Below are 72,089 nucleotides of genomic sequence, written 5' to 3'. Positions count from 1 at the left end.
AGTAGATGAACAAGGTAGATCCCTTATCCAGAGAATGACTTTGAGAAAGCCTGGGGGAGGTACACCAATGAAATTAATCCTTAACATTGAGCATCCAAGCCCAACGGATGCAGACCAGTATGTGATGGGAATGTATTGGAAAAAGGGTTCCTACCGTAAATTAGGGCATTTCTTCCTAAAAGATATGTGCAACTCTTCCGAGTGGCAAGGGGCCACCCATATGGTCCCTAACCCATTAAAACCTCATATCCAGACCTTTCAAGACATGATGGCCATTGCTAACCCCACCTTTGAAGATACCATGGCCGCTGAAACAGGTTTTAATGATGTAAATTTATGGTTAGAATGGATGAAATATAATGCTAATAAGCATAATAAGACTGCATGCTATGTGTGTGGTGGTGCCCGGCCTCACCTGGGTACTGTACCTCTAATCCTGCCGGTAGATATAGAGGAATGTGTTTTAAGCCTTTTTGCCTATCACTATGATTTTAACAGGTCCATATGTAGTGCATGGACAAAGGAGTATCCTCTCCTAACCAAGGATGTCAAACCCCCAGACGGTATTACCGTGTATAAAGGTAATTACACTTGTTATGCTAATTATGATGGAATTGGTAGATTCTTGGGTAACTTCTCTAAGGGGTATTGTGCTACCTACAGGAGTGTCTCTATGGACTTGTTGCAGTTTCACACCAGGTCATTAGGGGATATCTACTGGTTGTGTGGGGATTTACAGCTGAGATCCAGAATGGACAAGGAGTGGTGGGGGGAGTGTACTTTGGCTAAAGCTATTATGCCTATACATATCATCTCTGACACACACCTCGTCACCCATGAGTCCAGGCACACTAAGGTTAAGCGTGACGCCCCAGTGAAAGGAAGTTTTGATCCTCATGTTTATATTGATGCTATTGGGGTGCCTAGGGGGGTGCCCAATGAATTTAAAGCAAGAGATGAAGTTGCTGCAGGATTTGAATCACTTTTTGCCATAGTTACCACAAACAAGAATTTAAATTGGATCAATTACATTTATTATAATCAACAGCGTTTTGTTAATTATACCAGAGACGCCCTCCAGGGGTTGGCCGAACAGTTGCAGGCCACATCCCAAATGGCTTTCCAGAATAGAATGGCCCTAGATATGATCTTAGCCGAAAAAGGAGGGGTTTGTAAAATTTTACCTGACACCTTGACCTGTTGTACCTACATCCCAGAAAACACAGGCCCTAATGGTAAAGTTACATTAGCCATAGAAAAATTAAATGACCTGTCTATAGAGTTAAAAAGGAATTCTGGGATACAAGATCCCTGGGAAAGATGGTTTGGTTGGATGACAGGATGGCAAAAGGCTTTAATGCATATTGGTATGGCTATACTAATTTTTCTTTTTATCTTTGCTCTTCTCTTTTGTTGTATCCTCCCATGTCTGAGAAAATCCCTCCTGAAGACTGTTGACCAAGCGGCACCCACTTTCACCCATCTCGAAGTTGATGACCAAGAGCTCCAAGACATCAACTCACCCTGTCTGCCGCTGCAAACAATCCCTTTTGTTGATAAAGTGCAGGAATTCTAGGAAGGGACTAACTTAGGGACAGCATCTGTCAGTGAATGGTAAAGGCCCCGTGTTGGAGAAGTGGTGGGTTAGCTGCCATGGGATACCCATGGGTGTGAAGTGTTCGAGAGCCATACTGACGGATGAGTTAGCCTATCAGGGTCAGAACTAGGGACAGCCTTGCACTTTGCATTAACACCTAGCTAGCGGCCACGGGGTTTCTGTGCCTTTGGGTTAACACGTCTTCCTGGTACTAACTTAATAAAGTTTTATCTCTTAGAATCTAACATTTCATAGGGGGGACTGATGTGGGATTATTTAAAAAACCTTATTGCACTTGTATTCAATTATTGCACTAACTCCATTTTAACTTTATACTGTGACAATCCTCCATTTTGTCCTCCTAAACCTGACTTCTTCAATCCTCCATTTTGTCCTCATAACCTAACTTGTTCATTTTAAAACTACCTTACATGACAGAATTTCCCAGCACATCTAATACAATAGAACAAAGACTGTATTTTCTATAAAGACATGATTAACACAGGAATTGCTGACTTTTCCTTAGATTTGCAACATAGTATAGTTTGAAGGCCATGAGAACACAGTAGTAATGAAATGTTCTATTCATAAGAGACCTTGCACCTGGCCACGAGGCCTGAGATCACCGACCGTGTAAAATGACGCTCAAGACCCCTTGTCCCCCACCCGTGTCCAGAACAATCCCACCTCTTGGTGGGTGGACACGGGACTAACCACTTAGTTGTGTGAACCAATTAATAATATTGATAGGAGGACACTAATCCCGACACTTAACAATTAATCCAATTAATGATGTTTATTTGCTGATATTCTAATAATCAATGATGACGTAAAATGTCTCTTAAAAGGACCTGCGCGTCCGCTTTTTAATCACTTGCCAATAAATTTTCTCGAAGTTATTTTAACCTGAACCTTGTGTGTCAGACTTAATTACTTCAGCGTATATACGCAATTTATTTTATTAATTTGGACAGGAACAGATAGACATTTAAACATTTTGGTTTACTGCTAAAAAGTACCATAACACTACTAAGCTCTTGTAAGAGCTTGTTCCTGCCTTGCTCTCTGGAGGGGTCTGTGGTGATTATGGTGTCTGCTGGAGTGCTTGGAGTCCTCAGGAAGCGCTAGGAGCATCCTTCAATGGAGGTACCCAGTCGGGGTGCCGTCGATCCGTTACAATGATATATTGGCCTGGTATTAGGCATGTGCATGGGAAAATGTTTCGGTTCGGTTCGACATTCCGAAATTCGGGACTTAGGAACTTCGCCACTTCGCCACTTCGGAATTTCGGGAACTTCGACACTTCGGAACTTCTCTTGCAGCCACTTGTTAGATAACTCCCTAATTCCCACGGTATTAGGGAGTTATCTACCAAAAGGCTGAAAGACCTTAATTGGTCTTTCAGCCAAATGTACTAATACTAAGTAAATATTACTTAGTATTAGTAAATTATGCCGCTACTCGCTATACCGCGAGTAGGGGCATGTCTAGTAAACAGTGAGCAGCCATAGGCTGCTCACTGTTTAAAAAAAAAAGGTACCCCCTACCGAGCCCCCACCCCTGAGCGGCGGCTGGGGGCCCTAAATTAGAATAAGAGGGGGGACGACCTATTGCCCCCACCCCTGAGCGGTGGGTGGGGGCCCTAAATTAGAATGGGGGGGACCTAATGTCCTCCCCTCTGGTCCCACCCCTGAGCGGTGGGGGCCCTAAATACTAATTAGCGGGGGACCTAATTTCCTCCCCCTGGCCCCCACCCCTGAGTGGTGGGTGGGGCCCCTAAATACTAATTAGGGGGAGGGACCTAATGTCCTCTGTAGCGGAATGCAGTAAGCCTGTCCTGTAACATGCCTGTGTGACTGTATTCGGTATATTTTGCCTGTGTTAATTTTCCTATTTCGTATGTTTTCTGTGTGAATTATATGCTATTCGGTAGTTTCCATCCGTACCATATACATATGGAAACTACCGAACGGAGGGACCACCCCAGAGAGAAGTGTGTTAGCAATTAAGGTTCACATATTTCCTAAACCGCAAGTTAATAAGCTCGTTAGGACTGTATCTGGGTGGCCGCCATTCGGCATGCGTACACGTGGCGGCGGCCATCTTACGCATGAAAATCTCAGCGGTGTTTGGTCGTCGAGTGTCTGGAACTCAAATCGGACACTCAAACAACCGAACACCGCTGAGACCTCCAGAGCTCCGTAACTACCGAACGGAGAGTCCTAACGAATCCCCATTCGGTAGAAACAAAGTACCGAATGAGGGAACCAATATCTAGGCGGATGGAAGTATGGATGACAATTGTAACAGTATGTTTTAACTGCCGAACGGAGACCGACCGCAGGGCCCAATCTTATGGAACCCTTTTCGGATACCAACTCGTGTGCGGTCGGTCAAACTTTACTTCCACGTAACTACCGAACCACTGGTCCGATCTGGGTGAATTTTGGATATTATAGTCACCCAGATCAGGGCTACCTAGCGGTACCCTAATATTAATGTTATGTGATGGTTTAGGGGTAGATCCAGGTTTGGGGTAAAGTACTGTGCCAGTTAAGGGGATTATGAGTCACTCTGAGGGGAGGAGATGTGTGGGAGGTAACAAGCCCTGTATTGGTTACTGTCCTAATTACTGTGAATCCCTCCCTTGCATGGGAGCAGGCTTTATAAGAAACCTTGGAATAAACGATTGTCAGTTCTACTCCTGAAACTGTGTGTCGTCCAGTTATTGGGAGTGTCGTGGGGATATTGCTGTACCTTTTTACCTGCTGGAAACTCTGCTGTGGATTTACTAATGACTTGTTCCTGAGCCTCCCTAGGATCTTAAATGGAGAATAGCTGCGAGAAATCAGCTCTCCGCTACATCCTCACCCCTGAGCGGTGGGTGGGGGCCCTAAATACTAATGGGGGGGGACCTAATGTAACCTAGTGTAACATTCTTCTTCTTCCACTGGGTAAGTATATTAGTACTTAGGCAATACTGTGCTTCGGCAACTTCAGCACTTCGGAAATTCGGTAATTTTCGGAACTTCGGGACCTCAGTAATTCAGCCCTTCGGCTATTCGGACATTCGGAAGTACCCGAATGTTCGAATTGCCTGAAACAAATTACACATGTCTACCTGATATTCATGCTGTTTTTTTTCTTCTTCTACAATTATCTTTTGTTTTGCTTTAAAAATATTTTGCCGCTTTCTACAACATAACCCCCATATTCACCTTTCAGTATAGTATTTCATAGCCATACTAAGAGTTTGTGTGCATTAATGAGAGAGACTGTGACATTGTGTCTATTAGTGAGTCAGTGTGTATTAGTGAGAGAGACTGTAAGTGACATTGTGTGTCTCACTGAGGGTGTGTGTATTAGTGAGAGAGACTGTAAGTGACATTGTGTGTGTCTCACTGAGAGAGACTGTAAGTGACGTGTGTGTGTCTCACTGAGGGTGTGAGTATTAGTGAGAGAGACTGTGAGTGACATTGTGTGTCTCATTGAGGGTGTGTGCATGGGCGTCCGCGGGGGGGACAAGAGGGGGCACTTGCCCTTGCCCCCCTCCCCCTGGATTTTTCAGCTTGTGCTGCTCTTTTTGGTTTCAGTGTGAGAATACACTGCAATACCGGCACCGGCCAGTCGCTGGCGCTGTGAATGAAGAAAGGCAGGAAGCTACAGCTTATCCCTTCCTCACTCTCATGACTGAAACCGCAGGGGAGCAGCACAGAAGAGGCAGCCTACAGATCAGGTAAGTGAGGGATATGGGGGGGACAGCATAAAGGACGGTAAAGTAGAAGGAGCGGAAATGAGCAGAAAGGTTTGCAAGGGGCAGGAGGGTAAAGTAGAAGGAGCAGAAATGAGCAGAAAGGTTCTGCAAGGGGCAGGAGGGGTCAGCAAGGAATAGTAACAGTATGCACCAAGAAGCAGGAATGGGTAGGAAAGGTTTGCAAAGAGAATGATGGTAAAGTAGAAGGACCAGAAATTAGCAGGAGGGGTCAGCAAGGAGTAGTAAGGGGCAGGGACGGTCTTCAAGGAGCAGGAGGGGTCAGCAAGGAGTAGGAAGAGGCAGCAAGAAGCAGGAAGGGTCTACAAGGAGCAGGATCGAGCAGCAAGGAGAAAGAAGGGGGAGGAGGGGTCAGCAAGGAGCAGGAAGGGTCAGCAAGAAGCAGGAGGGGTCAGCAAGGAGTAGGAAGGGGCAGCAGGAAGGGGTAGGGACGGTCTGCAAGGAGCAGGAGGGGTCACCAAGGAGCAAGAGGGGTCAGCAAGGAGTAGGAAGAGCCAGCAAGGAGCAGGAAGGGTCTGCAAGAAGCAGGAAGGGGCAGCAAGGAGCACAACGGTAAAGGAGCAGAAAGAAGCAGCAAGGAGCAAGGGGGGTCAGCAAGGAGTAAGAAGGGGCAATAAGAATCAGAAGGAACATAAAGGGGCTGCAAGAAGCTGGAAGGGGCAGAAAGAAGCAGGAATGGTCTGCAATGAGCAGGAAGGGACAGAAGGAGCACAACGGTAAAGGAGGAGCAAGAGGGGTCAGCAAGGATTAAGAAGGGGCAGAAAGAATCAGAAGGAACATAAGGGGTCAGCAAGGGTCTGCAAGGAGAAGGGTCTGCAAGAAGCAGAAAGGGATCAGAAAGAGAAAGGAGCAGAAGGGCGCTAAATAAGCAGAAAGTAGCAGAAAGGTTAAGGAGCCTCAGAAGAAACAGAAGACTGTGTCAAATGAAGGAGAAGAAAATGAGATTGAAGGACTTCATTCTGGACACCACATCATAAGGCGTTGGTACCTGGGCCTGGCAGGGAAACTTTGGACCTTCTCATCTCCCCAGGTAAAAACAAATATTGTTCATGTGTTCACTTTTATTTACTGAGTGTCAGGAAACTCAGGATGGCGCTAGGTAGGGGTGCCGCTGATTGGCTAGAGGGTCAGCTGGCACTCTACGCCAATCAGTAGCTCCCCATTTATAAAAACATAAAACATTTTTATGAATTGGGAACTAACGGTTGGCTTAGAGCGTCAGCTGACCACTCTAGCCAATCACCCATGCCTGACGTCAATCTGCACTTTCTGACACTCCGTTTAAGAAGCCAAATACCACTGAGCGACCTGGAGATCTGGAGCTGGAGGAAGCCTTTGGGGGTATACCATTTGAGAGCGGTTTCACCCCTTAAGGACAGATGACATGTGTGACATGTCATGATTCCCTTTTATTCCAGAAGTTTAGTCCTTAAGGGGTTAAAGGAAAGAGAGCGCCCAGGTTGTTATGGTGTTATGGTGACCAGAATGTTCCTTTAATTTGATTAAAGGAACACTATAGTGTCAGGAATACAAACATATTCCTTACACCATAGTTGTGAAAATGCTATTCACCCTGGATTTATGTGAAAATGACCTTGCTCCTTCCCTTTCATGACACTGTCAAAAAGGGGCCAAGCATGGATGTCATTACAATTATGCCCCCCCCCCCCCCCTCCCGGAAAAATGGGTGTGAGTGTGAGTGTGTGTCTCACTGAGGGTGTGAGTATTAGTGAGAGAGACTGTAAGTGACATTGTGTGTGTCTCACTGAGGTTTGAGTATTAGTGAGAGAGACTGTAAGTGATATTGTGTGTGTCTCACTGAGGGTGTGAGTATTAGTGAGAGATACTGTAAGTGACATTGTGTGTGTCTCACTGAGAAAGACTGTAAGAGACATTGTGTGTGCCTCACTTAGGGTGTGAGTATTAGTGAGAGAGACTGTAAGTGACATTGTGTGTGTCTCACTGAGAGAGACTGTAAGTGATATTGTGTGTGTCTCACTGAGGGTGTGAGTATTAGTGAGAGATACTGTAAGTGACATTGTGTGTGTCTCACTGAGGGTGTGAGTATTAGTGAGAGATACTGTAAGTGACATTGTGTGTGTCTCACTGAGGGTGTGAGTATTAGTGAGAGAGACTAAGTGACATTGTGTGTGTCTCACTGAGGGTGTGAGTATTAGTGAGAAAGACTGTAAGTGACATTGTGTGTGTCTCACTCAGGGTGTGAGTATTAGTGAGAGAGACTGTAAGTGACATTGTGTGTGTCTCACTCAGGGTGTGAGTATTAGTGAGAGACTGTAAGTACCATTGTGTGTGTCTCACTGAGGGTGTGAGTATTAGTGAGAGACTGTAAGTGACATTGTGTGTGTCTCACTGAGAGAGACTGTAAGTGACGTGTGTGTGTGTGTCTCACTGAGGGTGTGAGTATTAGTGAGAGAGACTGTGACATTGTGTGTGTCTCACTGAGGGTGTGAGTATTAGTGAGAGAGACTGTACGTGACATTGTGTGTGTGTCTCACTGAGAGAGACTGTAAGTGACGTGTGTGTGTGTCTCACTGAGGGTGTGAGTATTAGTGAGAGAGACTGTAAGTGACATTGTGTGTGTCTCACTGAGCGTGTGAGTATTAGTGAGAGAGACTGTACGTGACATTGTGTGTGTCTCACTGAGGGTGTGAGTATTAGTGAGAGACTGTAAGTGGCATTGTGTGTGTCTCACTGAGAGAGACTGTAAGTGACGTGTGTGTGTCTCACTGAGGGTGTGAGTATTAGTGAGAGACTGTAAGTGACTGTGGCGAAACCAGCTTCGCCACTGTGAACTGGAGAGGCCTGGCTGCTAGCCTCCTGCCCGCTGACTATGGCCCCTGGACATATTGCACTTTAAAGACTATATTTGGGCATGTACTAATTTATATTGCTGCTACTGGCCCTTTAAAATCAGCAATGGACATTTTGGGACTACTGTCCCTTTAAGACTGTGAAGCATATCCTATTGTACTGCCTGTATATTGTATATGTATTTATGTATGCAGTTAACCTGGGTTATATATATATAGGCAGCATTCATCTGATTGTTCGGTAGAATCACTCCATTCATTGTATTGAGGAAACTACCGAACAACCAGACCACCCAGGATTAAGTGTGCCTCCAATTACCGTTTGCAACAATGTTGCAAACGGGTAATTGGCAATCATGTAATGTGTTCTGTGTCCTCTGGGTGGCCGCCATTCAGGAAACAACCACGTGGCGGCGGCCATCTTTAACTGCCGAACAGCGGTGTTTTGCCGTCGAGTGTCTGGAACTGAAATCGGACACTTGACTAGGCAAACACCGCTGAGACCTCCAGACTTCCAGGAATTCGTATAGCAACTACCGAATGACCCACCGTTCGGTAGAAAGAAACATACGAACTAGGGGATTCATGCGAATCCCCCTTAGTCTCTATAACCCAAGTAATTCGTATGTTTCATTCACCTGTTTGTGACCGACCGCAGGGCCAAAATGCATGGAACTGTTTTCGGATACTTTACCCATGCGGTCGGTCAATACTTTAAAGTCCCATAACTCCGGAACCATTTATCCGAATGGGCTGATTCTTGCATATGTTGTCCCCCTGAATAAGGGCTATCAGGGGATACCTGTTTTGGAGGTGTAGCATAGGTCTTTGGGGGAATGGGATTGTATGCTGACTGCCAAGAGTGTAAGCCGATGTCTGCTTTTCTTGTTCAGCTGTTCCAGTGTTCGTGTGGTTCCAGTCGGGAGAATGGTGTTTGCAGTAGCTGCCTGTGCATCTGGAAAGGGGATTATCGCCTAAACGGATTTTTCCCCTTTTATGCTGAAACGGTCCGTTACAATTGGTGGCAAGCGGCGGGATCGTTCCTACAACCAGAGGGACAGCTACAGACAACACCATTTCTGGATTACAAATTGAGGGCAACGCTAGTATCCGTACAGCGACCCTATCTACAAAGGAACTCAGAAAATGGAGAAGAAGCTTCAGGATGTAATGTCCAGTTACGTAAGCCTGTGGGGTGGAGGAGTCCCAGAGGAGGACATGATGAGGTACAGAGATATGGCCAGAGCCAGATTGTGGGACGAAGCCCTAGAAGAAGTACAGCATTCACGAGGGGATCGGCGCCGCAGCAGAAGGCAGCGAATTCTGGCTAGAATGGCAGAGCGGATGCCCCTCCTGAGAAAACCGACCACAGAAAAGTGGGTGACTAGACTCGAGATTCTAGTATACGCAGAACTGACGCTCGACAACGCGTACCAGGCGCTACAGTGGTACGCGGCTCAGTGTGTCCCCAGGATGGCAGAGTATGAGTTCCCAGAAGGCGGAGAATACACTGGCCCCGGTCTATTTTGGGATAATAGTGGTGACGGGGACTTTGGGGAAGATACCGACTATCGTTTTTGGGACCTGTACGGCATCCGAGAGAACATGCTGGGTCTCTTTGGCGCTATGGACCTCGAGGCAGACCTACGATATTTGGTCACCGAGGAATGGAACCTGGAGGGGGATTACCTGCGACTCATCAATGAGGCCTGGGAAGAGACAACCGGCCCTCCCGCCCAACAGCAACCAGCAGTACCCGAGGTAGCAGAGTTCCTAGACTGGTCCTGTGAGCAACCCCAGGGAGATGAAGGTGTCGTCCTTCCTCCCCAGCGGCAGGCTGAGTTACAGGGGGCAGAGGTTGTTGTTCCTGCCCCCCAGCAGCAAAGTGATGTGCCAGGAAGGCAGTGTGAAGTGAAGGGAGAGGAGAGCAGCGTCCTCCCTCCCCAGCGGCAATGTGTGCCCCAGGGAGCTGATGGTGTCGTCCATCCTCCCCAGCAGCCGTGTGTGTCCAAAGGAGCCGAAGGTGCAGTCCTTCCTCCCCAGCGGCAGGCTGAGTTACAGGGGGCAGAGGTTGTTGTTCCTGCCCCCCAGCAGCAAAGTGATATGCCAAGAAGGCAGTGTGAAGGGAAGGGAGAGGAGAGCAGCGTCCTCCCTCCCCAGCGGCAATGTGTGCCCCAGGGAGCTGATGGTGTCGTCCATCCTCCCCAGCAGCCGTGTGTGTCCAAGGGAGCCGAAGGTGCAGTCCTTCCTCCCCAGCGGCAGGCTGAGTTACAGGGGGCAGAGGTTGTTGTTCCTGCCCCCCAGCAGCAAAGTGAGATGCCAAGACGGCAGTGTGAAGTGAAGGGAGAGGAGAGCAGCGTCCTCCCTCCCCAGCGGCAGTGTGTGCCCCAGGGAGCTGATGGTGTCGTCCATCCTCCCCAGCGGCAGTGTGTCCTGCAGGGAGCAGAGACAGTCAGTCTCGCACCCCAGCAGCCGGACAAGAGAATGAAAGGGGAGACAGCTGGTCCCCCTTTCCACCAGCAGAGAGAGTGGCAGGGAGAGGAGCCTGCTAACCCCCCTCCCCAGCGGCAGTTTACCGTCCAGAGAGAGGAGCTTGTTACACCCTCTCTCCAGCGGCAGCCTAACTCACCAAGGGGAGATGTTAAGCCCCACAACTGTGCAGATGGGACCGTAGTCTCTGCACTTACAGCACAAGGGATAGGGACGGTCGGTCCTGTTCCCCAGCCTCAGTGTGATGGATCCAAAGGGGAGACAGTCGGTCTCCCCCTCCGGCAGTCGAGCTGCGCACCTAAAGGGGAGACAGCCAGTCTCCAGCAACCAGACGCCCACCAGACTACTCCCGTGGTAGTGCTGGCAACAGGACAGAGTACCGCTGGTCTCTGCCCCCTCAGCAACCCACCAAGGCAGCCTACCCGTCTCCCACCCAGCAGTGGTGAAACACCAGAACTTGGACAAAATCCTTCCTCACCCAGATGTAGTAACCGGTTAGTGTGGGTGGGCTGCTCTGTTATTTCTGTTTTGTGGGTGGGTTGCTGGACTAACCAGGGCACTGACCGGCAGAAAGTCAGGTACCCTGTTAGTCTAATTGGCCAAGGGGAGAAATGTGGCGAAACCAGCTTCGCCACTGTGAACTGGAGAGGCCTGGCTGCTAGCCTCCTGCCCGCTGACTATGGCCCCTGGACATATTGCACTTTAAAGACTATATTTGGGCATGTACTAATTTATATTGCTGCTACTGGCCCTTTAAAATCAGCAATGGACATTTTGGGACTACTGTCCCTTTAAGACTGTGAAGCATATCCTATTGTACTGCCTGTATATTGTATATGTATTTATGTATGCAGTTAACCTGGGTTATATATATATAGGCAGCCTTCATCTGATTGTTCGGTAGAATCACTCCATTCATTGTATTGAGGAAACTACCGAACAACCAGACCACCCAGGATTAAGTGTGCCTCCAATTACCGTTTGCAACAATGTTGCAAACGGGTAATTGGCAATCATGTAATGTGTTCTGTGTCCTCTGGGTGGCCGCCATTCAGGAAACAACCACGTGGCGGCGGCCATCTTTAACTGCCGAACAGCGGTGTTTTGCCGTCGAGTGTCTGGAACTGAAATCGGACACTCGACTAGGCAAACACCGCTGAGACCTCCAGACTTCCAGGAATTCGTATAGAAACTACCGAATGACCCACCGTTCGGTAGAAAGAAACATACGAACTAGGGGATTCATGCGAATCCCCCTTAGTCTCTATAACCCAAGTAATTCGTATGTTTCATTCACCTGTTTGTGACCGACCGCAGGGCCAAAATGCATGGAACTGTTTTCGGATACTTTACCCATGCGGTCGGTCAATACTTTAAAGTCCCATAACTCCCGAACCATTTATCCGAATGGGCTGATTCTTGCATATGTTGTCCCCCTGAATAAGGGCTATCAGGGGATACCTGTTTTGGAGGTGTAGCATAGGTCTTTGGGGGAATGGGATTGTATGCTGACTGCCAAGAGTGTAAGCCGATGTCTGCTTTTCTTGTTCAGCTGTTCCAGTGTTCGTGTGGTTCCAGTCGGGAGAATGGTGTTTGCAGTAGCTGCCTGTGCATCTGGAAAGGGGATTATCGCCTAAACGGATTTTTCCCCTTTTATGCTGAAACGGTCCGTTACAGTGACATTGTGTGTGTCTCACTGAGCGTGTGAGTATTAGTGAGAGAGACTGTACGTGACATTGTGTGTGTCTTACTGAGGGTGTGAGTATTAGTGAGAGAGACTGTAAGTGACATTGTGTGTGTCTCACTGAGGGTGTGAGTATTAGTGAGAGAGACTGTAAGTGACATTGTGTGTCTCACTGAGGGTGTGAGTATTATTGAGAGAGACTGTAAGTGACATTGTGTGTGCCTCACTGAGGGTGTGAGTATTAGTGAGAGAGACTGTATGTGACATTGTGTGTGTCTCACTGAGCGTGTGAGTATTAGTGAGAGAGACTGTAAGTGACATTGTGTGTAGAAGCAGTTAGACAGAATCTCGATCGTGATGCTGACTTAGATCCACTTTTTTGTGATTTTTTGGAGAGGGCTATTCGTTTTATTCTCACGCACAATTTCTTTAGTTTTGATGGAGATTTTTTTCTTCAGATCAAGGGCACTGCAATGGGCACCAAGTTTGCACCAAGCTATGCCAACGTGTTTATGGACTGCTGGGAAAGATCGTCTATCTGGTCCAATAACCCGTTTGGTGCAAACTTGGTGCTCTGGAGACGGTACATCGATGATGTCCTGATGATATGGCGTGGCCCTATAGACCAGCTACATAGTTTCTTTGAACATGTCAACCACAATTCTTTATCATTGGTTTTCACTCCTAAAATTGGTACCCAAAGTATTGACTTTCTTGATCTGTCAATATTTATTGAGGATCGGAAAGTGAAGACTAAGACTTTTTTTTAAGGATATTGACTCCAACAGCTTTATTGATACCAAAAGTGGACATCATCCGAACTGGCTTAGAGGGGTTCCCAAGAGCCAGTTTGTCAGACTACGGAGGAATTGTAACGATCTAGATTCCTTTTTTGTACAAGCAGAGGTTCTGAAGAAACGCTTCTTAGAGAAGGGGTATTCCTCTGAATTTATAGACTCAGAAATTGTGAGAGTTGGGAAGATCTGTCGTAATGATCTTCTTATAAATAAGAAGAAAGATATGACTAGAAATTCTGCTTTCGATTTTTCCTTCAATACTCGGTACAATGGAAGAGCTTTCGATGTGCAGAGGATTATAAGGAAACATTGGGGGTTGTTAGTAGAGGACGAATTTCTGGGGAAACAGATACCTAAGGATCCCAAAGTTATTTTTAGAAAGGGCACAAATTTAAAACAAATCCTTGCCCCTAGTGCTTTTCGATCGGTGAAGGATCACACTAGTCAGAAGGGAGGTTTCTATACATGTGGGAATTGTGTAAGTTGTGGCCACCTTTTTAGTACGGTCTTTGATTTTGTGAGTACACAGACGCAAATGAAATTTAAGATTAAAAACAAGATATCTTGTTCCTCTACACATATAATATATCTCCTCACTTGTGGATGTGGGATGCAATATGTGGGAAGAACTGGGAGGAAATTAAAAATAAGATTGCAGGAGCATAGAAACAACATCAAAAAGGGTCTATTGACTCACTCAGTGCCGGTACACTGTAATAGCTGTCCCATCTTTAGCTTTAATACACTCAAGTGCATAGGCATAGAACAAGTAATTCTGAACGAAAGAGGTGGGGATCTAATGATGTTTTTGAGACAACGTGAGGGTTACTGGATCCATACATTAAAAACCATGAAACCAAGGGGTTTAAATGTTGATTTTGATTTGATTTGCTTTCTGTAATTATTCATATTTCATTTTTATTTGTTACTCATCTGTCTAAGTTTTATTTATTGTTGGGCTTGGTCTGTTTAATTTTAAAAAATTGAACAGATTAGGCTTAATGATAACCTATATATATATTTTATTATTTATTTATATTTAGTTACTTTATTTTATTTCCCCCAAAGGTTTTTACACCAGTTATGGGTTCTATAATGTTCCTTTACATTAGCATCAGCTTTGTAATTTTATTTCCTATTGCTCTTGGTATAATATGATATGCTGCTAATTTATGTAATACATCTGTCTCTTTTATCATGGACTTGTGGGTTTGAATGCCCAAGCACAACGGAACTTTCCCTCTGTCTCAACTCCGAACTGACTAGCAAAACGAAACTGAGGCTTGGACAGCAACTCCGGAACGCATGACGTAACCGGAAGCAGTCCGAACCCGGAAGTGAGCGGCTGAGTCGGTTTTTTCGCGCCAAACCGGACGGATTTAAAAGGGAGGTTTCTGGACTTAATTTCATGCCTGCATTTGGCGGACCTCATATCTGATGCCCCTGAGGAAGTTCATTTTATGAACGAAACGCGTAGGGCTTTTTCTTTAGTGCTAGAGTTTTTACTTTTTATTATATTGTTGATTTTATTTATGCACCTGGTTTTTCTGCTCCTCTGGATTTCTCCACTGGGATGTACCATTCCATCTGAACCTTGATGTGCCTATTTGACACTGCAATTCTGTAAGTGCATTTGTGAATAAAGTGTGTCTTTTTTACTTGGATACTCTGCACTATTATTTATATTTTTCTTCCTATGCATGATTCTGATGGTCCACAAGTCCTGAACTCGTCACAGCAGTATATTTGATGTGCCTTCAATCAAACTGTTTTTGTGAGTGCAATCATTTAAACCACAATTATATTATTTTGCAACAGTATTGCGCTATGTCCTTCTCTATTATTTCTGTATTGTAGATTGCCATTTTTTTGGTATTTTGTTGACATTGTGTGTGTCTCACTGAGGGTGTGAGTATTAGTGAGAGAGACTGTAAGTGACATTGTGTGTGTCTCACTGAGAGAGACTGTAAGTGACATTGTGTGTGTCTCACTGAGGGTGTGTGTATTAGTGAGAGAGACTGTAAGTGACATTGTGTGTGTCTCACTGAGAGAGACTGTAAGTGACATTGTGTGTGTCTCACTGAGGGTGTGAGTATTAGTGAGAGAGACTGTAAGTGACATTGTGTGAGTATTACTGAGAGAGACTGTAAGTGACATTGTGTGTGTCTCACTGAGGGTGTGAGTATTAGTGAGAGAGACTGTGACATTGTGTGTGTCTCACTGAGGGTGTGAGTATTAGTGAGAGAGACTGTAAGTGACATTGTGTGTGTCTCACTGAGGGTGTGAGTATTAGTGAGAGAGACTGTACGTGACATTGTGTGTGTCTCACTGAGGGTGTGTGTATTAGTGAGAGAGACTGTAAGTGACATTGTGTGTGTCTCACTGAGAGAGACTGTAAGTGACATTGTGTGTGTCTCACTGAGAGAGACTGTAAGTGACATTATGTGTGTGTCTCACTGAGAGAGACTGTAAGTGACATTATGTGTGTGTCTCACTGAGGGTGCGACTATTAGTGAGAGAGACTGTAAGTGACATTGTGTGAGTATTACTGAGAGAGACTGTAAGTGACATTGTGTGTGTCTCACTGAGGGTGTGAGTATTAGTGAGAGAGACTGTGACATTGTGTGTGTCTCACTGAGGGTGTGAGTATTACTGAGAGAGACTGTAAGTGACATTGTGTGTGTCTCACTGAGGGTGTGAGTATTAGTGAGAGAGACTGTGACATTGTGTGTGTCTCACTGAGGGTGTGAGTATTACTGAGAGAGACTGTAAGTGACATTGTGTGTGTCTCACTGAGGGTGTGAGTATTATTGAGACTGAGAGAGACTGTAAGTGACATTGTGTGTGTCTCACTGAGGGTGTGAGTATTAGTGAGAGAGACTGTGACATTGTGTGTGTGTCTGACTGAGGATGTGTGTCTCACTGAGAGAGACTGTAAGTGACATTGTGTGTGTCTCACTGAGGGTGTGAGTATTAGTGAGAGAGACTGTGACATTGTGTGTGTGTCTGACTGAGGATGTGTGTCTCACTGAGAGAGACTGTAAGTGACATTGTGTGTGTCTCACTGAGGGTGTGAGTATTAGTGAGAGAGACTGTGACATTGTGTGTGTGTCTGACTGAGGATGTGTGTCTCACTGAGAGAGACTGTAAGTGACATTGTGTGTGTCTCACTGAGGGTGTGAGTATTAGTGAGAGAGACTGTGACATTGTGTGTGTGTCTGACTGAGGATGTGTGTCTCACTGAGAGAGACTGTAAGTGACATTGTGTGTGTGTCTCACTGAGGGTGTGTGTATTAGTGAGAGAGACTGTGACATTGTGTGTGTGTCTGACTGAGGGTGTGTGTATTAGTGAGAGAGACTGTGACATTGTGTGTCTCAGTGAGAGTGTTTGTGTGTATTCGTTAGAGTCTGTGTAATCATTGGCTGAGCTAAATTTGTACTCATAGTACATCACCTAAGGAAGTTGCTTTGTGAAAAGAGAGAGTGTGGTTAAGGGTTGTGTACTGCAAACAAGCTCTTCATTTACCATATCTACCAACAACCCTACATTTGGCCGAACAAGCTGACAATAAACACGAACAGCCAAAGTCTTTTTAACGCTTTATTTTTGAGATACATTACAACAGTGTACCCTGAGTTCATGTCCGGTAGGGGGTGCTTGTTTTCAGTAATTGTGTGTGTTTTTGGTGTTTAATTGGTCTGTTTGAGAGATAAGTACCAGGAGCCTTGGCCAGTGTCCACCGTAGTCCGGGCAGATTTAATAGCTAATCTGCAGAACCCACTGAGTGACACACTGTATATTATAGGACAGCACTGAGCGATACACACTGTATATCATAGGACAGCACTGAGTGAAACACACTGTATATCATAGGACAGCACTGAGTGATACACACTGTATATCATAGGACAGCACTGAGTGATACACGCTGTATATCATAGGACAGCACTGAGTGATACACGCTGTATATCATAGGGCAGCACTGAGTGATACACACTGTATATCATAGGACAGCACTGAGCGATACACGCTGTATATTACAGGACAGCACTGAGTGACACACTGTATATCATAGGACAGCACTGAGTGATACACACTGTATATCATAGGACAGCACTGAGTGACACACACTGTATATCATAGGACAGCACTGAGCGATACACACTGTATATCATAGGACAGCACTGAGCGATACACGCTGTATATCATAGGACAGCACTGAGCGATACACACTGTATATCATAGGACAGCACTGAGCGATACATGCTGTATATCATAGGACAGCACTGAGTGATACACACTGTATATCATAGGACAGCACTGAGTGATACACACTGTATATCATAGGACAGCACTGAGCGATACACACTGTATATTATAGGACAGCACTGAGCGATACACACTGTAACGGATCACCTGGCACCCCGACTCGGTACCTCCGTTAATGGATGCTCCTAGTGCTTCCTGAGGACTCCAAGCACTCTGGCAGACACCATAATCACCGAATCCAAGAAACCTTTAAATTCTCCCAAGCGTATGAATGCTGTAGACCATTGAATAGGAACCATACGAATAGGCTTGTACCCCTAGCAGTCAACTGGAACAGCATACAATAAATCCTTCCCCCAATAATGAGACGACACATCACTTTGAGGTTAAAACAGGAACTCTGGACTGGCTCATCCAGCCTGGCTTTTATTACACTAATCCACATACAGGCCACACCCAGGGGGAGGCATAAAATAACCAATCACATACATGGTTCAGCCCACACATCCCCTCCCCTCAGATAACATTAAACCCAATTATCCGGTACACTTTTTCAGCCAAGTTCTGGATGTACCCCAAAACCCGGGGGTACACCTTTAAATCCAGCATCGCTGGATAGCCCTTATTCAGGGGGACAACATATCCAAAATTCAAGTCATTCGGATGAATGGTTCGTGAGATATGGGGTTCCAAAGATTTGACCGACCGCATGGGTAAAGTATCCGAAAACAGTTCCATGCATTTTGGCCCTGCGGTCGGTCACAAACAAGGGAATGAAAACAGGCGAATTGCCTGTGTTATAGAGCCTGGAGAGGGTTTGAATGAATTCCCTTGTTTATGGGGCTCTTTCTACCGAACGGCGGGTCATTCGGTAGTTTCCATACGAATTTCTGGAAGTATGGAGGTCTCAGCGGTGTTTGCCTAGTCAAGTGTCCGATTTTAGTTCCAGACACTCGACGGCAAAACACCGCTGTTCGGTAGTTTAAGATGGCCGCCGCCACGTGTTTGTTTCCCGAATGGCGGCCACCCAGAGGACAAAGACCACACTGCACTGATTGCCAATTACCTGTTTGCAACATTGTTGCAAACGGTAATTGGAGGCACACTCATTCCTGGGTGGTCTGGTTGTTCGGTAGTTTCATTCCCTTGTTTTATTTGAATGATTCTACCGAACAACTAGAGGAATACAATTCTTTACATACATTTAACTGTCATTATACCCGGATACCATGCTTTCTATACATGTACATACACATTAAACCAGCCATATGACCAAATACACTTATTCTCATACATGTCGTGGGACAGCCCGGTACCAATCCGCTACAAGGGCCCTGCTCAATGAGCTTACATGCTAAATGGAATGGGGTAAAATGACACAAAAAGGTAAGGATAGTATTAGACTAGTGACAGTTGCAGAAGAGGAATCAGTCGGGAGCTATTAACAGTTTAATTGATACGCTTTTATGAAGAAGTGGGTTTTTAACGATTTTTTTGAAGGAGTGGAGACTGGGTGAGCATATAACGGAGGAGGGAAGCGAGTTCCACAGGAACGGTGCAGCCCTCGAGAAATCTTGAAGGCGAGCATCAGAGGTGGGAGTACGGACAGAAGATAGACGTAAGTCTTCAGCAGATCGTAAGGGCCTAGACGGGACATACTTGTGTATAAGGGAGGATAGATAGGTGGGAGCAGCATTATGTAGAGATTTGAAAGCAAGAACCAGAATTTTAAATTGAGCTCTATATTTTATAGGAAGCCAATGTAGGGACTGACAGAAGGGCGAGGCATGTGTTCGGCTTAATAAATGTCGATGAGTATTTCTTATTTTTATAGCACCCTCATACTCTGCAGGACTGACTCCTTGAAAATGTTTTAATATAGTCTGATTTGGGGAACTCTGCCTACGCAATTAACCATTTCCATTAAAGGATAGGAAAGGAGTGTGAGGGAGTCACAGATCGCTCCTGGTTTGAAGGACAGGAGACGAGTGTGAGGGAGTCACAGATCGCTCCTGGTTTGAAGGACAGGAGACGAGTGTGAGGGAGTCACAGATCGCTCCTGGTTTGAAGGACAGGAGATGAGTGTGAGGGACTCACAGATCGCTCCTGGTTTGAAGGACAGGAGATGAGTGTGAGGGAGTCACAGATTGCTCCTGGTTTGAAAGACGAGTGTGAGGGAGTCACAGATCGCTCCTGGTTTGAAAGACGAGTGTGAGGGAGTCACAGATCGCTCCTGGTTTGAAAGACGAGTGTGAGGGAGTCACAGTTCGCTCCTGGTTTGAAAGACGAGTGTGAGGGAGTCACAGAGCGCTCCTGGTTTGAAAGACGAGTGTGAGGGAGTCACAGATCGCTCCTGGTTTGAAAGACGAGTGTGAGGGAGTCACAGATCGCTCCTGGTTTGCAGGACAGATGCACATGTTAGCAGCAGATTAAAGCTCAGTGCTTTCAGCGCCAAGATCCTCAGTGTCAGAAGCTGCAGGAAATCCCATCTCAGGTGGAGAGCTACAGGAGGTGAGAACAGAGAAATGTTAAGAACTTTCTAAACAGGTAGTTTATGGAAAACATTGACTTGAATTTTATTCTAAGCAAAGAGGCTCCTGTTATTATCTCTTCCTACACCATACCTCCCAGCAATCCTGCATTTGGCAGAACAGTCACAATTTTGGGGTACTTTCTCACCACACTGCCTCTGATTTCTGGTGTCCTGTTTCGGGGGACACTAATGACCGAGTCCCCAGAAAGTGCAGCATCAGAGAATTATTAGATGCGCTCACTCTAAAAAAACTCCACTCAGGGTATATATTAAATCAGGCACAACATTAAAACCATCTGCCTAATATTGTGCAGGTTGAGTTAAGGTACAGACTCCAAAATACCTCTGCATGTGTTGTGTTATCCGGCACCAAGACATAAGCAGCAGATCCTTTAAGTCCTATAAGTTGTGAGGTGACCTGCATATAAGGCCAGTTGTGGCTGCCCATAAACGTATTCCAGCTTGTAGTCCCAGAACTATGTGTCGTCTGGTTACTGGGAGGGGAAAGGGCTACTCTTAAATTACTGTTCCAGTTCCAGTCTTAAGAGCGCTCAGGCGGCTGCAGCTTCTCCCCTCCCCTGTAGCGTGGCCGAGCTGCTATCCGGTCCGCGGTGCCCGGCCGGTGTGATAAGAAGGTGCACACTGTGCACCTTCCTGTCAGTCCGACCGGGTACAGGACACAGAAACTCCTGTTCCGCGCGGAACAGGAGTTGCGGTTTCCTGTACCCGGCCGGACTGACAGGAAGGTGCACACTCAGTGTGCACCTTCTTATCACTCCGGCCAGGCACCGCGGACCGTATATCAGCTCGGCCAAGCTACAGGGGAGGGGGTGGGTAAGAACATAGAGGGGGGGGAATGGGGGGGGAATGAGTGGGGGAATGAGCAGATAGGGGGGGGGGGGAGAATGAGCAGAGGGGGGGATGAACAGAGAGGGGGGGGGATGAACAGAGAGGGGGGATGAACAGAGAGGGGGGGATGAACAGAGAGGGGGGGATGAACAGAGAGGGGGGATGAACAGAGAGGGGGGGGATGAACAGAGAGGGGGGATGAACAGAGAGGGGGGATGAACAGAGAGGGGGGGGATGAACAGAGAGGGGGGGATGAACAGAGAGGGGGGGAATGAACAGAGAGAGGGGGGGAATGAACAGAGAGAGGGGGGAATGAACAGAGAGAGGGGGGAATGAACAGAGAGAGGGGGGAATGAGCAGAGGGGGGGAAATGAACAGAGAGAGGGGGGAATGAGCAGAGGGGGGGAAATGAACAGAGAGGGGGGAATTAACAGAGGGGGGGAAATGAACAGAGAGGGGGGAATTAACAGAGGGGGGGAATGAACAGAGAGAGAGGGAAATGAACAGAGAGAGGGGGGAATGAGCAGAGGGGGGGAAATGAACAGAGAGGGGGGTAAGAAGAAAGAGGGAGGGGGTAAGAAGAAAGAGGGAGGGGGGTAAGAAGAAAGAGGGAGTGGGTAAGAAGAAAGAGGGAGGGGGGGTAAGAAGAAAGAGGGAGGGGTGGTAAGAAGAAAGAGGGAGGGGGGTAAGAAGAAAGAGGGAGGGGGGGTAAGAAGAGAGAGGAAGGGGGGGTAAGAAGAGAAAGGGAGGGGGGGTAAGAAGAGAAAGGGAGGGGGGGTAAAAAGAGAAAGGGAGGGGGGTAAGAAGAGAAAGGGAGGGGGTAAGAAGAGGGGGAGGGGAGTAAGAAGAGGGAGGAGTAAGAAGAGGTGGGAGTAAGAAGAGGGGGAGGGGGGTAAGAAGAGGGGGGAGTAAGAAGGGGTAAGAAGAGGGGAAGGGGGGAGTAAGAAGAGGGCGAAGGGGGTGTAAAAAGAGGAAGAGGGGGGAGGGGGTAAGAAGATAAAGGGAGGGGGTAAGAAGAGGGGGGAGGGGAGTAAGAAGAGGGAGGAGTAAGAAGAGGGCAATTGCCCCCTCCCCTGTCCGCAGGCACCGTGCGGGCAGCCGGCAGGGGAGGGAGGAAGAGAGGATCCGGGAGCTCAGCCTGCAGCTCCTCTGGGTCCTTCTTGCGCGAGCACAGAGCGTTGCCGCGGTTACCACGGCAACGTTACGGCTCTTGCGAGAGTAAACTCTAGCCCTGGAGCTACGGGCTAGAGTTCACTCTCAACACTGCGACCACCAGGGATTCCTGGTGGTCGCAGTGGTGAGAGTGAACTCTAGCCCCATAAACACACTGCCCCCACACACCATACACATTCACACACTGCCCCCCATACACCCACACACACCATACACATTTACACACATTGCCTCACACACACACACATACACTGCCCACCCATACATACACAGACCCCTCATACACACATTGCCCCACACACCCTACACATTCACACACTACACCCCCTCACACACACTGAACCTTTCACACACACTGCACCCCTTACACATTGCACCACTGCTCCTATACCCTACTACAGCCTCATATCCCAGCAGACCCCAGGTAAGTTGTCTTAAACGGTTTGACTACTTACTCTGAAAGGGGGGTCCGGCCCTGCTGGCACCATAACGACTACACAGAGCAGTAGTGGTTATTGTGCATGGATTATTTCTTTAAATAATCTACAAGTGCCCCAGTAGCCAGCAAGCCAGCCAGCCCACAGGCCGGCCAGCCAGCCAGCCAGCCAGCCCACAGGCCGGCCAGCCAGCCCACAGGCCACCAGTTAGGCTTAGAGCCAGCAAGCCCACAGCCTGCCAACCGCAGCCAGCAAGCCAACAGCCTGCCAGCCACAGCCAGCAAGCCAACAGCCTTCCAGCCACAGCCAGCAAGCCCACAGCCTGCCAGCAAGCCCACAGACTGCCAGCCAGCAACAGTAATTAAGGTAAGAGGAGCTAAGTTGGCCTAGGTATCAGCGAGCTATGTTGTGTTGCTATATTGTGAATAGGAACCAGAGTGTTGGAGAGACCCCCCTCCAGGCCCCATTAGACTCCATTGTCGTTTCTAATGGGACCTGGAGGAAATTCTTTCTAACACACTCTCTAAAGGACACTGAGAGAGCCTCTGCTAGAATGCTCCCCCCCTCCATGGCCCATTAGCCCTCAATTGTAGTCTCTGGGGCCTCAAAGGGATTATTGCACTTTTGTTCCTTGTGTCTAAAGATTGTGTAGGGTGTGGCTGGAGGCGGTGCATGGAGGCGGGACAAGGGTGGCGCTTGCTGCGGCCTGTAAGGGGGCCCTTGATTTATTTTGCCCGGGGGCCCTGAGGGTTCTCAGTCCGCCCCTGGAGACACTATAATCACCTGTACAACTTTAGCTTAATGAAGTAGTTTTGGTGTATAGAACATGCCCCTGCAGCCTCACTGCTCAATCCTCTGCCATTTAGGAGTTAAATCCCTTTGTTTATGAACCCTAGTCACACCTCCCTGCATGTGACTTGCACAGCCTTCCATAAACACTTCCTGTAAAGAGAGCCCTATTTAGGCTTTCTTTATTGCAAGTTCTGTTTAATTAAGATTTTCTTATCCCCTGCTCTGTTAATAACTTGCTAGACCCTGCAAGAGCCTCCTGTATGTGAATAAAGTTCAATTTAGAGATTGAGATACAATTATTTAAGGTAAATTACATCTGTTTGAAAGTGAAACCAGTTTTTTTTTCATGCAGGCTCTGTCAATCATAGCCAGGGGAGGTGTGGCTAGGGCTGCATAAACAGAAACAAAGTGATTTAACTCCTAAATGACAGTGAATTGAGCAGTGAAATTGCAGGGGAATGATCTATACACTAAAACTGCTTTATTTAGCTAAAGTCATTTAGGTGACTATAGTGTTCCTTTAAGCTACAGTAGCTCTTCTGTGTGATCAGACCAGGCGGGCTAGCTTTCGCTACCCACATGCATTAATGAGCCTTGGGCGACCATGCCCTGATGCCAGTTCATTGGGTTGTCCTTACTTGCACCACTTTTGGTAGATACTAACCACTGCATATAGGAAACACCCCACAAAACCTGCCGTTTTGCAGATGCTCTAATCCAGTCATCTAGCCGTCACTATTTGGCCCCTGTCAATGTCGCTAAGATCTTTAAGCTTGCCCATTTTTCCTGCTTCCAACACTTGAAATTCAAGAACTGACTGTTTACTTGCTGCCCAGTATATTGCACCCCTTGACAGTTGCCATTGTAGTGGTATTGTCAATGTTCTTCACTTGTCAGTGGTTTTATTTTTCTGGCTGATCAGTGTATACCCATGCACAGGACTGTGAGTGGTGCTGGTCAGCACAGCAGCAGGCAGCCGGGCATAACACCACCCATTTTTCAGGAGGTCCTGCCTCCATGATGCCACCAGTGAACAACCACATAAATAGGTGGTATCTCTGGCTGCCCACCTCCATCCTCCAATAATGTTAAGTATGACTTTACTGAACGTCAGCAGTAAGAGAAATGCCCACACAGCCTGCCCATAGTGTATGTGACTCTTTTGGGGGGGGAAATGCTGCAAACAATCAGTGAATAAAATATAAAAAATATTTAAAATCAGTTAGTTCCTGACAAGGGCCTCGATTTTAATATTTTCGGATAACAATTTAAAATGATTATTTCAAAATATGAATCTCAAAAAAGTCCGGGATTGTTTGGTCAAGCATGTAATTAATATGCATGTGACCAGGATGTTGGTCCAAGGAGAAATCTGATTGCCAATATTGATACCGGAGAAACTGACGGAAGCCAAGCACAGAGAGATGGACACAGGTTTCTTCAGGAAGGAAGAGATTCTTTATTCGGTTCACCGATCGGGACTCAGAGGGACTAGTGTCACCAAAATACAACAAGTTCTGAGCCCCGGACAATAGTGCAGGCTCCTTATATAGGCACATAACTCCTCCCATATTAAGCTCCACCGCACATTCTCATAACCAATCAAAACGAACAAGAACTAACTTCCTGCTTGACCGCATGGCTTGTCCAGCACAATGGAGGAGGGGAATACTACATCCTGTATTCTCGCACATGCTCCGTACACTACTGATCGTATCTTTGCCACGTGCAACCAACCGACCGATACACCAGTATATGCACGTACACATGCCACGTGGTAATCTCGGCCTACTAAATTTACTTTTACCGAGATTCCACCACAATATGGAGTCAAAAAGGAATTTTTCCCCCTTTTTGTGGCAAGTTAGAAATAGCTACAATTGGGTATTTTTGCCTTTTTTTTCTTTTTTGATCAACAAAGCAAAAGAATGGGTTTTAAGGGTTGAACCTGATTATCTAGATCTGGAGGAACAATTGACCCCAGACATATTGGGATGTTAACAGTTTTGTGCAGAGAAAATTTTCATACAAACAGTGAACAATGGGGTCACCTAAGATTATCCTATATCTTCTGGAATCGCGTGGAGCGCTACAATTAGCTGTGCAGCCTTGCTCTAGGCCTAAAACAAATCTAGATTGTAAAGTACAAACCATTGTCACGAACGCTGTGGTGGAATCTCGGTAAAAATAAATTTAGTAGGCCGAGATTACCACGTGGCATGTGTACGTGCATATGCTGACGTATCGATCAGTTGGTTGCACGAGGCAAGATACGATCAGTAGTGTACGGAGCATGTGCAAGAATACAGGATATAGTATTCCCCTCCTCCATTGTGCTGGACAGGCCATGCGGTCAAGCAGGAAGTTAATTCTTATTTTGTATTAATTGGTCAAGAGAATGTGCGGGTGGAGCTTAATATGGGAGGAGTTATGTGCCTATATAAGGAGCCTGCACTATTGTCCGGGGCTCAGAACTTGCTGTATTTTGGTGACATTAGTCCCTCTGAGTCCCGATCGGTGATCCAATAAAGAATCTCTTCCTTCCTGAAGAAACCTGTGTCCATCTCTCTGTGCTTGGCTTCCGTCAGTTTCTCCGGTATCATTTGGTGCATTGGCCGGGAAGCTCATCGTTCAACGGTAGCTGAGAGGCAGAGGCGTGAGACGGTCTATCTTTGCCCACGTTCTCTACGGCTGCACTCCTGAACTTCTGCGTGGACCTCCCTTCGTCTCGGCGCCACTGGTCTGTTGTCCAGGAGATCATCGGCCTCTACGTAAGAAGTGCTGGGGTGTCCCCGTCGATGAGTGTGAACTCAGGTTCAGGAACGAGGAGGTAAGACAACTGCTGTTTTAGACGGCAGACCCACTAGGGGTATACCGATTGTGCGATAGGCCCAAAAGGGGTTTAAATCTGTGTATGGAATCTGCCCCCTCTATCGGAGGGAAGGAGCGAAGGCGCACCGCTCAATCGAACGCTCTTTAGTAAGACCGTTTGATTTGGTTTGGAGTCAGGCGAGGTTCTGTGTAAATAGCCCTAGCCGGACACCGGTGTCTTGTCTAGACTAGCGTTCTAGGGTGTATATTTCGTTCGCTAGGTCGGAGGGACCGGGAGACTAAGCGGCGCCTGTGTAAATTCGGTTCGCTAGCTCTCATCCTATCTTGGCTAAGTGGGAAGGCGTGTAAATTTGGAACCCACTAGATTTTTGATAGAGTAATAGACTAAGAGGCGTCTGTGTAAATTCGGTCCTCTAGTTCGCTATATGTGGTGCTTGGGCAGTGTGGCTAACCAAAACGGGTGTATATAGTTTTAGGTAGTCCATTCAAGGTACTGGCCAATAGTTTAGTTGGGATTGTAAATGTGTTAAAGATTGTTTAGTAAAGTGTATATCTTGTTAGATAGCGCGAGCTCAGCCGTCTAGCGAGAGTGTTAATAGTGTGTTGCTGTATCATAGTGCACGGTACCATAACCCTGTATATTTACTGACACTGTATATAAGTACTAATCATTGTCGTCTAATGCATGTTTAACACCATAACCACTAATAATTGTATTGTGACCTTAAATTGTGCTTTGACTTATGCTAGCCGTACTGTAACCGCTATTTGTAAAAGACGATGTTACTGGGGTGTGTTATAGACGGGTAATTCATATATAGAGAATTATAGCGTGGGTGACTGTATAGTTTCGCCAAAGGGCATAATATTGATTATTTAGTGACTTGTGTAACAGCTGTGTGTGTACGGGAATTCCCTGAGTGTTTATTGTGTACGTTTCACTTGGTAACCGTACCACGTGGTGCTGTTGCCAGAGGAAACGGGTGTGACTGTTGAATAGAACGCGTGCATAGTATTCGTTGTCAACGACGTTCCATTGATAAGTATGGGCGCGTCGGAGTCAACGATTCCGGATCCCTTAGGTTGTATGGTAAAGAATTTTAAAAAGGGATTCAAAACATGTGATTTTGGGGTTAAAATGTCTCCTGTACGTTTGGTCACTTTGTGCACTAGGGAGTGGCCTACTTTGGTTGCGGCATGGCCGCCACGTGGCAGTTTGGATGCAACTCTGGTACAGCGTGTACACGTGGCTGTATCAGGTAGGCCTGAACTTTACGGGCAGTTTCCATATATTGATTGTTGGAGACAGGCCGTAAATGACTCGCCAAAATGGATTCAGATATGCCACGAGGAGCAATGTCGCCTCGTGGTGGCCAGGACTTGTTTGTCCACTAGGACTGTGGTTAGGCCCATTTTGGACACGCCCCCTGAGTCCGAGATCCCTTTGCCGCCCCCTTACTTTCCTTTAAGAGGAAGTGACGCGAATGCAGGAAGTTCTGCACCCCTTCCCCCATTGCCCCCATCCACTTCCGCTCCCTCCTCTAGTACAGAATCCACCCCCTCTCGTATTAAATCTCCCCTTCCGGAACCAGAACCCACCCCCGTTAGATCTGAATATCCTGTTTTGGCGCCACTTAAAACTTCCGGTCAAGCTTCTTCTAGCTCGGCTCGGAGTATTCTATTTACCAACTTTTCCCAAAATCAAGCCCCCACATCCTCATGCTCTATTACCCCCCGACCGGAACCTCTAACTGACGCCCCTTCACGTAGCCCCATACTAACCCGACAACTGACCGGTACCCAACAATTAAAACATTACCAGATGCCTCTTCGTCTGAATCCTGGGTCAGCCTATATCGATGCCGCAGGTCAAATGGCACATGCTGACCCAGTCTTCGTATATGTCCCGTTCACGACTACCGATCTCTTGAATTGGAAGACCCACAACTCCTCGTACACTGAGAAACCACAAGCTATGACCGATCTGTTCACCTCGATAGTTCAGACACATAACCCGACATGGGCTGATTGCCAGCAGTTATTAATGACATTGTTCAATAATGAGGAAAGGACAAGGATTAACCAAGCGGCCATTAAAGCGCTAGAGGATAGAGCCCGTGCTTTAAATCAAGCCAATCCGGCAGCATGGGCCGCAACACATTACCCTAATACCGATCCTGATTGGAATGTTAATGGCGCAGATATGGTTCAACTTAAAGCCTATAGAGACGCTATAATTGCTGGCATGAAAGCCGGAGGAAAGAAAGCTATTAATATGTCGAAGACAGTTGAGGTGATTCAGAAAAGTGATGAAGCGCCCAGTGTCTTTTATGACCGATTATTGGAGGCATACCGCTTGTATACCCCCTTTAATCCGGAAGACGCTGATAATTCCCGAATGGTGAACTCCGCCTTTGTCAGCCAAGCTTACGGAGATATTAAGCGCAAGCTACAGAAGTTAGAAGGGTTTGCAGGTATGTCTATCACCCAACTAATGGAGGTAGCGAATAAAGTATATATGAACAGGGAAACAGAAAGTAAGAAAGAGGAAGAGCGCAAGATGCGTAAAAAGGCAGATATGCTAGCGGTAGCGATCGCAGGCGTAGATAGACGGGGCCCAGATAGAGGCGATAGTAGATGGAATAGGGAGCCTTTGAGTAGGAATCAGTGCGCGGATTGCAAGGAAGAAGGGCATTGGAGAAACGAGTGTCCGCAAAGAGAGCAGTACGAGAGAGACCAACCCAGGGCAGGTTACGGAAACTTTAGAGGCAGAGCGAGAGGTAGAGGAGGCCCCGGAGGGAGTAATGGTAATAGAGGGAGCAATGGGAACAGAGGAAGTGTTAGGGAAGATAGGTATTATCCAGCAGCGCAAAGGTCCCGCGATAGAGAAGGTAGGGACTTTGTAGGATTGGCTGACACGGTCATGGAGGACTATTGATACCGACCGGGCTCCATCCCCCTTGGTCGAGCGGAGCCTATGGTCGATGTATCAATAGGGGGAAAAAGGAGTGCGTTCATGATCGACACTGGTGCTGAACATTCGGTGGTGACTAATCTAGTTGCTCCTCCATCTGGAAGAACTATTACTGTAATAGGAGCAACTGGGAGAAGTGCTGAAAAAACGGTTCTTAAAAGTCGACTCTGTACATTGGGAGGCCACGTAGTAAAACATCAATTCCTTTACATGCCTGAATGTCCAATCCAATTGCTGGGACGTGATATGCTATCCAAATTACAAGCGCAGATTACGTTCCTACCAAATGGAACAACATCCTTAAAGTTTAATGGACCTTCAGGTATTATGACATTATCCGTACCAAAGGAAGAAGAGTGGCGACTTTATACAGCGTTGACTAGCCAAAACCCTAGGAGTGATGAATCCTTATTCAACATACCAGGAGTTTGGGCAGAGAACAACCCACCAGGACTGGCCCGCAATATTCCACCTATTAAAATCGAACTAAAACTTGGGGTTTATCCAGTGAGCCTAAGACAATATCACATCCCGCAGAAGGCTAAGAAGAACATCCAATCTTATCTGGATAAGTTCATACGGTATGGTATCCTAAAATTCTGTACTTCCCCCTGGAACACCCCATTGCTGCCTGTTCAAAAGCCCGGTACAGATGAGTATCGACCTGTGCAGGACTTGAGAGCAGTCAATGATGCGGTTGTTAGTATACATCCAGTTGTGCCCAATCCATATAACCTGCTTGCTTTAATTCCGGGCGGGGCTACTTATTTTACAGTCTTAGATCTCAAAGATGCCTTCTTTTGCCTCCGAATTGCCGCAGAAAGCCAATGTATCTTTGCTTTCCAATGGGAAAACGCTGTAACGGGCTCAAAACGCCAAATGACCTGGACAAGACTGCCCCAAGGGTTTAAAAATTCACCTACCCTATTTGGTTCAGCTCTAAGTCAAGATCTACTGGATTTCGAGTCTATCCCAGGAGAGTGTGTACTGTTACAATATGTAGATGACTTGTTGATAGCAGCAGTTACCAAGGAAATATGTCAGCAAGCAACGCACGATCTACTACACATTCTCTGGAAGGCAGGATACAAGGTGTCTAGAAAGAAGGCTCAGTTGTGTTTGCCAACTGTCAAATATCTGGGATTCCATATCTCTGAAGGTCAAAGAATTATGGGGCCAGAGAGAAAAGAAGCTGTGTGCCAAATACCGATACCCAAGAATAGAAGACAAGTGCGAGAATTCTTGGGGGCAGCAGGCTTCTGTAGGATATGGATTCCCAGCTACGCGATACTGGCAAAACCTCTGTATGCAGCTATCAAAGGTACAGAGCACGACCCCTTCTTATGGACTCAAGAACAGCAAACGGCATTTGAAGATGTGAAGAAGGCTTTGATGAGTGCCCCAGCATTAGGTCTACCTGATCACACACGACCATTCTACCTGTATGTACATGAGCAAAGAAGAATGGCTGTGGGAGTATTGACACAGTACTTGGGATCATGGCAAAGACCTGTTGCCTACATGTCTAAGCAACTGGATGCAGTGGCCAGCGGACTTCCACCTTGTCTAAGAGCCGTAGCTGCAGCCGCCCTGCTAGTAGCTGAAGCCGATAAACTCACTCTGGGTCAAGAACTTTATGTACGAGTCCCACATGCAGTACAGACGTTGTTGGATTACAAAGGAAATCATTGGTTTAGTAACAGCCGTATGACCAAGTATCAAGCAATGTTGTGTGAAAACCCAAGAGTGCATTTAGAGACTGTAAATACCTTAAATCCAGCTACCCTTTTGCCACAACCTACTGAAAGTCAACATGATTGTTTGGAAGTGATGGATGAAGTATTTTCAAGTAGACCAGATCTTCGTGATTTTCCCATCCAGAACCCCGATGTTCAATATTACACCGACAGCAGTAGTTAAGTGAAAGAAGGGATCCGCTATGCAGGATATGCAGTAACAACGATAGACAAGGTGATAGAAGCTCGGCCACTGGCAAAAGGAACATCAGCACATAAGGCAGAATTAATAGCACTGACACGAGCGTTACAACTGGCTGAAGGTTTAAGAGTGAACATCTACACGGACTCCAAGTATGCGTTTTTAACCACTCATGCCCACGGAGCTTTGTATAAAGAAAGAGGACTATTGAATTCAGAAGGCAAAGAAATCAAGTATGCAGCTGAAATCCTACAATTATTGGAAGCAGTGTGGGAGCCGAAAGAAGTCGGTATTATTCATTGTCGAGCGCATCTGAGAGGAGATGGTGATGTAACCAAAGGAAATCGGATGGCAGATAGTGCAGCTAAGCGCGCCGCTGAATCGGGAAGACAGGAGTATGTGGGGCATATAGCTGCTCTTATACCAACTCCACTGTCTCAATGGACTCCAGTTTATACAGCTCAAGAAGAGGAGTGGTTAAAGACTGAACCTGGAAAGTATTTGGAGAACAAATGGTATCAGTTAGAAGTATCAATAGTCATTCCAGCGTCACTAGCGGTAGAAATTGTCCAAAACTATCACAACGGGACACATTCTGGGAGAGACAGTACAGAAGAATCTCTCAGAAAACATTTCTACATACCAAGATTGTCCAACTTGACTCAGGCCATTGTACGAAGATGTGTAACGTGTGCTAAAAATAATGCAAGGCAAGGACCAGTAAAGCCACCAGGAGTCCAGTTTATGGGGGGACTCCCCATGTCCGATTTACAAATTGACTGTACAGTGATGCCTAAATCGGGTGGACATCGCTACTTGCTGGTAGTTGTGTGTACCTATTCAGGCTGGGTAGAAGCATGTCCTACTCGTACAGAGAAAGCAGGAGAAGTTGTGAGATTCCTGCTACGAGAAATAATACCCCGATATGGACTACCCTGCTCTATAGGATCGGACAATGGTCCAGCTTTTGTTCATCAGTGCCTACAACAACTGACTCATATGCTTGGTATAAAGTGGAGGCTTCATACGGCATATAGACCCCAGAGTTCTGGTAAGGTAGAGAGAATGAATAGAACTATTAAGAATCAGTTGGCTAAAATGTGTCAGGAAACCCAACTTAAGTGGAATGTTCTCTTGCCCATAGCTCTATTGCGAATCCGCAGTACACCTACCAGAAGGATGGGCCTCTCTCCTTTTGAAATCATGTATGGGCGACCACCTCCCGTACTTGGTAACTTAAGGGGGGATTTGAGTCAGTTGGGAGAAGGAATTACCCGGCAGCAGGTTGTAGAGTTGGGTAAGACTATGGAGGAGGTACAGAAATGGGTACAAGATAGATTACCTGTGAATATTTATCCCCCAGTTCATAGTTACCACCCAGGAGACCAAGTGTGGATTAAAGAGTGGAATAATGTACCGTTAGGGCCCAAGTGGAGAGGTCCTTATGTTGTTCTTTTGTCTACCCCATCAGCGATAAAAGTAGCCGAAGTGACTCCATGGATACATCACTCCAGGGTTAAACCAGCAGCAGTCGATTCTTGGCAAGTTACAGCAGATCCAGAGAATCCCTGCAAGATCCGGTTAAAACGCACGACTCAGTCGGAGTGACGAGGAACCTTGTGGATTACAAATTTTATTGTTTCAGAGATTTGGTAAGTGAGTGAGAAGGCCATAATAAAGCCTGTCCACCCACCAACGAGTGTATAAGTCAGGAAAAGTCTCGAAGGGACCCCTGTGAAGACGAGCAGAACTCCATTCCCTGCAGCCCTTACATCCTGGAAGCTGAGGTGCCTTCGCACGGATGAAGACTGAGGATGACGACGAAAGATGTGTTTATGATAATGTTTATTTATGTGTATTTTTATATTCAGGAAGGTAGAGGTACCGACACTCCTAGCTGTGAGGTATGCATTAAGACTACAAGAACAGGTAACCATATATCCCAGACCCTAATTTGGCATTCACAATATGAGTGTAAAGGAGATGTATCAAGATGTAGATACTTAAATATAGAATATAGTGTGTGCCATTTAGGAGTAGGAGAACCTAAGTGCTTCAGTCCAGAGTATCAACCCCGTACAATTTGGTTGACTCTCAGGAATGGAGATCCTCAGGGGACCCTAATTAATAAGACGGTATTAGAATCCGTATATTCTTCAGGTGTTCTGCTATTTGATGCGTGTAAGGCGATATCAAGTGGTAGAAAGCCGTGGAATGTATGTGGGGATCTTAGATGGGAGAGAACGTATGGGTCTAACGATAAATATATTTGTCCCAGTAGTAAAAATAAATATGTGAGTCCTAGATGCCCAAATAGAGATTATAACTTTTGCCCATATTGGTCTTGTGTGGGGTGGGCAACTTGGGGACAGACAGCAGACAAGGACATGATTGTGACTAAGTTGCCTACCAGTCCATACTGTAAGTCTATGGAATGCAATCCAATCCATATACTTATAAATAACCCCGACAAGTTCTTAGATAAATATGGTAATTTATTTGGGTTTCAAATATATGGGACGGGTTTAGACCCTGGGACAATATTGTTTATAGGGATAGAGACTGATACGGTAACCTCCCAAACTCATCAAGTATATCATTCCTTTTATGAAGAGATGAGCATAGATAATAAGATCCCCCATAATGCTAAAAACCTGTTCATTGATTTAGCCGAAAGTATTGCCGGTAGTCTTAATGTTACCAACTGCTATGTGTGTGGAGGTACTAACATGGGAGACCAATGGCCTTGGGAAGCAAAGGAGGTAATGTCCGGTTCTGAGGCACCAATTAATATCTACACAAGCCGACTATCATATGAGTGTTAGAGGTAAATCTGAGTGGAGATTAAAGACCTCCATCATAGGTTATGTTTGCATAGCGAGGAAAGGAATGATGTATTACACTTCTGTAGGAGCATTAACTTGTCTAGGGCAAAAAGCTTATGATGATGATACAAAGAATACAACTTGGTGGTCGGCTTCAAATGTCTCAGAACCATCTAACCCGTTTGCTAGATACGCCAATTTAAAGGATGTGTGGTTTGATCTATCCATCACATCTAACTGGAGAGCCCCAGCAAATTTGTACTGGATCTGTGGTAAGAAAGCCTATTCGGAGTTGCCACAGGACTGGGAAGGGGCATGTGTGTTGGGTATGCTCAAACCATCCTTCTTCTTGTTACCTATTGAAACAGGTAAGACTTTAGGTGTTAAAGTGTATGACCTTTGGTTATAGAACCCCTATTTATATGCTCAACCGTATTATAAGATTACAGGCAGTGGTTGAGATCATCACTAACGAGACATCACAAGCGCTCAATCTTCTAGCGAAGCACAATACCAGGATGAGGACAGCAGTATACCAAAATAGATTAGCCTTGGATTACCTTTTGGCAGTAGAGGGAGGTGTATGTGGGAAGTTTAACCTGAGCAATTGCTGTCTTCAAATAGATGACGAAGGGCAAGCAATAGCTGAGCTTACTAGCCATATGGTTAAACTAGCGCATGTGCCTACTCAGGTATGGAAAGGGTACAATCCAAGTAGTTGGTTTGGTAGCTGGTATGAGTGGTTTGGAGGGCTTAAGGCAGTGGTAGGTGGAGTCCTACTGATTTTAATGTTGTGTCTACTCCTGCCGTGTCTTATACCCTTAGTAGTTAGGTCTGTGCAAAGCCTGATAGAAAATATAGCAGAGAGGAAGGCTGCTGCACAGATAATGGCAATTTATAAATATAAGGCTCTAGATCAGGGAGAACCAATGCAGGAAGACGAGTGTTGAAGATTCACATCATAGGATAAGTCTGGTCTGGTTCAAGGTAACTTGCGGTGTATGCAAACCAAGGTTAAGTGATGCCTCAAGTAATTGTGAAATATCAAGAGGCATCAAAGGGGGGAATGTGGTGGAATCTCGGTAAAAATAAATTTAGTAGGCCGAGATTACCACGTGGCATGTGTACGTGCATATGCTGACGTATCGATCAGTTGGTTGCACAAGGCAAGATACGATCAGTAGTGTACGGAGCATGTGCAAGAATACAGGATATAGTATTCCCCTCCTCCATTGTGCTGGACAGGCCATGCGGTCAAGCAGGAAGTTAATTCTTATTTTGTATTAATTGGTCAAGAGAATGTGCGGGTGGAGCTTAATATGGGAGGAGTTATGTGCCTATATAAGGAGCCTGCACTATTGTCCGGGGCTCAGAACTTGCTGTATTTTGGTGACATTAGTCCCTCTGAGTCCCGATCGGTGATCCAATAAAGAATCTCTTCCTTCCTGAAGAAACCTGTGTCCATCTCTCTGTGCTTGGCTTCCGTCAGTTTCTCCGGTATCAACGCACCCTACTTCAAGAGTGTGTGTGATGTAGTTGTGGTGGTGAAAGGGTTAAACTTCACTACTTGTCTGCACAAGACCAGAAATAATGATAAAAATCCCTCTTAACCCCTTAACGCCGTTACGGCGTTCTATGCCGTCGCGGCTAAAAAGCCGTTGCGGCGGCATAGAACGCCGTAACTGCTTAAGCCCCCAGAAGATCGCAGCTACTTACCTCCGCCGCGATCCTCTTCTGGGGGGCTGCCTGACAGCCCAGGCAGCCCCCCTCCGGCAAATGAGGCCCCCGGGGGCCATGTGATCGCTCTCAAAGAGCGATCACATGGCCCCTATAGCTGGCTATGGATCTGCCAGCAGGGGGACTGTCTAAAATATTAGACAGTCCCCCTGCTGGTAGGAAGAGTAAAAAAAAATGTATTAAACGTGTAAAATTAAATTAAAAGTATTTATATATATATAATATATGTGTATATATCTATTATATATATATAATATATACATATTATATATATATATGTTACGTCATACAAAGTGTATTTTAATATTAATATTAGTATAGACGTTACATATATATAATAGATATATACACATATATTATATATAAATACGTCTAATTACAATAATAAATAAATAAATAAAATAATAAAATAAATAAATAAAATATTGAAACAAAATTTAAAATAAATTATATATGCATATGTAATTTCATTCTAACTGTATTTTGCTATTAATATATATATATTGGCAACAGTTTATACTGTATTTCTACTGCCTCTTTAGCCTTTTGTGTATTGTTTTGCTTTTAGTTGTTACCATGGAGCTTTTCTCCATGGCAACAACCTCCCCATGATGCTGCCGGACGGGTGGTCACGTGTTGCGGTAATGACGCCGGCGCTACGTGATGACGTCATCTTGACGCACGCACTGACGTCGGCGGAACCCGCGGGAGACCCGGACTGAGCTGACAGGGAGATGCAATTATCTCGGTGGTGGGTAAGTTGATTGCTAATATGTATGTTTGTATATATATGTGTTTTTACAGTATGTGTACTAGTCCTGATGAAAGTCTGTGGTTAACAGACTGAAACGTCGATCTTTTGCAAGCTAATTAAAAGTTAAGTTTTACCTTTTGATTTACAAGTCCTGGGAGTGCTATCTTATTTTCTTTTTCTGTATTTTGCTGGACAAGCACCGGGCGAACATACCTTGTGAGTGGAGTGCAGGATTATTTTCCTTGTTATATTGGTAACATAATACACTTAGAATGACATTCTATATATATCCATCTATATATAAAATGCAAATAACCGCAAATATATATATATAGATAAATACATTTAATTACATAAAAGATTACATTAGTATGCACGTAGAATTTAAATACCTATAGATGCATATATATTAAAATTCTACGTATATATTTAAGTCATTGTTTAACATAATTATGTGATTTGATTAATTAAAATTTGATTGACATGCCTGACAACACAGGGAGAAAGTGCAGCGAATTTAATTCGCAAGCACTATATTTGACCCTGTAACTCTCCAAGACACCATAAAACCTGTACATAGGGGGTACTGTTTTACTCGGGAGACTTCGCTGAACTCAAATATTAGTGTTTAAAACTGGTAAATTTTATTAAAACAATGATATTTTAAGTAAAAGTGAAGTTTTTTGCATTTTTTTTCAAACAAACGGCACTTTTATGGACTATATTATTGTTGTAATATGTTTTACTGTTTTAAAACACTAATATTTGTGTTTAGTGAAGTCTCCCGAGAATAACAGTACCCCTCATGTACAGGTTTTATGGTGTTTTGGAAAGTTAGAGAGTCACATATAAGGCTTGCATTTCATTTTTTGGACATTGAAATTTGCCAGATTAGTTATGTTGCCTTTGAGACCGTATGGTAGCCCAGGAATAAGAATTACCCCCATGATGGCATACCATTTGCAAAAGTAGACAACCCAAGGTATTGCAAATGGGGTATGCCCAGTCATTTTTAGTAGCCACTTAGTCACAAACACTGGCCAAATATTAGTTTTTTGCTTTTTTCACACAAAAACAAATATGAACGCTAACTTTGGCCAGTGTTTGTGACTAAGTGGCTACTAAAAAAAGACTAAACATACCCCACGTTCAATACCTTGGGTTGTCTACTTTTTCAAATGGTATGCTGTTATGGGGGTAATTCTCATTCCTGGGCTACCACACTGTCTCAAAGGTAACATTACTAATCTGGCAAATTTCAATTTGAAAATGGAAGGTTCTATATTTGACCCTGTAACTTTCCAAAACAACATAAAACCTGTTACTGTTGTACTCGTGAGACATCGCTGATTACAAATATGTGCTTTTTGTTGCAGTAAAACCTAACAGTATTATGACATGTACAGCTAAAATGTGAGGCGGAACTACAAATTTAAAAAAAAAAATAATAATTTCTCACAGTTTTTTACATTTTATTCATAATAAATTATGTTTCATATATAAATATTTTATATGAAATGAAAGCCCTGTTTCTCCTGAACAAAATGATATATAATAAGTGTGGGTGCATATAATATGAAAGAGGGGAACTACGGGTGAACAGACATATAGCGCAAATTCCAGTTTTTGTTTACGTTTTGTTTTGATCAGAACGTGTACTATTGACTCCGTCCTGAAGGGGTTAACACCACCAACACTTAAAATAGTAATATTGTTATTATTATGGTTAACGCTGCCACCACCAAGACAATTTATAAATGAGTTTTACAACTTAGAGATTACAACTTAGCACAATATCTATGTAATTGCAAAATACTAACTGGTCTCTTCAGGTAACGTGATTCTTAACCAGACAAAGGCCGAACCTAATAAAGTAATATTTCTTTTTAGCAAAAAAGTGACCACCCCTTGTGTGCCAGACCAACATCAATCCAAATAGAAATGTTCTATCTCCTCTTATGTACCTGCCACAGAAATAATAATTGCATCTATAAATTTGTTACTATTTTTCCATTCCATAGATATATCACACTTCTTACTTGTGACCCAATATAGCGGACATCACAATCCCTTCCCAAATGGCTTAAAGGGAAACTCCAGTGCCAGAAAAACGATCCGTTTTTCTGGCACTGGAGGGTCCCTCTCCCTCCCACCCACCAATCCCCGGTTACTGAAGGGGTAAAAACCCCTTCAGTCACTTACCTGGGACAGCGGCGATGTCCGCCTCCGCGACGCTCCTCCTAGTGCTTACGTCGGCCGGTGGGCGAGACTAATCTCGCTCACCGGCCGAGGAGACCTAATGCGCATGCGCGGAAATGCCGCGCATGCGCATTACGTCTCCCCATAGGAAAGCATTGAAAAATCATTTCAATGCTTTCCTATGGGGTTTTGAGCGACGCTGGAGGTCCTCACACAGCGTGAGGACGTCCAGCGACGCTCTAGCACAGGAAACCTGTGCTAGAAACAAGGAAGTGACCTCTAGTGGCTGTCTAATAGACAGCCACTAGAGGTGGAGTTAACCCTGCAATGTAAATATTGCAGTTTATGAAAAACTGCAATAATTACAGTTGCAGGGTTAAGGGTAGTGGGAGTTGGCACCCAGACCACTCCAATGAGCAGAAGTGGTCTGGGTGCCTGGAGTGTCCCTTTAAGTCACGCAAATCATGTTTAGGCTTGATTAGAAGCCTGGTGCTTGTCCCATTCTAACTATAATAACAAATTAGGCTTAGTTATTAATCTGTGGGTAATTATTAATGTTTTTTTTGGATATGATACTGGAACACAAGTGTTTTTTTTCTTGAAAGGACCATTCATATCAAAGGACTCTGTTTAAGAGGGAATCAAGACATATGGCAAATGAGAGAGTTCGTTTATACTGAAACCAGACTTCCAGGCCACTTATGTGTGACTTCTCACACCTTACAGAGTAGCTCTGTCAGGGTCCCAGCTTCAAATAGGAATTTAGATTGTAAACCTTCTGACCTCCCATACAATCAAATTAACCCCATTTGAAAGTAACAATACCACCTCTACCAGATGGCCAATTCATATATGCACTACACAAATTACATTAAATGGCAATATTCTATAGTGCAACAATGAATTATGCACCCTTGCCGTGACACCTCCGACCAGATGAGAGACGCAATGGGAGAAGGCTCTCGTGCCTCTACCTTGCGTATCAACACTTGTTTTTTGCCTTCACCCTATACACTCATCTTCTTAATAACTGTTTATGTATGAATGGGGTAGCCCTCATGTTCTTGATATACAAGTACTGGCTATTAGAGAAGTTACATCCACAGAGCAGATATGCAGTATCTGCCATTTTCTAAGCAGATGCTGTATACAGAAAGTGTTGATCCAATAACTGCTAATCGTTCAGCTCTTTCTATGGAACACAAGCATAGACACCTTTGTACATTAGGGAAAATATATTCTATGCACTACCTGAATCCAGAGGTAACTCCTCTTCAACACACATGGTATCCACATCTTCACCTGTACACAATGCATGAAACAAGGTGTTAATTCATCCACTATATTAACAAAGATATGGAATAGCTACTTAAAGTGAATTTTACAGCTCCTGAAAAAGAACCTGTGCTTTAACTTTTTTTCCTGACATTGGCCTCGATTGAATAAGCTTTCCAAATCAATCCATACGGTTAGAACAGATGTCACCATTAAAGTATATGGAGATTTTTTAAGGTTAAGATTAAAGATAAACTCTAATTCAGAAGGACATGTGGAGACTGAAGATAAACTGAGTCAGGAGGACCAGCTGACAGTAAAGATGGAAGATGAGCTCTGAGTCAGGAGGACCAGCTGACAGTAAAGATGGAAGATGAGCTCTGAGTCAGGAGGACGAGCTGACAGTAAAGATGGAAGATGAGGTCTGAGTCAGGAGGACCAGCTGACAGTAAAGATGTAATATGAGCTCTGAGTCAGGAGGACGAGCTGACAGTAAAGATGGAAGATGAGCTCTGAGACAGGAGGACCAGCTGACAGTAATGATGGAAGATGAGCTCTGAGTCAGGAGGACGAGCTGACAGTAAAGATGGAAGATGAGGTCTGAGTCAGGAGGACCAGCTGACAGTAAAGATGGAAGATGAGCTCTGAGACAGGAGGACCAGCTGACAGTAAAGATGGAAGATGAGCTCTGAGACAGGAGGACCAGCTGACAGTAAAGATGGAAGATGAGCTCTGAGTCAGGAGGACGAGCTGACAGTAAAGATGGAAGATGAGCTCTGAGACAGGAGGACCAGCTGACAGTAATGATGGAAGATGAGCTCTGAGTCAGGAGGACGAGCTGACAGTAAAGATGGAAGATGAGGTCTGAGTCAGGAGGACCAGCTGACAGTAAAGATGGAAGATGAGCTCTGAGACAGGAGGACCAGCTGACAGTAAAGATGGAAGATGAGCTCTGAGTCAGGAGGACCAGCTGACAGTAAAGATGGAAGATGAGCTCTGAGACAGGAGGACCAGCTGACAGTAATGATGGAAGATGAGCTCTGAGTCAGGAGGACGAGCTGACAGTAAAGATGGAAGATGAGGTCTGAGTCAGGAGGACCAGCTGACAGTAAAGATGGAAGATGAGCTCTGAGACAGGAGGACCAGCTGACAGTAAAGATGGAAGATGAGCTCTGAGACAGGAGGACCAGCTGACAGTAAAGATGGAAGATGAGCTCTGAGTCAGGAGGACGAGCTGACAGTAAAGATGGAAGATGAGCTCTGAGACAGGAGGACCAGCTGACAGTAATGATGGAAGATGAGCTCTGAGTCAGGAGGACGAGCTGACAGTAAAGATGGAAGATGAGGTCTGAGTCAGGAGGACCAGCTGACAGTAAAGATGGAAGATGAGCTCTGAGACAGGAGGACCAGCTGACAGTAAAGATGGAAGATGAGCTCTGAGTCAGGAGGACCAGCTGACAGTAAAGATGGAAGATGAGCTCTGAGACAGGAGGACCAGCTGACAGTAAAGATGGAAGATGAGCTCTGAGTCAGGAGGACGAGCTGACAGTAAAGATGGAATATGAGCTCTGAGTCAGGAGGACGAGCTGACAGTAAAGATGGAAGATGAGGTATGAGTCAGGAGGACCAGCTGACAGTAATGATGGAAGATGAGCTCTGAGTCAGGAGGACCAGCTGACAGTAAAGATGGAAGATGAGCTCTGAGACAGGAGGACCAGCTGACAGTAAAGCTGGAAGATGAGCTCTGAGTCAGGAGGACCAGCTGACAGTAAAGATGGAAGATGAGCTCTGAGACAGGAGGACGAGCTGACAGTAAAGATGGAAGATGAGCTCTGAGTCAGGAGGACCAGCTGACAGTAAAGATGGAAGATGAGCTCTGAGTCAGGAGGACCAGCTGACAGTAAAGATGGAAGATGAGCTCTGAGTCAGGAGGACCAGCTGACAGTAAAGATGGAAGATGAGCTCTGAGACAGGAGGACTAGCTGACAGTAAAGATGGAAGATGAGCTCTGAGTCAGGAGGACCAGCTGACAGTAAAGATGGAAGATGAGCTCTGAGACAGGAGGACCAGCTGACAGTAAAGATGGAAGATGAGCTCTGATTCAGGAAGACGAGCTGACAGTAAAGATGGAAGATGAGCTCTGAGACAGGAGGACCAGCTGACAGTAAAGATGGAAGATGAGCTCTGAGTCAGGAGGACCAGCTGACAGTAAAGATGGAAGATGAGCTCCGAGACAGGCGGACCAGCTGACAGTAAAGATGGAAGATGAGCTCTGAGTCAGGAGGACCAGCTGACAGTAAAGATGGAAGATGAGCTCTGAGACAGGAGGACCAGCTGACAGTAAAGATGGAAGATGAGCTCTGATTCAGGAAGACGAGCTGACAGTAAAGATGGAAGAAGAGCTCTGAGACAGGAGGACGAGCGGACAGTAAAGATGGAAGATGAGCTCTGAGTCAGGAGGACCAGCTGACAGTAAAGATGGAAGATGAGCTCTGAGACAGGAGGACGAGCTGACAGTAAAGATGGAAGATGAGCTCTGACTCAGGGGGACCAGCTGACAGTAAGAAGGTGAGCTCTCAGTCAGGAGGACGAGTTGGTTATTGTTCAATAAATTGCCTTAAGATGACTTTAGTTAAGAGACATATCTGTCTGTCTGTTTGTCTGTCTATCAGCCTGGCAAGCTTACATGGAAAGGTTACCTGGTAGAGACAGGTTCTTACTACTCCAGACCTTGGCTTTTCCGGATTCAGTTACAAAGCAAGCAACAGAGCTCCACAATCTCAGTTCATCAATGGGAAGAGACAGCAGGACAAACACACCAATATCCTCGTTGGAAAAGTGTGATGGCAACAAATTATGGGAATCCCTTTTAGTTGGTCTGAAGACCAATTGACTGTTTACAGCTCCACTAGAATAATGAGTGGAGTGATGATTGCCAATGCTGTGGGTGGAAGAGCGGGCAAGAATAATAACATCCTCTCTTCGTGAAGGAGGACTGAGGAAAGTGCGAAAACTAACAGATGTTAGGGGGGAAAGAGGGTGGTGATGGTTACTAGATTTGGTTACAGATAGAGATGAGGAGATGTTCGGATTAGATAGTTGAAATGTGCCAATGTTTGTGCCATTGCCATTTGAGAACCAGATTGTGACATTTGTATCAAACATGCCTTGGACCATACAGAGAAGTTTCCCCTGGGGCTCATCTTCTTCCTGAACCCTCCATACTAGGGGCACAATGGCCTGTCCTGGAGAAACCCAGTACCCTACAGTGAGAGAGAAGCATTAACATGAGCATATAAGGTACAGAGTTTTGGTTGTCTAAATGAACATGAAACTGAGTAAAAACAGGTTTTATTCTATTTGATTTTATTCTTAAAATGCCCAGAAAATCCCAGCAGTTTTAGCTATGGCTGCAAAGCTTTATAAACACTGCTCCAGACAGTGTCTTGCATTCATACTCATATTACTTTTCCACACTTTTAGTCTCAGTCCTAATAACAATAATTACCAAAAAAAAGTGCGCTAAATTGATCTGTAAATATAAAGAGCAAATAATAGTGCAGACAATCTGAATAAGCATGAATGAAAAAAAAAGGGGAATATGAGAGAAAAAACTCACATGTCCCAGAGCCCTATCACCCCTGGCTCTGGGTTTGCAAAGCTCCTTTGGAGAGGGGATTCCCCCACTGAAGATTGTTCCAACGTATATGTCCACTGGCAGTTCAATAGTGCTGTGTGAAAAAGAAGGGCAGGACCTCCAATTGAATAATATCACAGGCAGTTTATTTAATAACAAAAGTTAAAAACCCTTACTTGGGATATGGTGGGTATAGACTCGCAGAGTCACCCACATAAAAGCATGTAAAGCAATCAAGGATGCGAATCCCTTCCGGGTTTCGTTCCGATCACGTGGTCCGCTTCCGGGTCCGCCCCTCTGATGACGTACGGAGGAAGCCTGTGGAGGCGGGCGAAACGCGTCACACGTACGTCATCAGGGGCGGACCCGGAAGCGGACCACGTGATCAGAACGAAACCCGGAAGGGATTCGCATCCTTGATTGCTTTATATGCTTTTATGTGGGTGACTCTGCGAGTCTATACCCACCATATCCCAAGTAAGGGTTTTTAACTTTTGTTATTAAATAAACTGCCTGTGATATTATTCAATTGGAGGTCCTGCCCTTCTTTTTCACACAGCACTATTGAACTGCCAGTGGACATATACGTTGGAACAATCTTCAGTGGGGGAATCCCCTCTCCAAAGGAGCTTTGCAAACCCAGAGCCAGGGTTGATAGGGCTCTGGGACATGTGAGTTTTTTCTCTCATATTCGCCTTTTTTTTTCATTCATGCTTATCCAGATTGTCTGCACTATTATTTGCTCTTTATATTTACAGATCAATTTAGCGCGCTTTTTTTGGTAATTATTGTTTTTCTATACACACTTCTGTGTGCATTGTTTGTTTAAGCGCTGCCATATTGTCTGTATTACATCCCCCAGCGCTTACACATTGGTTTCTTTTGTGTATTTATTCTCTGATAACAATGCTCCTCATGTTTTATATGCCCCTGTCCTTTATTTTGCCAAACCTTGAGATGGTACTCATGCCTTCAGAGACAACAACAATCAACTGCCCATGAATCTCCCCTTCCAGCCTGAGAATCTGCACATCCACCCTAGCTCCTTAGAATCTGAATCATTTTCAAGCTATTAGAATTGACAGATTCTCCCCAATGATCAGTCCATTAAGAGCTTGTTTGTTCACTCTAAGAATGTTTGCTTTTTCTGAGAATCTGCCTACTCACATTGACAACCTGAGAATCTGCCTATTCACCCTGCGAATCTGCCAGTTTACTCTGAGAACCTGCCTATTCACCCTGAGGATCTGCCTAGTCACCCTGACAATCGGAGAATCTGCCTATTCATCATGAGAAACCCCCAGTTCAGTCTAAGAATCTCCTAGTTCACCCTGAGAACCTGCCTATTCACCCTGAGAACCTGCCTATTCACCCTGAGAACCTGCCTATTCACCCTGAGGATCTGCCTAGTCACCCTGACAATCGGAGAATCTGCCTATTCATCACGAGAAACCCCCAGTTCGGTCTAAGAATCTCCTAGTTCACCCTGAGAATCTGCCTATTCACCCTGAGAATCTGCATATTCACCCTGAGAATCTGCCTATTCACCCTGAGAATCTGCCTATTCACCCTGAGAATCTGCCTATTCACCCTGAGAATCTCTTAGTTCACCCTGAGAATCTCTTAGTTCACCCTGAGAATCTCTTAGTTCACCCTGAGAATCTGCCTATTCACCCTGAGAATCTCTTAGTTCACCCTGAGAATCTGCCTGTTCACCCTGAGAATCTCTTAGTTCACCCTGAGAATCTCTTAGTTCACCCTGAGAATCTCTTAGTTCACCCTGAGAATCTCTTAGTTCACCCTGAGAATCTCTTAGTTCACCCTGAGAATCTCTTAGTTCACCCTGAGAATCTGCCTATTCACCCTGAGAATCTCTTAGTTCACCCTGAGAATCTGCCTGTTCACCCTGAGAATCTCTTAGTTCACCCTGAGAATCTCTTAGTTCACCCTGAGAATCTCTTAGTTCACCCTGAGAATCTCTTAGTTCACCCCGAGAATCTCTTAGTTCACCCTGAGAATCTGCCTATTTACCCTGAGAATCTGCCTATTTACCCTGAGAATCTGCCTATTCACCCTGAGAATCTGCCTATTCACCCTGAGAATCTGCCTATTCACCCTGAGAATCTGCCTACTCATCCTGAGAATCTCTTAGTTCACCCTGAGAATCTGCCTATTCACCCTGAGAATCTGCCTATTCACCCTGAGAATCTGCCTATTCACCCTGAGAATCTGCCTATTCACCCTGAGAATCTGCCTATTCACCCTGAGAATCTGCCTATTCACCCTGAGAATCTGCCTACTCATCCTGAGAATCTCTTAGTTCACCCTGAGAATCTGCCTATTCACCCTGAGAATCTGCCTATTCACCCTGAGAATCTGCCTATTCACCCTGAGAATCTGCCTATTCACCCTGAGAATCTGCCTATTCACCCTGAGAATCTCTTAGTTCACCCTGAGAATCTGCCTATTCACCCTGAGAATCTGCCTATTCACCCTGAGAATCTGCCTATTCACCCTGACAACCTGAGAATCTGTCTACTCATCCTGAGAATCTTAGTTCAGTCTGAGAATCTCTTAGTTCAGTCTGAGGATTGCCTCCAGGGTATGCCCACTACCTTGTCGTCATGTTTCCATGTACGGTTAGGGTTGGCAGTCCTTATCCAGCCTTCCTTCATCTACCAGAGAACAGCTTCATTATTACGGACTGTTCCTTAATTCCCTAATGATAAAATGTGGCATTTTAGTAGAATACAGATAGAAATGGTCATTTTCCACTAACCTCCCTGAAGCGTTGTCAGTATCATGGCAAGCAGGATCCGAGACGGACTCAACATAGTCTGAGAACCAGTATGAGCAGTGTGTCAGTCTCCCACTCTCCTGTGCTTGTGGTGCAAGCTCTCCTGCCCCCCACTTCCTCTGTTTGTCTGTCTGCCAGTGAGCGCGGTTCTCTCTCACCAAGCCTCGGTGTTGTCGTTAGCCCTCAGACAGCTGGAGCAGCACCTGCTAGGGCCAAGGGAGAGACGGAGAAGGGGAGCTCTGCGTAGCAGGGGGAAATAGATCGCAATATACAGCAAGAAATAAGGGGACAGTGATTGTATGTTTCTTTTAATTGGAAAGATTGGAGATGTCCTAAGGACGGTTCTTTTAACAACCTGGAATAACACGGCATCAGAGATACATAACATCATTCAAACCAAGTTTATAACGGCTGGAAATCTTAAAGGGTTCAAGTGAGAATTGCCAGGAATTCAAAGTGAATTTCAAAATGGAGGGCAGATCTAGCCAAACCGGCAGCAGGGCTGCATTCTTCCAATGTGACGATTTAGGAAATGAATTGGGAATTATTTGGTCAATAACTCCTCATTACGCAGAGAATGTATTTTTAGTAATACAGAAAGCCTTGCAAGGCCACAATAGCATTTACAAAATAAATCCTACGTAGCGCTCACATGGCCAATAAGAATGCACGTTTTATTCCCGGCTACTAATGAAAATAAATAGGATAGAAAAACAAGCTGACTGCATGGTATAGGCTGGGCAAGATTAAAGAGAACATAGTGTAACAAATACACGGTTAGTAAGAATGTCACCGGGTACTTGTCTCTTAGTTAAAGTCAATGAGAGAAATAGAGAAGAATTCCTGTGATATAAACAGGAGCACTATCACACCACATATTGGCCACATTATACAGTCCAGCAAGATTACTTCACTGTCAGGTGTAGCCAGGGACGTTTTAGCCGCAAGGCTAACAAGGCATTTGCCTTGGGCGGCATTTTCCAGGGGGCGGCAAAAAAAGCCGCCCCCAAATGCCCAAGGCAAATGTCTTGTTAGCCTTGCGACTAACTGACAAGGCAGGCTGCTGGGCAGGCGGCTGACGAGGGAGCACTTCCTCTGCCAGATGACGTCATATTCCGGCTCCCAGCCTCACTCTGCAGGCGGCGCGCGAGGGAGCTGAGCAGACAGCTCAGAGGAAGTGCTCCCTCGTCAGCCGCCCGCCCGCCAGGGCCGCCCGCCCGACAAGCAGCCACTGGACCCCCAGGGAGAGAGGGACCCCCCCTCCCCCAGCATTCCCAAAGGTAAGGAGGCTGGGGGGGGTTAAATAAAAAAAAAATATTAATGTGTGTGTGTGTGTGTGTCTGTTAGTGTGTGTGTCTGACTGTGTGTGTGTCTGTCTGTGTGTGTGTGTGTGTGTCTGTTAGTGTGAGTGTGTTTGCCTGTGAGTGTGTGTGTCTGACTGTGTGTCTGTCTGTCTGTCTGTCTGACTGTGTGTGTGTGTGTCTGTTAGTGTGAGTGTGTTTGCCTGTGAGTGTGTGTGTGTGTCTGTTAGTGTGTGTGTGTGTGCGTCTGTTAGTGAATGTGTGTTTCTGTTAGCTAGTGTATGCGTATCTGTCAGTGAATGTGTGTGTGTATTTAGAAGGCAGGGTGGGGGGAAGGGTTGGGAGGGAGTGGTGCAGGGAGGGGGGGGGGGCTGAGTTTTGTCCTGCCTAGGGCAGCACAAAACCAGGATACATCACTGGGTGTAGATGGCTGGCCGGGTCTTGGATCATAAATAGCAGAAACAGTTCTTTCTTCCAATATGAGGGAAGCTTTATTTAGCAGGCCGGCCCCAATTGAGCCGCAGAAAAACATGAAAACCACACTGGAGACTAACTAACATAGAGCACTCTGTCTATGCTACTGGGCAGCTAAGCTGACAGCAGGAGTTTAACGAATAAAAATAACAGCTTGCAAAATACATTTTTGTTCCCACACAGTTTCTCTTTGACTGACAGTCTCTCTGTCTCTCTGCCTCTCTGTCTCTCTGTCTCTCTGTCTCTCTGTCTCCGCCCCAGCTCTTCACAGGAGAGCCTGATTTCCCTCTGCATAGGGTTTATGTAGCTCCCTAATTGATCTCATAGAGCAACCTGATTTTTAACCCCCTCTAGTTAGGGAACACTGAAAGTGCCATTCTGGGGCTAATATAGCTGTGTTCCCTCACACTGCCACACAGGATAACTGTAGATGCCCAACATGCAGAACTTAAAGGACCACTATAGGCACCCAGACCACTTCAGCTTAATGAAGTGGTCTGGGTGCCAGGTCCATCTAGGTTTAACCCTTTTTTCTATAAACATAGCAGTTTCAGAGAAACTGCTATGTTTATAAATGGGTTAATCCAGCCTCTAGTGCTGTCTCATTGACTTTCACAGTGAGAAGACCAGCGTCCATAGGAAAGCATTGAGAATGCCTTCCTATGGACTGGCTGAATGCGCGCGCATAACCACTAGCTCTTATAAGAGCTGTTCCTGCTATGGTCTCTGGACTAGGAGAGGCCTACCCACTGGAAGCCGAATCCTGGTCTTGTGACCAGGGTGGGTGGAGGATGGCGAGACCCCAACCAAGCTGCGGTGGTTCATGGGGTTTACGATGGTTACGGTGATCCTTATGGTTATGGTGCTTGCAAGTACAATGGACGCAGCGATTGACGAAGGTACCTGGTCAGGGTGCCAGGCGGTCCATCAAATCCCAGAACTATGTTTCATCTGGTTACTGGGGGAATAGATGTTGGTATGCTTTAATGGTTCCAGTCTTGCTGAGAGAAGAAATTAATGGAGGTAACCAGTTGGGTTACCAGTGGTCCGCTACATCTGGTGGGATGGTACTTCCCAACCAAACGGAACCAGCGTTTGTTAGCTGAACAAGCCAATGAATTATGCCTTTTTGAAACGGAAAACCTTAAAGCAGTTGCTAGAAGCCTTGATTATAACTCTAATGAAGGGCGATGGGACTAGCAGCAGTACCGCCATGCTGGCGGCCGGTGAAACAGAATTATAGCGGGAGATGCAGATTTGCCCCACCTATTATGGAGGAAATCCATCGGAAGAAATCATGGCCCGAACTATCTCAGAGGTACAAGCATATCTGTTTGCGGAAGGGGATTGGGAGATCCAGTTGCAACTCACCGAACGGCGCGCCTTTGATGTATCCCCAGTTCTTTGATGTATCCCCAGCAAATGATATTTTTCTCATTTACCTCAATAATTGATTTAAAAACCAGTCAGCATAATTCTCATGTAATCAACTATTAAGAGTACAATTCAAATTTTATTGAACAAACCTCCTAATGATAACAGTATTTTTTTAAAACATAAAAAACTTACAATGCACTGTTCCAAATTATCACGCACAGTAAGTTTCAAAACACTTTATAGGCTGTAAAGAACTGAAAATTGTCATCTGTTGTGTTTGCAGCATATTTACTGAAATCAAAAGCTATTTCAATCAAACTTATAACAACATTTTAACTTTTTAAACATTTTTTTTTTTTTAAAATTCTTTATTTTTGTAGTGCACGCATATAGTACAGACAGGCTCGAGGTACCCCAAAGGCAATCCTCAGGCGTTTTCCACGCGAGCATGCGGGGTGTATTCTTAACTGGCACATTTTTTTTTTGTTATCAGGCTTAACAAACATATATAAGTAAGTTATCGCTTTACATAAGTATAAGTAACATGCTAAAACAAAGTTGCTTATTTCCTTGTAGGAGGCACAATCATAGTGTGTACATTAGCAAATTAGGCACGTGTTAAGGAGGCCGATACATGACAGGTAAACTGGCATATCTTTAGTTATCAGCATACAAGTAAGTTATCGCTTTATATGAGTATAGGTAACTTTAAAGATGATTGAGGAGTACATTTAACGTCTTAATTTCTGATAGCCATCTTAGCTGAAAAAGTAATGTAATGTTACAATACAGGAACCAGGGTTTAAAAGAATAAAAACATATTATAACATGTCTTCAACATAAGAGTCCCTAGCTCATCTGTATAAGAAAAAAATCCCTGACAGTCCAGGGTTATGCCCGAGTGGCCATGTAACTAAATACTAACACGTTGAACAGGAATGAGAAGTTGCAGTGAATTACTACCGTATGGTGGATGCTTGAGCATACTTATCAGTGGGAACAATCAGGCAGGAGCATCACACCGGGAGAGACCTGGCATGTAGATGGTAAAATGATTAAGTAAGTGTTATGCACTATAAAAGATATGGCATGAGGTTAGGCTTAAACAGTTCAAATATCTCTCGGTAAGGCAATTAAAGTTAAGACAAACCTTAGTACAGAGCATTATGTGTTAAGGTTAATTAAGTTTATGCTTTCCCTAGGTGGGGCGAACTGTTAAACAACAACTTAACATGACATTAGGTCAACTTTGCACTGAGACTACACAGTTTAAAACTTATGTGGAATTAATTGTTCAATGTTGCTGAAGTATGGAGACATAATAATAATAGTAAAGTGTTTGCAGTTCAATAGGTACATTTATTGCTAGGTAGGTGTCCGGGCCGTGGGTTGCTGCCAGTGGTATTAGTGTTCCTTTAAGTTAGTCCCTTCAGCCTATGCCCACCTGACGGACCGACCTGTCCAGCATGAGGGTACTGAACAGGAACTCTGTGCGGTCAGGAAAAATGTTAAAGTCCTTCAGCATAATCAGAGGCATTAGCATCTGGGGGGGAGTCATGTACTTGCAGGTGCTAGTCTGCCGTGGCTCGTCCGGTCCCTGCTTGTCAGGCTGAAGCTTGCACCGAGCTACTGTGAAGGACGTTAGTTGCTGCTGCGGTTTCTCTGGTGAGGTCTTCACCCCAAGCTTATGTTTCTGCGCAGTTTTGATCTTGTGAGGTGGTGCCTGGTTCGCTGCCCGCACGGAGTGTCCGCCACCGGTGCCTTGTAAGTGCTGTGACTGGCGCCCTCGGGGTAAGCGCTTACCCGGTCGTGGAGGGGCGGTCATGCATTGTGGGTCGGTTTGTGTCTGTATATCATTTACCGGACAGGCGGGGCTGTCTGAAGCTTTACGGCTTCCCCTTACTCTCCTTCTCTGCGGGGTCCGACAGGGCCCATACTGTCCCGATTTCGGCGCCATAGAGGCGTTACGTTGAGGGAGGGAGGTATGTCGTTGTGGTGCCGTGCTTTGTCCGGCTCCGATTACCAGTTTCTCCTGCAGCCTCTTCCAGAAGTTTGCGAACGATAGGTCGATGCGGGCTGGCAGGTCGTCGCTTAGTAGTCGTGGGCCAGCGTGTGTCATTCCCTCGTGTGCAGCCGCCATTTTAAATAGGTGCTGTGACTTTGTGTTGTCGGCTTGTGCTCCTTTGGGTCTGAAGCTGGACCAGGATAACCCCCTCCGGTCCGGGGGGGGGGGGAGGAGGGCAGCTGTGTTGCGGTATTTGCTCAGCGGTTTAGTGGGCTGAGAGAGCGGCCGCCTCTCTGCAGCGCCACGCGGTGTAGGCCGTAAGCCTCGGTCCGGGGATTCCAGTGGCTTAAACACTCGTGAGGGGTATCCCCCGGTACCCAGATGCTTACTGAGCCTGGTTCTGCCGGTTCGGGTCCAAATCACCAGGTTGGCCCGAGTTTATAGTCCAATCTACTTGTTTAGGCCCAGGAGCTCTTACAGCGTGCGTCCTGTTAGCTCCACAGCCAGGCTCCGCCCCCCTAACTTTTTAAACATTTTAACAGGTCACATTACATTTTAACATACGACCCCTTATTTGATAGCAGCTTCACAAGTCTTGCATCCATTGAACTTGAGTTTTTGGACAGTTTCTGCTTGAATTTGTTTGCAAGATGTCAGAATAGCCTCCCAGAGCTGCTGTTTGGATGTGAACTGCCTCTCACCCTCATAGATCTTTTGCTTGAGGATGCTCCAAAGGTTCTCAATAGGATTGAGGTCAGGGGAGGATGGAGGCCACACCATGAATTTCTCTCCTTTTATCCCCATAGCAGCCTTGTTGGAACAGGGCGGCCGTCCACCAACAATCCACTACTCCATCCATCTGGACCATCCAGGGTTGCACAGCACTCATCAGTGAATATGACTGTTTGAAAATTAGTCTTCATGTATTTTTCTGCCCAATGCAGCCGTTTCTGCTTGTGAGCATTGGTTAGTGGTGGCCGAATAGAAGGTTTATGCACAGTTGCACGACTCTGGAGGACTCTACACCTTGATATCCGTGGGACTCCAGAGGCACCAGCAGCTTCAAATATCTGTTTCCTGCTATGTAATGGTATTTTAGCAGTTGCTCTCTTGATCCGATGCATGGATCTGGCAGAAATCTTCCTCAATGTGCCTTTATCTGCACTAACCTGTCTGTGCTCTGAATCAGCCACAAATATCTTAATAGTGCAATGATCACGCTTAAGTTTTCGTGAAATATCTAATGTTTTCATACCTCGTCCAAGGCATTGAACTATTTCACTCTTTTCGGCAGCAGAGAGATTCTTTTTCTTCCCCATAGTTACATAGCTGAAAAGAGAATTGCGTCCATCAAGTTCAGCCTTCCTCACATTTGTTGCTGTTGATCCAAAAACAGGCAAAAAACCCAGTTTGAAGCACTTCCAATTTTGCAACAAGCTAGGAAAAAAATTCCTTCTTGACTCCAGAATGGCAGTCAGATTTATCGTTGGATCAAGCAGTTATTACCCTACATTGAAAGATTTTATCCTTGAATATTCTGTTTTTGCAAGTATGCATCTTGTAGCTGTTTGAACATCTGTATGGACTCTGATAAAACCACTTCTTCAGGCAGAGACTTCCACATCCTGATTGTTCTTACAGTAAAACAACCTTTCCTTTGCCTTAGACGAAATCTTCTTACTTCCAGTTTAAACGCTTGACCTCGTGTCCTATGTAAAGTCCGGTTTCTGAATAGATTTCCACACAATGGTTTGTATTGGCCCCGAATGTATTTGTATAATGTTATCATATCCCCTCTCAGGCGACGTTTTTCTAAACTAAATAGGTTTAAATTTGTTAACCTTTCTTGAATGAATGCCCTTTTTCATGCATGACAATACCTTACTGGCCTTGGCCACTGCTGATTGACATTGCACATTGTTGCATAGTTTGTTGTCTATAACAATTCCCAAGTCCTTTTCGTGTGTTGTTATCCCTAATTCACTTCCATTAAGGAAATATGTTGCTTGTGTATTCTTTACGCCAAAGTGCATAACTTTGCATTTTTCAATATTAAATTTCATCTGCCATTTGAGTGCCCAGTCCCGCAGTCTATCTAAATCCCTCTGCAGCAAAGTAATATCTTGCTCACATTGTATTATTTTACAGAGTTTTATGTCATCTGCAAACACTTAAACATGACTTTCAATGCTGTCTTCAATCTTCATATTGCATGAAAATGGTGTTCTGTTTAATAATGTGGAACCCCTCCTTTAGTAGTTTTTCCTTAAATTGGACTCACCTGGCAATCTGATTATGACAGGTGTCCGAGATTGTTTTCAGTGATCAAAAGAGCCCTGAGACACAATGCCATCCATGAGTTAAACTGAATGTAGCGGAGAGCTGATTTCCCACAGCTGAACTCCACCAATATATTAAGAGGATGCAGGAACAAGTAATAAATCCAAGAGAATATTCAGCACAATCAGCAATAAAATCCAATAGTATCCCATCACCTTTCCCAATCACTAGACGACACACAGTATCAGGAGTAGAACTGAAGTTTAATGGCAACATTCCTGCTTTTATGAGATTCTCCCATGCAAGGGAGGGATTCACCACAATTAGTACAGTAACCAATCCCATATACGTTACCTCCCACACATCTCCTCCCCGTAGATTAGCAATTAACACAATTATACAATACATACTTTTCCCCACTTTTTAGATGTACCCCAAATATGGTACCCCCTGGTAGCCCTGATCTGGGTGAGAAACATATCCAAAAATCACCCAGATCAGACCAGGGGTTCGGGAGTTATGGGAAGGTAAAGTTTAGACCAACCGCTTGGGTAAGGTAGACGAAAATAGTTCCATGAGATCTGGCCCTGCGGTCGGTCTCAATTAGTGCCTCAAAAGTCCCAAAAGTCTATACCATCCATAGTTAAGTCGGTAACCGGATGAATCCCCTGGTTCGTGGGATTCATCCTACCGAACGATGGGCCGTTCGTTCGTTTCTATCGATGTTTTCTGAAGCCCTGGAGGTCTTAGCGGTGTTCGGTTAGCCGAGTGTCCGTTTTGAGTTCCAGACACTCAACGACCAAACACCGCTGTTCGCGGGTTTAAGATGGCCGCCGCCACGTGTTCGGCTGCCGAAATGGCGGCCACCCAGGGAAAGTAGCAGTGTGTTTGTACGTGCAAGGGAATATGAAAAGCAATCAGGGAGGTAAATTACATCTCTTGTTCACATCAGGGTGGTCCGGTTGTTCGGTACTTTGTTTGTATGGTGAATTTAGTCGTTCACCTGCAAGCTGGTATATCCTTATAACGAAGAAAGTATGGCCACATATAATTGTATGTAATTATGTATACGCCAGGCACAGGAAAAACTCGGAAGTGCCAACAATAAAAGAAATAGATGGGACAGACAAAAAGGGGTTCTGCTACACTAAAAAACTAAATACTTAATCTTTGTGACACTTAAATAGGATTAGCATAATAATTTGGAACAGGGTGTAAATGGGAAGAGAAATATATTTTAATTACATGCGATGTTACTAGCTTATACACGATCATAGAACATCGGTTAGGACTTAAAGCTGCTGAATTTTATCTTAAACAATCCACTTTTATTTTTTTATTTGTTTAATTCTTTATTTTTGTTGTGGTAAATTTACCACTGGTTTGAGTGGTAGCACGCATTTGTTCCATACAAAAGGATAAAAGTTAAGCATAACATAAAGTAACAGTGTGCTAGTATTCAACTTGGTAGTTCACATTGGCAGTTCTGGTATTGAGCCAAAGAGAAAATATACATTCGTTCATTACAAAAGGATAAAAGGTAAACATAACCTAAAGTAACAGTGTATGTGTATTCATCTTGGTAGATCACGTTGGCCGCTCTGGTAGGGAGCCAAAGAGAAATGTAGTAATTTTGCGAGCCAGTATCTCGCGCTGTTTGGCCATAAGGACCGACAGTTTACAGTATGGTGTAGCACCCTAGAAGCCCGAGGGTATAATGCTAGTGGCTCCAGCGGGCTTAAGGTATGCCGTGCAGACCTGCCCGCCCGCTGCTTTCGAGGGGTGAAGCATTACAAATTAGTTTTGCGGGCCAGTTGCCCCAACTGACTTAAAGTGTACAATAATGTATAGCGCTTGGGCTGCTCTTGATATTGGGGCTACTTGCGGGCAGGGGACAGTCCTTGCAGAATGTCTCGTTAGCTGCCCACTGGGTGTTAAGACTTATTGATCGCTCATGTGGGTTTAGGGAGTAACAATATAATATATCACTATGGTAGCTCATATGGGGTCAGAGGAAAGGCACATTGATAATGCCCTCTATCGACTCATGTGGGGGTAGAATATATACTAATATATTGGTTAGGTCATATTAGTGTCTCGTATAGGTTTGGATTATGCCTGGTGGTATTGTGCATTAGCGGCTTAAACATGGTGAAAACAACACATCTATAATACATATTAGCGACTCCGATGGAGTTAGAGTAAACACACTGAGATAACCTTTAGACAACTCTAGTGGAGATTAATTAAATACTTTGGTAACACATAATAGTGTCTCTTGTGGAGTCAAAACAAAATATGCACTTCAATGGTGTGCGCTCGCATTTCGGGTGGTGTGTCCATGTGCGCATTGCAGGGCTCGTGAGCACCTCTTATGGTGTAGTGGCTAACTTCTCGGCGGAACAGGTTGTCAGCTCATGCGGGGTACTGGTGCCTCTCTGCAGGGCCCAGGTAACTGGTATGGCCCCAGGGGTAACCACTGGAGGGTCAGAATTAAGGGAGCACCCCAAAGAAAGAGAAAAAAATAAAATAATAATTAATAAGAAAAATAAAAAAGGTTCAAACTGGGTTCAGTCACGTACCCCCAAACTGGTTTTGAGTCCCGATTGAGCCTCCGCCCTGTCCCGGCAGTCCTTCCAACTGTGTCCTCCCCCGATGTTACCTGTCTCTTGGTTTCTTCCCTTCTCGGTGGAGCGTTTGTCTGCTGGCTGCGTCTGACTTGTTGTGATGGCAGCGGGCGGTAACTGTGGTAGTTGGAGCTTTTGCAAGAAATCCGCTGGGTCTTCCTCTGCAGACAGCGTCAGTACTGTGTCTCCGCGCGGTACCACCAGGGTACCTAGAGCACCCCACCTGTATTTGATTCCGTGGTCTCTGAGGAGTCTGGTGACCGGCATGAATCTGCGTCTCTCCAGTAGAACAGTAAAGGGTAGGTCATCGAAAATCCGCAACGGTGGGTGTATTCCGGGAGCTGTTCAGCATCGCTGCCTTCACCGCAGCGTCCCGTGTGACAGCAATAATGTCCCTGGGGGCGTCTGCTGGGGCTGTTGCGGCCTTCCTAATCCGGAATGCTGAGGCTATGGGTGACAGCCCTCCCTCTCCCCTTACCGCCATCACGGTGGCCACCTTGTTGGAGAACTCCAGCACCGACTCAGGTCCCACTGTCTCCGGCACCCCTCTTATGCGTATATTTTTCCTCCGGTGTCTGACCTCTATGGCTGTGACTGCGCGGGTGAGTCTTTGTAGCTGCTGGGAGAGGTCTGCCACTTTCGTTCTGGTTTCTGCAAGGCTGCTGTCTCTCTCCACCCCTCTGGTCTCCACGGCTCCCAGGCGGGACACGATGCCGCCAATTTCACCTCGCACTCCATCCAGTTCCTTCTTCCAGACCCCACGGAGCTCGAGCAGGAGTCTTTTAATGTCTCCCTTGGTAGAGGGCGATGTATCTGAGTCGGAGTCCTCCCTTCGGTATACTCCGCTGGAGGTTTGTGTTAGTACAGGTCCCTCTTCGTCCGGGGACATTTCCGACCCACTGGAGCCTTGTGGTCTTCCTAACGCCATCTTCGGCTGCGTAGTCTGTTGCGGCCTATCAAATGACCGTCTGATATCGGGCTGCCCGGCGGCCTCAGAGGTCTGTAATCTGCGATGTTTGCGCCCCATCTCTCTTTTGCGGGGGTTCAGGGTCACTAGTCTCCTGGTTGTAGTGTTGGGTTGCTGGTTTTTCGTGGCTTTTTGGGGTTATTTTCGCTGTGTTTCACAGGAGTTCCCTGCACACACGTCTGCTCAGTTGCACGGCTGGCCACACCCCAACAATCCACTTTTAAATACACTGCTCAAAAAAAAAGGGAACACAAAAATAACACATCCTAGATCTGAATGAATTAAATATTCTTCTGAAATACTTTGTTCTTTACATAGTTGAATGTGCTGACAACAAAATAACACAAAAATAAAAATGGAAATCGAATAAATCAACCCATGGAGGTCTGGATTTGGAGTCACACTCAAATTTAAGTGGAAAAACACACTACAGGCTGATCCAACTTTGATGTAATGTCCTTAAAACAAGTCAAAATGAGGCTCAGTAGTGTGTGTGGCCTCCACGTGCCTGTGTGACCTCCCTACAACGCCTGTGCATGCTCCTGATGAGATGGCGGATGGTCTCCTGAGGGATCTCCTCCTAGACCTGGACTAAAGCATCTGCCAACTCCTGGACAGTCTGTGGTGCAACGTGACGTTGGTGGATGGAGTGAGACATGATGTCCCAGATGTGCTCAATTGGATTCAGGTCTGGGGAATGGGTGGGCCAGTCTACAGCATTACTGCCTTCGTCTTGCAGGAACTGCTGACACACTACAGCCACATGAGGTCTAGCATTGTCTTGCATTAGGAGGAACCCAGGGCCAACCGCACCAGCATATGGTTTCACAAAGGGTCTGAGGATCTCATCTCGATACCTAATGGAGGTCAGGCTACCTCTAGCGAGCACATGGAGGGCTGTGTTTATTATACATTATCCTCCCCATAGCCAGTAACCTGTGTTTATTATACATTATCCCCCCATAGCCAGTAACCTGTGCTTATTATACATTACCCCCCCCCCCCCATAGCCAGTAACCTGTGTTTATTATACATTATCCTCCCATAGCCAGTAACCTGTGCTTATTATACATTATCCTCCCATAGCCAGTAACCTGTGTTTATTATACATTATCCCCCCATAGCCAGTAACCTGTGCTTATTATACATTATCCTCCCATAGCCAGTAACCTGTGTTTATTATACATTATCCCCCCATAGCCAGTAACCTGTGTTTATTATACATTATCCCCCCATAGCCAGTAACCTCTGTTTATTATACATTATCCTCCCACAGCCAGTAACCTGTGTTTATTATACATTATCCCTCCCATAGCCAGTAACCTGTGTTTATTATACATTATCTCCCCATAGCCAGTAACCTGTGCTTATTATACATTATCCTCCCATAGCCAGTAACCTGTGTTTATTATACATTATCCCTCCCATAGCCAGTAACCTGTGTTTATTATACATTATCCCTCCCATAGCCAGTAACCTGTGTTTATTATACATTATCTCCCCCATAGCCAGTAACCTCTGTTTATTATACATTATCCTCCCACAGCCAGTAACCTGTGTTTATTATACATTATCCCTCCCATAGCCAGTAACCTGTGTTTATTATACATTATCTCCCCATAGCCAGTAACCTGTGCTTATTATACATTATCCTCCCACAGCCAGTAACCTGTGTTTATTATACATTATCCCTCCCATAGCCAGTAACCTGTGTTTATTATACATTATCCCCCCATAGCCAGTAACCTCTGTTTATTATACATTATCCTCCCACAGCCAGTAACCTGTGTTTATTATACATTATCCCTCCCATAGCCAGTAACCTGTGTTTATTATACATTATCTCCCCATAGCCAGTAACCTGTGCTTATTATACATTATCCTCCCATAGCCAGTAACCTGTGTTTATTATACATTATCCCTCCCATAGCCAGTAACCTGTGTTTATTATACATTATCTCCCCCATAGCCAGTAACCTGTGTTTATTATACATTATCCCCCATAGCCAGTAACCTGTGTTTATTATACATTATCCCCCCATAGCCAGTAACCTGTGTTTATTATACATTATCCCCCCATAGCCAGTAACCTGTGTTTATTATACATTATCCCCCCATAGCCAGTAACCTGTGTTTATTATACATTATCCTCCCCATAGCCAGTAACCTGTGCTTATTATACATTATCCTCCCATAGCCAGTAACCTGTGTTTATTATACATTATCCCTCCCATAGCCAGTAACCTGTGTTTATTATACATTATCTCCCCCATAGCCAGTAACCAGTGCTTATTATACATTATCCTCCCATAGCCAGTAACCTGTGTTTACTATACATTATCCTCCCATAGCCAGTAACCTGTGTTTATTATACATTATCCCCCCCATAGCCAGTAACCTGTGTTTATTATACATTATCCCCCATAGTCATTTATCGTTGGACGTAGGCAGCATGATGTCTTAGGCAGGCCCAGAGAGTGAGTGAGTGAGTGAATAATATAATATATATGTTCAGAAACATATTAGTAATATATGTAAATCGGGTTCATGCAAAGAGGGTGAAAAGGTATTAAAGAAAAACACACTTATTGCATAACCTTTACAAAGCCAAACTTTTAAAAACTTTCCTCATTTCTTTCTCGGGATAAGGAATATATCAGTTGTGGGATGAGGAATATATCAGTTGTAGACTGAGGATTTCCATCTGCCCAATCTTTTAATAATATGCACTGGAGTGTCAGTGTTGAAGGAGACCGAAGCTGCCCCTATTCTAAAGGAAAGACCCGAGACATGGATACAACCCAATCTTAGGAGTAGTGTTCTGATGTAGAAGATGAATTTAGCCGTAGTCAGAGGGATTCAGTGAGAGTAGTGGTGAAATGTGTGTGGCAAGACTGAGTGTGGGTAAGTAAGAGTCAAGTATTTTAACTGGGCACTAGTTTTAGGTGGGATAAAGTGGTATAGCGGATGGATGAGTAGTTTGGTTAGTTTTAGAGGTTTGTAGAGAAAGTATATAGTGATCATGATTTTTAGCGATATCCAATATTTTTAAGGTGGTCTCAAACATAAAATGCTATATAAAATTTGTGGGAATATCGAATAGGCGTGTACAGTAAATCAGAGAGGGCTCAGAATATCGAACCATCGATCAGTAACCTGGATGAAGTAGGGGGTCTATCTGTTTTATTAACTACGCGGTAATATGCTTTTAATGGGATAGGACGTTAGGAAAGGTGTGTGATTGGGATAAGTGGTTGTGGCTGTATTTACCTTATCCTGGGACCGACCTGGCTCCAAAGCTTGAGCCGCGCATGGTTGGATCACTCCTGCCTCCACACGAGCCACATGCTGCTTTATCTCCTCTTCTGACTTAGCCGTGTGCACTGACCGCAGTGATCGGTCACGTGGCCCGCCTGGCACTAGGTGCACGGCTCGAGTCATGAGCTCGCTCTTAAACGGGCAGTGGGAGCCAAAAGTTGATTCAGGCTCCCATTGGCCCACGTCATTCCAGCACCCCCACACACGAACGTTTTGGGGGCATAGGCATGACGTGGGCCAATCAAATGTTAAAGGATATTTAAACTTCCCTAGCCCTATCCACTTTGTCCTATCGTGATTTCTGTGTCATTACCCTTTAGTGCGTTCCTTGATCTATTTTGTTTATTTTGGTATTGACCATGGCTTTGTTCTTGACTCTGAATTTATCTTTAACCCTTTCCTGTCTTGTTTGCCCTTGTGACTGATTACCATCTACCTGACCGCTATTAAGCATGTCGGGTCGGTCAGGTAGGAGCAACATTGCTGGGTCATCCCCTTCTGGGGTGAAATTTGCTTGTTGATAGCTGCTTAAAGTGAGATATTGAGGGAGCTCACACGAAGTGCGTCTTTCCTCCATGACAGCTAGGCCCCGCCCCCCGGAAGCTGCATTCTTAGTGAGAGGAGGGACAGTGTAGCTGCTGCTGATTTAATAGGGAAATCGATAGCTAGGCTAGTGTATTCAGTGTCCACTACAGTCCTGCAGGACTCATCTGATCTCTGCTGTGAGGACAGCACCCCAAAAAGCCCTTTTGAGGGCTAGAACATCAGTCTGCTTTTTTTTTCCTGTGTAATCTAATTGCAGTTGCCTGCCTGCCAGCGTGTGTGTCAGGCTCACAGCGTATACTGTGCCCACTTGCCCAGTGCCACCACTCATATCTGGTGTCACAATAGCTTGCATTTAAAAAAAAAAAAAAAACTTTTTTCACTGTAATATAATAGCAGTCAGTTTCCTTCACACGTGTACGTTTCAGGGCCTGCCAGGGCGCAGTGTCACACCAGTGCAACTCATATCTGGTGTAACAGTACAGGGAGTGCAGAATTATTAGGCAAGTTGTATTTTTGAGGATTAATTTTATTATTGAACAACAACCATGTTCTCAATGAACCCAAAAAACTCATTAATATCAAAGCTGAATCTTTTTGGAAGTAGTTTTTAGTTTGTTTTTAGTTATAGCTATTTTAGGGGGATATCTGTGTGTGCAGGTGACTATTACTGTGCATAATTATTAGGCAACTTAACAAAAAACAAATATATACCCATTTCAATTATTTATTTTTACCAGTGAAACCAATATAACATCTCAACATTCACAAATATACATTTCTGACATTCAAAAACATAACAAAAACAAATCAGTGACCAATATAGCCACCTTTCTTTGCAAGGACACTCAAAATGGATTCTGTCAGTGTTTTGATCTGTTCACCATCAACATTGCGTGCAGAAGCAACCACAGCCTCCCAGACACTGTTCAGAGAGGTGTACTGTTTTCCCTTCTTGTAAATCTCACATTTGATGATGGACCACGGGTTCTCAATGGGGTTCAGATCAGGTGAACAAGGAGGCCATGTCATTAGATTTTCTTCTTTTATACCCTTTCTTGCCAGCCACGCTGAAAATCATGTTTTTCTTGAAGGATGCAGACTTCTTCCTGTACCACTGCTTGAAGAAGGTGTCTTCCAGAAATTGGCAGTAGGACTGGGAGTTGAGCTTGACTCCATCCTCAACCCGAAAAGGCCCCACAAGCTCATCTTTGATGATACCAGCCCAAACCAGTACTCCACCTTCACCTTGCTGGCGTCTGAGTCGGACTGGAGCTCTCTGCCCTTTACCAATCCAGCCACGGGCCCATCCATCTGGCCCATCAAGACTCACTCTCATTTCATCAGTCCATAAAACCTTAGAAAAATCAGTCTTGAGATATTTCTTGGCCCAGTCTTGACGTTTCAGCTTGTGTGTCTTGTTCAGTGGTGGTCGTCTTTCAGCCTTTCTTACCTTGGCCATGTCTCTGAATATTGCACACCTTGTGCCTTTGGGCACTCCAGTGATGTTGCAGCTCTGAAATATGGCCAAACTGGTGGCAAGTGGCATCTTGGCAGCTGCACGCTTGACTTTTCTCAGTTCATGGGCAGTTATTTTGCGCCTTGGTTTTTCCACACGCTTCTTGCGACCCTGTTGACTATTTTGAATGAAACGCTTGATTGTTCGATGATCACGCTTCAGAAGCTTTGCAATTTTAAGAGTGCTGCATCCCTCTGCAAGATATCTCACTATTTTTGACTTTTCTGAGCCTGTCAAGTCCTTCTTTTGACCCATTTTGCCAAAGGAAAGGAAGTTGCCTAATAATTATGCACACCTGATATAGGGTGTTGATGTCATTAGACCACACCCCTTCTCATTACAGAGATGCACATCACCTAATATGCTTAATTGGTAGTAGGCTTTCGAGCCTATACAGCTTGGAGTAAGACAACATGCATAAAGAGGATGATGTGGTCAAAATACTCATTTGCCTAATAATTCTGCACTCCCTGTAGTGTACATTTTAAAAAAAAAAATACAGGGGGCTTGTTGTCACCTTTCGGGGACCCTTGGTGTTGTTGTACGTGACTGGGTGGAGGAAGAGACCTTCAATGACATCAGTGAGGACAAGGAACGGGACATGGCTAGCTTGGTATCCAACCTTGTGCAAATGGACTGTTTGCGGTTGTTTGCGGTGCGTTAAACGGGGAGTTTGGTCTGTCACTGTGAAGTGGGCGTAACCCTTACACTACCTGATCGATACAACATCATACCTGATGTTTTAAAGCACGTTATTGCAAACAATTTAGAAATGTTAGGTGATTTATGCCCTTTATGGATTAAAACCAGACTCTGCATCAACTATGTAATTTTCCATGGGAGTTTTGCCATGGATCCCCCTCCGGCATGCCACAGTCCAGGTGTTAGTCCCCTTTTTATGTTCGCGACATCACTAGTGTTAACCTCTACCACTTCAGCTGGAAGGCTATTCCATGCATCCACTACCCTCTCAGTAAAGTAATATTTCCTGATATTATTTTTAAACCTTTGTCCCTCTAATTTTAGACTATGCAGAACTTGTTCTGCTCTAGCAAATGTGAGTACGATATTTTATTATTATTTATTCACGTATTTTACCAGTACATACTGTACCATTGGAGTTTTATTATCTTTTTATATACCGCCCACCTGAGACTGTCAAGACATCTACATATCCTTAGACGGGGATTGTTCCGTCCAGGCGTGTTAACAGCTGAGCTCTGAGTTAGCTCTGGGCCATGTGAGTGTGGATTACTTACAATACTTATCCACGCACTTACCATACCTAATATACTGCACTATCATTGTTCTATGTTTTATGTTTTTTTGAGGTCAATTGTATAAGAAGATTATACACCACTATTTCTGTGTACGTATATTTATATATACTTTTACTTATTTATATATCTAAGGCGCGGTTTCCTCCCTTCTTTTTTTCACATCTATTCACTACAAGGTTACATAGTTACATAGCTGAAAAGATCAAGTTCAGCCTTCCTCACATATGCTTTTGCTGTTGATCCAAAAGAAGGCAAAAAACCCAGTCTGAAGCGCTTCCAATTTTGCAACAAACTAGGAAAAAATTCCGTCTTGACCCCAAAATAGCAGTCAGATGTCTCCTTGGATGAAGCAGCTATTACCTCACTAATTAGAAATTATATCCCTGTATGTTATGTTTTTGTAAGTATTTATCCAATTGCAGTTTAAACATCTGTATGGACTCTGATAAAACCACCTCTTCCGGCAATGAATTCCATATCCTTATTGCTCTTACTGTATAAAAACCTTTTCTTTGCCTTAGATGAAATCTCCTTTCTTCCAGCCTAAATGTGTGACCTTGTGTCCTATATATAGCCCTGTTTATGAATAGATTTCCAGATAATGGTTTGTACTGGCCCCGAATATATTTGGATAATGTTATCATATCCCCTCTCAGGCGCTGTTTTTCCAAACTAAAGAGATTTACATTTTTTAACCTTTCTTCATAACTAAAATGCTCCATTCCTTTTATCAATTTTGTAGCTCGTCTCTGCACTTTTTCTAGTGCCATGATATCCTTCTTTAGAACAGGTGCCCAAAATTGCACAGCATATTCAAGGTGTGGTCTTACCAGCGATTTATAAAGAGGCAAAATTATATTTTCATCTCGAGAATTTATGCCCCTATTTATACATGACAAAACCTTACTGGCCTTAGCAACGGCAGATTGACATTGCATATTGCTACCTAATTTGTTGTCTATAACAATTCCCGAATCCTTCTCGTGTGTGGTTATCCCTAGTTCACTACCATTTAGGGTGTAAATTGCTTGTGCATTCTTTTTTTTAAATTCTTTATTTTTTTTATTTGTGCAATAAGTAACAGGTGGGTCTGTCACGCCACAATAGCGATGTCAGACCATATGTCAACAAGTGGTAACATGGCATAATAATTACTGTGTACATTTTTTAGATTACTAATAACATGTAAACAATATTCAACAAGGTTCAAGGCTATATTGTGTTTTTCAGTCCTATATGCCCAAGTTGTAGGCAGTGTAACCGTCTAGGTCAGGGGTAGGCAACCTTCGGCTCTACAGATGTTTTGGACTACATCTCCCATAATGCTTTTACAGCCATATTGCTGGCAAAGCATCAAGGGAGATGTAGTCCACAACATCTGTAGAGCCGAAGGTTGCCTACCCCTGGTCTAGGTGAAGTGGATAACTCTTATGTAAACGTCGGAGTAGCTGGTAATCTGCTTTCAACAGTACCTGAGCAATGAAATAAATAAATAAATGGTATCTAGTCTGGAAAATCGGTGGGTTTTGTATTCCTTGCTGGCTATGTGCTAACAGTGAGTACCATATAAGATCACCTTTGAGCGCCGTCAATGGTGAAGCACTTTTCTGCTTAGTTAGGTTTCCACCGTGGTCCCTGAATGTAGGCTTCTATTGTATTGCTTATCTGTCTAGTGTGCCCTTCTTGTGCTTCTTTGTTATTGTATGTTAAAAAAAAAAAAAAAAAAAAAATTATATTTGAATGCAGATGGATTAGTTCTTAGCTCCGGTAATATCATGATAGCAAGTGTCAGCTGCATAAACATTACAGGAGTGATGTACCGAGAGTTAGAATAAGTTATGTATAATCCAGCTTAACCTGACATATAACGTTGGTGTGCGAGTCACCCAAACCGGGGTATGTGTCATAACAACATAACGAGAGGAAAATCAACAGTTAGATAATAACATTCTTTAAGAAAGAGCATATCTATACGGTTAAGGTCGTCAATAATTTCATGACTCATGTGTTCGCCCTGGGGTCGGTTGATGCTATTCAACTTGTGGTTATCCACATTACCTAAGGGGCATCTCGTGCGACCGCTGGGGGATGCTGTGTCCTGTGGTATTCAGAGTCAAACAGTTAGCTCTCGTTCACTATGGGTAGCGTGCTGTCCGCTTAGTCAAGGCCCCCTCCCAGTTCTGACCCCAAGTCCTATTCGTGTAATGTCCCTTTTTCCCCGGTGTGCGGTCGGTTGTGTGTGCTGTGTCCTCTGTCGACGGTCAGGTCGTGGACTATCAGTTAGCCTGCGGCCAAAAAAATAGGGACCTCAGTGTTTCAGATTACAAGCTGCTACCCTGATGTCTATTCTGCCCTCTGAGAGCATCGCTTAAAGACACAGGGCTTTGAATAGTCAACCATGCAGTGCCCGCCACCCACAACATGAGATAAAGACTTGCAAATGTATGCGACAAGATTCACGGTATCAGCAAGATAACTATCAACAGTAAGTCCAGAAATGACGAACAGTGGTTACCAATAAAAGGTTTTGAGAGTGTCTCTCTGCTATACATGTCCAGTGACATAACCGTAAAGGATCGATTAGCGGGTAATATCGTTCAGATAATCATAGTCGCCGACATGTAGTAAAAAGGCCGATGTTAATATGTGCGGTTCTCCGCTGCTATCAGTTCCCTGGAGAGGGGTAAGTGGCTGACACTGTCTCTCCCCATCAGTGCGGTGCGGGGATTTGCTGGCGTGGCTTACCCCGTTTCGTCTCAGCTCCGATTCCCCCTTCTTGCTCTCCTTCCCCGCCAGTGATGTCCTTGGACCTTTTATGTCCCTGAATTAAAGGCGATGCCTTCAGCTGCTGTAAGTCCTTCAGGAATTTTGTGGGGTCTTCCTCCGGTGATAGCGTTAGTACATTGTCTTTATAGTGTACAACCAGTGTACCTGCTGCTCCCCATCGGTAGCGGATGCCGCTATCTCTTAGCTGGCTCGTGATTGGCATGAGTTTACGTCTCTCCATCAGGGTGAAGAAGGGGAGATAGTCGAAAACCCTAATACTGTGATTATCAACAGCGGTGGAGGGCGATTTTCGGGAGTGGGCCATAAGCGCCGCCTTGACCGAAACATCCCTGGTAATGGCAATGATGTCTCTAGGGGCGTCCGCTGGGGCTGTTGGGGCCTTTCGGATCCTGAAAGCCGTGGTTATTGGCCGTGCCTCGCTCTCTCGCTTAGCACCCATAGACTCTGCAACTTTATTTGCGTACTCCAGTAAGGCTTCAGGGCCTACATCTTCAGGGGCTCCTCTAATACGCACATTTCTCTTCCGATGGCGTGTTTCTATCGATGTGACAGTGCGGGTGAGGCTCTGAAGTTGCTGTGACAAGACCTCCACCCTTGCTGTGGTCTCTGTGAGTACCAAGTCTCTATTAGTTTCTCGTGCTTCTACTGCCCCTAGACGCGCTGTGATGTTTGCCACCTCTGCCTGTACCCCTGCGAGGTCGGATTTCCAAACCTCCCGCAGGTCTAATAATAGCTTTTTGATGTCACCTTTCGTGGAGGGCGAGTCATCTGAGTCAGAGTCCCCTAGTCTGTACACTGCGGTGACCTGACGCTCGGTATGGGGGTCTTCGCCGTCGCTGGACGCATCCGACTCACTGACGCTGCTAGGCCTGTCCGGCGCCATCTTTGGCTGCGAGGGGTGCTGCGGCCTGTCAAAGGATCGCCTGATGTCGGGTTGGTGAGAGCCCTCCGTGCGGACGAGCTTCTTGTTTTTTCGCCCCATCTCTCTGGGGGGGGTTCCGCTCTAGTTGTACCTCGAATTAGAGGACTTTGTGTCGTAATCTTGTGGCGTTTTAGCAGGTTTTGTGTGTTTTTGAGCGGGAGCTCCACACATACACGTCTTGCTCGCTCTGTTGCTTGGCCACGCCCCCCTGCTTGTGCATTCTTAACCCCGAAGTGCATAACTTTGCATTTTTCTACGTTAAATTTCAGGTTGGGGTTCCTTGTATTGGTTATTGCTGCCATATCATCCTACAATATATAGTGAGCGCCTAATTCACCCAAGTCTATGCTCTATTACATTGTCTGCCTACCTTTAAGTCATCAGAAATAATCACCCCTAAATCCCTTTCCTCAGATGTTGAGGTTAGGACTCTATCAATAATTCTGTACTCTTTGCGTCCAAGATGCATTATCTTGCACTTATCCACATTAAATGTCAGTTGCCACAACTCTGACCATTTTTCTAGTTTACCTAAATCATTAGCCATTTGGCTTATCCCTCCTGGAACAACAACCCGGTTACATATCTTAGTATCATCAGCAAAAATACATAACTTACCATCAAGACCATCTGCAATATCACTAATAAAAATATTAAAGAGAATGGGTCCAAGTACAGATCCCTGAGGTACCCCACTGGTGACAAGCCCATGCTTCGAATATACTCCATTGACTACAACCCTCTGTTGCCTGTCACTCAGCCACTGCCTCACCCATTCAACAATATTGGAATCCAAACTTAAAGATTGCAGTTTATTGATAAGCCTTCTATGTGCAACAGTGTCAAAAGCCTTACTGAAATCTAGGTAAGCAATGTCTACTGCACCACCCTGATCTATTATTTTAGTTACCCAATCAAAAAATCAATAAGATCAGTTTGGCATGATCTCCCTGAAGTAAACCCATGTTGTTTCTGATCTTGAAATCCATGTGTTTTTAGATGTTCAACAATCCTATCCTTTAACATGGTTTCCATCACTTTCCCCACTACTGAAGTAAGGCTTACTGGCCTATAGTTGCCCGACTCCTCCCTATTACCTTTCTTGTGAATGGGCACAACATTCGCTTACTTCCAATCTTCTGGGACTACTCCTGTTAACAATGATTGGCTAAATAAATCTGTTAATGGTTTTGCTAGTACATCACCAAGCTCTTTTAATAGCGTTGGGTGTATTCCATCAGGTCCCATTGACTTATTTGTCTTTACTTTTGACAGTTGAAATAGAACCTCTTCCTCTGTAAACTCACGTGTAATAAATGACTCATTTATCCTTTTTCTTAACCGAGGTCCCTTTCCTTCATTTTCATCTGTAAACACCGAGCATTAATGTGCCATCCTGGGTGAGCTGCACTACCTGAGCCACTTGTGTGGGTAGTGGACTCCGTCTCATGCTACCACTAGAGTGAAAGCACCGCCAGCATTCAAAAGTGACCAAAACATCAGCCAGGAAGCATAGGAACTGAGAAGTGGTCTGTGGTCACCACCTGCAGAACCACTCCTTTATTGGGGGTGTCTTGCTAATTGCCTATAATTTCCACCTGTTGTCTATCCCATTTGCACAACAGCATGTGAAATTGATTGTCACTCAGTGTTGCTTCCTAAGTGGACAGTTTGATTTCACAGAAGTGTGATTGACTTGGAGTTACATTGTGTTGTTTAAGTGTTCCCTTTATTTTTTTGAGCAGTGTAGTATAGAAAGTGCTAACAAACTCAAAAGACCAGAATGACCAAAATATAAAGAAAGAAAACAGACATCAACATCTAATCAAATCCCTTTTATTTTTAAATATTCAAGTAATATAGGTACTCTTAAAAAAGTTATTAATAAAAATTGGCACATCCTCCAGCAAGAACATGACATCCAAGAACTTTTAGGTCATAAGCCAAAATTTGTTTTTAGAGGTGCTAGAAATTTTAAACAAATTTTAACTTCTAGTTACGTGGAGAGTGAGAAAGAGCCTTCATTTCTAGAAGATTGGTCTAAAAAGCAAAAAGGTTTCTTTCATTGTGATAAATGCAATGCTTGCAAAAGTACCACGATTGAGAAGAGAAAGAAAGAAAAATTCACATCATCTATTACTAATGTCGTCCTTTATCTCATGCGAATCTAAAAATGTTATTTACCTTTTAAAATGTTAATGTGGACTACAATTCATAGGAAAGATATCGAGATCCCTTAAAATTTGTATAAATGAACACATCAGAAATATAAAAAAAAGGCTTTTTAAATCATAGTAGGGATGTGCATGGGGAAAAGTTTTGGTTTGGTTCGGCATTCCGAAACTCAGGACTTCGGCAATTCGAGACTTTGGCACTTCTGTTCGGTTCGGCACCTCGGAATTTCGACACTTCGGAATTTCGGAACTTCAGCATTTCGGAATTTCTGGACTTCTGCGCTTCGGGACTTCTCTTGCAGCCGCTTAGTAGATAACTCCCTAATTCCCACGGTATTAGGGAGTTATCTACCAAAAGGCTGAAATACCTAAATTGGTATTTCAGCCACATTTACTAACACTAAGTAAGAATTACCTAGTATTAGTAAATTCTGCCCCTACTTGCTATACCGCGAGTAGGGGCATGCCTACTTAAAAGTGAGCAGCCACAGGCAAAAGTCAAAAGCAAAAAGTGGGGATATTGTTAATTGTGTACATGTGTATTTTGTTCACATTTATTGTATAAGGTATATAAGCTTATGACATGCATTTGATATTACTGCACCTGAGGAAGACCAATTGATTGGCCGAAACGAGTTGTGCTGCAGTTTTATTTTATTTAATAACTTTTATTTTATTTAATAAAGAGCAATCCAGACGTGTACCGATATTTTACTGGGGGTCCCTGCATCTCTGTTCCAGTATCCATATTGGATTTACCTACATGCCATTACAGTTTAGAGCCGAAATGGCTCTTTAGATTGTGAGTGCTCCAAGTTACTTTCTATTTTATAGTTTGCACATATATATTGCCCTATGATGGTCTTTTATACCTTGCAGATATAATTACAGTAACTACTATATCCATTGTGTGCGCAAACCACCTTTCTTTTTGTACCAAATGATTTGGGGCAGCTTATCTCCACTTTTGCACCCTAAGCTACTACCGAGGATGACCAGAGAACAGGTCCACACCACCCAAGACCTGCACTGTGAGGCTTAGATAGGCACTCACTCCCTTGCCCCGGTTCCCCTACCCTGGGATACCCCTGGTGAGTTAGAAAAAGAGGTAGCATCTGACCCCTCCCTGCAGAAATATAGGGACAAAGTAGCCACTAGCCAGGCAGGGTTGGAGGGTGAACAGTTTATCTGGAAAAGGGGTTTACTGTGAAAAAAAATGTGGCACTTTGGCAATTCGGTTCAGTACTTCCAAAATTCGTAACTTCGGGACTGTGAAAAACCTGGAGGAGCTTGCTTGCCAGCCTCCTGCCCACAGACTATGGACCCTGTGAAATAAAATGTTAAAAAGACTGCGTGCAATTGGGATTATATGGTTCAGTTACCAAACATCCGCACGAACCAGAGACCACCCTGGAGCTTGTTAACACCTTTTAACACCTTGGAACGTTTCTCACCGTAGTGTTCTAATTGTTCGTCTGGGTGGCCGCAATTCCTATTGCCAACCACAAGGTGGCGGCCATCTTGTTGGCATGAACGCAGGCAACGGTGTTTGGGCATGAATCTCATGGAACTCCCGAACACCGCAGGACTTCCATCATCGCCTGCGTTTGGTTCTATACAAGTTAGAAGGGCACTGTTCGGGGAAATCATTCGTCTGGATGAGGGGAACAAGCTCCAGGGTAAGACTATTGACTCTGTTCTGTAGTTTGTTCATTTTCAAACTACCGAACTAGACCGACCGCAAGCCCTGATTCTCTGGAACTGTTTTGGGCATGGGACCATGCCTGTGGTCGGTTTAAATAAATGACTTCCAGGAAACTCCTGAACCCCTGAACTGATCTGGGTGATTTTTGGATATGTTGGTCACCCAGATCAGGGTGTTTTTGTATAGTTTGAGGTACTTTTGGGGTGTTTGTAAAAATGTGAGTTTTTGTGTTTGGATATAATTGAGTTTAGTATAGTGCTTGATGCAATTATCTCTCAGGCATAGGGTAGGGATTGTATGTTTGTATATGGGAGTGTCGTGCATTTAAACTCTATTGTAATTGATCTGTGACTTTGTATTGTAGTTCCCCACAAGGTCCATGTGGGAGTGCCCCTTGCATGGGGACCTGCATAAAAGGCCAGTGTGGTCTCAATAAACCAATTCCTGCTTACCCTCAACATAGAGTCTCATCTCATGCGTAGGGGGAACAGCTGTATCTGCTCTGGGGATTGCTATATCACTATACTCCCCTGGGATTATAATCACAAGCTCTTGTAAGATCTACCCTGCTATACTCTCTTGGAGGGGAGGCCTTCCCACTGGGAGCTGGATCCAGG

The 72,089-nt window shown here is 44.9% G+C and overlaps 1 protein-coding gene across 1 annotated transcript; it reads right to left on the bottom strand.

The window, feature by feature from the left end:
* Window positions 1–19,782: 19,782 nt before the first annotated feature.
* On the bottom strand, window positions 19,783–46,244 carry LOC134586062 (uncharacterized). The gene is made up of 4 exons (XM_063441574.1): window positions 46,176–46,244; window positions 42,459–43,022; window positions 39,736–39,786; window positions 19,783–19,943 (listed from the first exon to the last, which is right to left on the bottom strand). The coding sequence occupies exons 1-4, from the start codon at window positions 46,228–46,230 to the stop codon at window positions 19,822–19,824; spliced, it is 792 nt and encodes a 263-aa protein (XP_063297644.1). The 5' UTR covers window positions 46,231–46,244; the 3' UTR covers window positions 19,783–19,821.
* Between the last annotated feature and the right edge of the window lie 25,845 nt (window positions 46,245–72,089).

The sequence above is a fragment of the Pelobates fuscus genome, chromosome 2, assembly GCF_036172605.1.
Source record: "Pelobates fuscus isolate aPelFus1 chromosome 2, aPelFus1.pri, whole genome shotgun sequence".
NCBI lineage: Eukaryota > Metazoa > Chordata > Amphibia > Anura > Pelobatidae > Pelobates > Pelobates fuscus.
Note: the sequence above shows the minus strand (reverse complement) of the source record. Positions and strands in the feature narration are given on the sequence as shown.

What these genes read in the sequence shown, in the direction of transcription:
- LOC134586062 (XM_063441574.1), bottom strand. Translation starts at nt 46,230, where the DNA reads ATGTTGAGTCCGTCTCGGATCCTGCTTGCCATGATACTGACAACGCTT. An exon ending in ACTGACAACGCTTCAGGGAG is followed by an intron (nt 43,023 to 46,175) that starts GTTAGTGGAAAA and finishes CTCTCACTGTAG; the next exon opens with GGTACTGGGTTTCTCCAGGA. An exon ending in TAAGAACCTGTCTCTACCAG is followed by an intron (nt 39,787 to 42,458) that starts GTAACCTTTCCA and finishes CATTGTGTACAG; the next exon opens with GTGAAGATGTGGATACCATG.